Source organism: Leptodactylus fuscus, chromosome 4 (genome assembly GCF_031893055.1).
Source record: "Leptodactylus fuscus isolate aLepFus1 chromosome 4, aLepFus1.hap2, whole genome shotgun sequence".
NCBI classification, from domain to species: domain Eukaryota; kingdom Metazoa; phylum Chordata; class Amphibia; order Anura; family Leptodactylidae; genus Leptodactylus; species Leptodactylus fuscus.
This window is the reverse complement of record NC_134268.1, coordinates 104,674,466-104,735,413: the sequence shown is the minus strand read 5'-3', so window position 1 is coordinate 104,735,413 and position 60,948 is coordinate 104,674,466. Positions and strand designations below refer to the sequence as shown.

The window sequence follows — 60,948 nt, the reverse complement described above, 5'->3', positions numbered from 1 at the left end:
GATGGCGATGTTATTATTGCTATGTGCTGAATACATGTAATGATATGCTATGGAGACTTGTCTGTATCTCACAATGCTGCATCTATCTATGATTAGTTCTTTCCAGTGTGTTCCTTGTGTATTGCTATATAGACATGCTGCTGATGTTACCTCATGTTCTGAGAAGTAAACTGAAGATTAACCCATATAATCTACTCTGAAGCTTTCTTCTGCGACTGCACTCTGCAACAATTATTGCTCTGCAACACTTTGTGGTATACAAAAATGCTAATCCCAGTTGCATTCTCTGCTGGTGTTGAAGTGCTTATGTTATTTTTTTAAGGCATCATGGGATCCATCAGTAAAAGTATCATTCAATTTTCATTGGACCTTATGAGCAACATAAGAAGCACTGAGAGAGATAAAAACACTTCAATATCACCACTAAGTATCTCTGCTACCCTTTGCTTACTGCTGCTTGGATCAAATGAAGACACAGCCAGACAAATTGAACAGGTAAGGTAACCCTTAGATATTAGTGCACCTACCGTATTTGTGCTGGTAAAATTGAAGTAAAAAAGAAACATGCTATTATTCATAGTATATAACAGAGATATAGCTTAAAGATGGTAGAGTGGCAGTCTCCATTGTGGTCTGATCTTAGACTCTGCCTCCTCACAGACGAGCCTCCGGCAGAATCAGCGTTGATTGGCCGAATGCTGTACACTGGCCAATCAACGCTGGTCAATTCATTCCTATGAGAAAAAGTAAGCTCCCTCATAACTGCAAGCTGCCAGCTCTCTTCTGACTAGCAAGGACGAGCCTGCTGCAGAACCAACGTTGATTTACCACAGGATCATCTTTGCTAATCAGGAGAGCTGGCAGCTTGCGGTTACGAGGGAGCTGACTTTTTATCAGCGCAACTGCAAGCGCTGTGCAGTTAAAACGCACGGACCCCATAGACTATAATGGGGTCCTTGCGCTTTAACTGCACAGTGCTCCTCTTAAACACTCTCCTCCTGCTACTCGTGGACTTGGTGACTCTCCTTTAGTTGAATAGTTGAAACGAGCATTTTTTTCCCATAGACTATAATGGGATTCGATATTCGATCGAGTAGTTGAATATTAAGGCTCTACTCAAAACGAATATCGAATCTTGTATTTATCGCTGTTCGCTCATCTCTATATAGCACCATTAATTCCATGGTGCTTTACATACAGTACACAAAATATCCAAACAAATATGATACTAACAATGACCCACTGGCACAGTGGAATAGAGGGCCCTGCCCGCAAGGGCTTACGATCTTTGGGGGAAGAGGGATAGAGACAGAAGGTGAGGGGAGAGACCTGACAGATGGCGGTGTGGTGACAGTAGTGTTATTGGAGGTTGTAGGCCTTCCTGAATAGGTGATTCTTCAGGGCCTTCTTGAAGCCTGTGATTGTGGGGGTCAGACTTATATGTCTTGGTAGGGAGTTCCAGAGTATGGGGGATGCACGGGAGAAATCTGGAAGACGGTTGTGTGAGGAGCGGATGAGAGCAGAGCGAAGTAGGAGGTCTTTGGATCTGAGGTTACATGTGGGCAGGTCGCGGGAGATTAGGTCAGAGATATATGGAGGGGACAGGTTGTGGATGGCTTTGTATGTTAGCGTTAGTAACTTGAACTCAATTTCTGCGGTTTAGCAGGTTTCGAGGAGGGCACATTCACCTTCTTATTAAGATTAAAGAACATTGCTGAGTATTAGAGATGAGCGAGTAGTATTTGATCGAGTAGGTATTCGATCGAATACTACGGTATTCGAAATACTCATACTCGATCGAGTACCACTCGCTATTTGAATGGAAAAGTTCGATGCAGAACCAGCATTGATTGGCCAAATGCTATACAGTCGGCCAATCAACGCTGGTTCTTCTCCTACCTTTAGAAGTCTTCTTCGTGCAGCTTCCCCGCGGCGTCTTCCGGCTCTGAATTCACTCTGCCAGGCATTGGGCCTGGGCAGAGCCGACTGCGCATGCTGAATACATACATCCAGTACTAGAACCAAATATACTCCACATACATTAGCAGAACCAAAGTTACTGCATATATACGGTAACATAGCCAAGATTATTGCATGTACAGGAAAAAAGAAGTGATACAGTGAAGCGTCCATATATATTGGATAAACAATTAGTTTTGTGCAGTGTCCATATCAACAAGACAAGTAAAGTGCTGGTTTGCAGTGCCCATACAGTATATACAAGGTAAGAAAAGCTGTATTGTGTAGATCCCATAAATACAGGATTATAGAAGTGATACTGTGCATGGCCCATATATTCCAGATAAGATGCGATACATAGATATAGATGTATAGTGCTGCCATCAAAGTTAGTGGACAGCTTGGGCTGCCCCATGTTACAGTTCGCCACTGTACCTACTATACAAGATTCTTCATCTTCCCTGTAAAGCATTGATAAACATACTCAAGGTTTTTAATCTTTCTACTTCAGTGTCTTCACTTACCTGAATCCCAGATGCAACTTAAAGATGAGAGAAGAGGGTTTGGAAAACTATGTGGAAATAAAATGAAGAAAGAAGAGGTATTGTACTATTCATTTAACATACATGGATATAATTATTACCATTGCTTACTTAGAAATAAATCTAACCTCCTTTTTTGCTACATTTTATATAAGAAATTTAGTTAGGTGTTTTCAAAGACTTTAATATTAATAATATTAGTAATAATAATAATATTTATATAGCACCATCGTATTCCATAGCACTTTACAAATCAATGATGATCTATCCCTAGCATTGACCATCAATATGAGATGAGTGTGAGTCCAACTTGCTACACCATAGCCAGTCAGCTGTTTGTAGGGGCAGAACCTCGCAGGCAAGTGCTGCAATCTGTTCATTGCCAGGCACAGTCTTGTACCGCACATAGCTCTTACCCATTTACTTGAACACGACAGAGATGTAGTGCAGCCCTGTGTCTAATAACAGGTAAAATCCCTCACCTGAGCACCCAAACCCATTCAACAGCTGATTGGTGGAGGGGCAGCAAGTCAGACCCGCACCGATCCAATATTGATGGCCTATACTAAACAAAAAAACATACTTGTTACCGGTGCTCGAATGACTCCGATGGCAGTTCAGTCCAGCAGCATTCTAGAATCCCATCCACTTTGCTGTGACTGTAAAATGCTGTCAGCAAACCATAGCATTTATGCCTCATGGGGGCCTTGCCCTGAAGAAGAAAATAAACAAGAGACTAACACAAAAAAAAGGACAAGACAAACAAAGGGGAGAGTGGGGCCAAGAAACAACATAGAGTGAAAGGGAAGGCGGAGTGAACACTGTCCAGGCACAGCCAAAAAACAAATATTGAGAAACTCACCACAATGCCAATACTCCATTGGGACATGAAAATGAGAAAGAGAAGGAGTCCATAAAGTGATGTAAGTTAAGTAGGCCCTTGCCTAGTTGGAGATCGCACCGATCACATTTGGATGGTCTGTGAATACTGATACTAGGGGCAATAGATAGGATTACACGAGTTCTTCTGATGTAAAATAAAGGATGCAAATTTCTAATAATTCAGTACACTTTGATCTTCACCACGTCAGTGGTGTCTGAAGGCTTCTTCCAGGAGTGTGCCATAGATATTTTGTGGGGAAAAAAAAATATATATAAAGAGATCTATCTCCAAACTGGTTGGAAACATCAGTAGTATGTCACTCCAAGAGGGCATTGCACCTCAGCTGAACCTGCTGCACACTCAGCTCTGCTGCATCGGACTGCTACATTGGACACTGCTACATCGGGCCGTGCGCTCAGCTTGACTTCTCCGGAGATGCAGCCAAGCAGAGCACACGCCCAGCACTGCTACATCGGAGATGAAGCAGAGCTGGCCGTTCGCTGAGCTTGACTACTCCAAAGTAGTCGAGCTGAGCGCACGGCCCGATGTAGCAGTGCTGGCCGATGTAGCTGTAATGGGGAGCAGGTGATGATATACGCAGTAACTGCACAGAGCCACGGAATAACAATATATAACAGTTTAATAAAGAAAGGAGGGGAAGAGAATGGGAACGGGAGAGAAGGTAAGAAATAAGTATACAGTAGCTAAGCAAAACATATAACTTCAATATGACAGTGCGCACAACAAATAGTGGTAGTTACCCCTCTAGTGTCTTTAGTTAGAACCTGCATGCATTGGCTAGGAGAGGCCTCTCTTAGGGCTAGTTCACACGTAAAAACCTCCTGGCTTATTTTGGTCCTGAAAAAAACCGCTTCCTAATTAGGAAGCTTTTTTTTGACATTGCCAGGCTTTTTTTGGAGCTTTTTTTTGTAAAAACCGCTTCCAAAAAAAGCCAGGCTGTTTTCCCCTCCCATAGAAGTGAATGGGCTAAAAAAACCGCTAGCGGTTTTTTCCGCGTGGTTTTTTGCAAAAAACAGCTAGCGGTTTTTTGCAAAAAACCGCGCTGAAAAAAACCTGCGCTGTTTTTGCCTCCCATTCACTTCTATTGCTTTCTTCAGGCGGAAAACGCCTGAAGAAAGGTCATGTCGCTTCTTTTTTCTGCTAGCTGAAAAATAACTAGCAGAAAAAAAAAGCTAGTGGAAAAAAAAAGCTAGCGGAAAAAAAAAGCTAGCTGTTCACATAGGGCTCCATTGTAAAGGGGCTGATTTTGAAGCGAAATCCGCTGTCAAAAAACTCCCCTTTGCCCACGTGTGAACTAGCCCTTAAAGTAAGTCAGTAACAAGGCGCACCTTATTAATCTTCCAGGCAGGGGCCTGCTTTGTCTTCCAGCACACAAAGCTGCTTTAATGCTTGACCGAGCTGTATGGCCCCTCACTCTACTCACACTCCAACATACCTCTGTTTACAAGCTGACACAAGGCAGGAATAGTGAAGTCTCTCAGGGTCCTTGTTCAGCAAAGGAAAGTCCTTAATGGGCAAAGCAGCCTGCAGCAAGTCCTCCTAGCACGACATGTGTCCCCCTTCTGCCTGCAGCTTCCTGTATGCACACGCTTTTCCTCTCTGGAACATACCATCTTTCTCTGAGCTGTAGGGGGGGTTCTTTTGTGAATAGATTTGCCCTGCAATTTAGTCTTTCAGCAGTAGATGGCAGCAGAAGATCAGACAAATGACACAGTTATTCCATAAGCCCCTTACATAGCAGTGTCCGATGTAGCAGTCCAATGCAGCAGAGTTGAGTGTGCAGCAGGATTCAGCGCACACTAAGCTCTACTTCATCTCTGGTGTAGCAGTGCCAGCACTGCTACATCTCAGCATAGGAATGCATTGACCAGCGTTGATTGGCCGAGTGCTATAGCATTCAGCCAATCAACGCTGGTTCTGCCGGTGGAGGCAGAATCTAAGAGCGGTCTACAGCAGTCTCCATTCTGGTCCGATCTTAGACTCCGCCTCCCCACAGACCAGCCTCTGGCAGAACCAGCATTGATTGGCCGAATACCGTACTCTGTATGGCATTCGGCCAATCAACGCTGGTCAATGCATTCCTATGGGGAAAAATCAGCTCACGCATATCGTAAGTTGACCCGGGATCCCGACATAATACAATGACTTGGGCATGTTAGATGCCCCCAGACATGCCTTCCCTGCTGTCCCAGTTGCATTCCAGGGTTTTGGCATCATTTCCTGGGGTGTGATAGTGGACTTGGTGACTCTCCTGAGTCGAATGGTGGGATCCTCTGAAACTAAGCATGTTTCCCCATAGACTATAATGGGGTTCGATACTCATTCGAATAGTCGAATATTGAGCAGCTATTCGAAACGAATATTGAATAATGAACATTTTACTGTTTGCTCATCTCTATCCTTGATGCTTGATGAAAAGTTCATAGAGAACATGGGAGCTTATTCAGAGGAGCAAGGTGAGTGCTTTCACCAGGACATTATGAACTTTGAACACAGTTACCAAGGACAATATAACAAAAACATGATGGGTGACTATATTTGGGGATTGATTTGTGAAACTGATTTGCAGTATAGTCGTAAATCTCGGAAAACCACACACTTCTGAACAGTTTTTGGTAATTGTGTAAATTTGCAGTGCATATAGTGTTCTTAGTCTGACTGTATAAATGAGAAGATGCAAAATCATCTGTTTCTATAGTAAAAATGCATAATTTACATATATTATACATATACTGTATAATTTGCATATAACCCCGCTATTGAAAAAACCCTCCCTGGACCCATCCTGTGCCGCTAACTATCGACCCATCTCTAACCTCCCCTTCATCTCTAAACTCTTGGAACGCCTGGTCTATTCTCGTTTAATCCGCTATCTCTCTGCTAACTCTCTGCTTGACCCCTTACAATCTGGTTTCCACTCTGCACTCTACTGAAACGGCTCTCACAAAAGAGTCTAATGATCTCCTAATGGCTAAATCCAATGGTGACTTCTCTCTTCTTATTCTTCTGGACCTCTCTGCAGCTTTTGACACTGTTGACCATCAACTCCTCCTCACTATGCTCCGCTCAGTCGACCTCAACAAGACTGTGCTCTTCTGGTTCTCCTCTTATCTCTCAAACCGCACTTTCAGTGTATCATTTGCAGGGTCTGTTTCCTCCCCTCTTTCCCTTGCTGTTGGGGTTCCTCAGGGCTCGGTCCTAGGCCCCCTGCTCTTTTCTCTCTACACAGCTCCCATTGGACAAACCATCGCCAGATTTGGCTTCAGGTACCATCTTTATGCTGATGACACCCAATTATACACATCTTTCCATGACAGCACCCCTGTACTCATACAGAACACCAGTGACTGTCTCTCTGCTGTCTCAAATATCATGTCCTCACTCTATCTGAAATTAAATCTCTCTAAGACTGAACTACTACTGTTTCCACCATCTAACAGATCTATCCCTGATATATCCATTGTAGTCTCAGGCCTTACTATAACTCCTAGGCAGCAGGCCTGCTGCCTCGGGGTCATGTTTGATGCAGACCTTACCTTCACCCCTCACATTGAATCACTTGCATGTTCATGTCACCTCCACCTCAAAAATAACTCCAGAATACACCCTTTCCTTTCCAGAGATACACTAAAGACACTTACTGTCTCTCTGATTCATTCTCGCCTTGACTACTGTAACTCCTTACTAATCGGTCTTCCCCTCACTAAACTCTCCCCTCTACAATCTATTCTGAATGCAGCGGCCAGGCTCATCTATCAGGCTAGACGCTACAGAGATGCCTCTGGTCTGTGCCAGTCACTACACTGGCTGCCTATTCATTATAGAATAAAATATAAAGTTATCACTCTCATCCACAAGGCTCTCCATAATGCTGCAGCTCCCTACATTTCCTCCCTCATCTCTGTCTACTGCCTAACCCGTGTTCTCTGTTCACTCAATGACCTAACACTTACATCCTCTATTATCAGAACCTCCCATGCTCGTATACAAGACTTTTCCCCGAGCTGCACCACTTCTCTGGAATGCTCTACCCCGGACAATCAGATTACCTCCCAATTTCTACAGTTTCGAATTCAAACTAAAGACACATCTTTTCAGACAGGCCTATCACAATTTCTAACGTAAACCCTTCCGTACTATAATTAGATTCCCCAAAATTTAACCCTCCTCTGTCCCCGCTCCCACATTTCCCCACATGATATGATGCCATCTCAGGTTAACTTTATAGGTCCAAACTCCATCCACATGTTAAAGGACATCACTAGTGATGGCTCATAAAGTTTGTGTAATGACAGTCACCTCTATTACAAAAGTGTCTGACCTCTGCATAAGCAATGCCGCCCCTGCTACCTCTTGTGTCACCCCCTCTACCTCATAGATTGTAAGCTCTTGTGAGCAGGGCTCTCAGGCCCATTGTGTGAAATGACTTTCTTTGTAATTTATCATTCTGTCTGTATTTGAACCTTAAAAATTGTACAGTGCTGCGGAAATTATTATTATTATTATTATTATTATTATTATTATTATTATAATTTTCGGTGCAGTGGTCACAAAAGCGAAGTTTATGATGAATGTAAGCAATTTTTAATTTGTTTTAGACATAAGCAACTGGAATATGACATTTAAAAGCTGGGAACAAAATTTGTGTTACATAGTGAGACTTGTACTGTAATTTGTAAATGTTTTGCAATGTACCACACCACAGAAGATGATGTTAAATTATTGTTTAAAAATAGCAACATTTATTCTGACCCGATTTGTTCTATATCTCTCTCCACAACTGAAAATAACCAGGTTGCTGATGTGCATAGCCAGTTTCGAGAACTGCTATACAAGTTAAACTCTCCAAAAACTGGCTCAGTACTTACCATTGCCAATGCAGCATTTACGCAAATGAATTTCCCTTTGTCAAAAGTAAGTCTTCTATAACTTACAGTTTTGCTGAATTTTTTATTTCCATGTCTTGTAATAATAGAGTATTATGAGCTATTGTAGTCATTGTTGAAGACGAACAATTTGCTGTGTGACCAGTTCTTTTTATTGATGACTAATGCTCAATAATCGGTCAATAAGAGATCAGGGGGTCCAACACTTGTAAACGGGACACTTCTCTCATGCAAGCACTGTGAACTCTACACTGTTTACATCTCATACCAGCTGATTCATAGCAGCAACGCAATCACAGCTTCATCCTACTCACTTCTATGGGACAAGGCTGTATAAGACAAAATATAAAGAGGAATGACATCAAAGCCCCTTCATACAGCTTATCAGTAAGGGTCCTGTGTGTCTGATCTCCACTGAACTCAAATTGAGGGTAGGTCAAAAATTTTAATACTATATTCCTAAAGATAGGTCATTAATATCAGATTGGACAAACTCCCCCAACAAACAACTATTTGAAGAAGCTCACATGTGTAAGCACTCTTCTTCCCAGGCCAGTGTGGTCATATACATAAGTCTCTTTAAACAGCTGATCAGCAGGGTATTAGGATTCAAACCCCCACCAATCTGATATTGATGGCCTATCATAGTCCCAGAATCTTCCTATATGATTCCTAGTTAGTTGTATGCTAGCAGTCATATACACTTGCCCATTAGGCATTTTTGACTCACATGTATGTAGGGAGGTAGGTAAATGTATCAGTAGTTCCTTAAAACACACATAGATTTTTGAATAGGAAGCAAATAGCGCCAAATTAGTTAAAATACAGGTAGCATATACAAGTGCATCTCAATAAATTAGAATATCATCAAAAAGGTTGTTTTAGTAATTCAATTGAAAAAGTAAAACCCATATATTATATTGAGTCAATACAAACAGAGAGAACTTTTTCAAGTGTTTCTTTCTGTTGATGTTGATGATTATGGCTTACAGCCAAGGAAAACCCAAAAGTCGTTATCTCAGAAAAGAGGTGTTATGGAAGCCCAGGTTGTATGATAGCAGCCTTCAGCTCATCTGCATTGTTGGGTCTGGTGTCTCATCTTCCTCTTGACAATACCCCATAGATTCTCTATGGGGTTAAGGTCAGGCGAGTTTTCTGGCCAATCAAGCACAGCGATACTGTAGTTATTAAACCAGGTATTGGTACTTTTGGCAGTGTGGACAGAGGCCAAGTCAGTTTGGAAAATGAGAATTCCATCTCCAAAAAGCTTGTGGGTAGAGGGAAGCATGAAGTGCTGTAGAGTTTTCTGGTACACTGACTTTGGTCTTGATAAAACACAGTGGACCTACACAAGCAGATGACATGGCTCCCCAAACCATCAATGATTGTGGAAACTTCACACTAGACCTCAAGTAGCTTGGATTGTGTACAGCAGCCTCTCCACACTTCCTCCAGGCTCTGGGGCCTTCAAAATGAAATGCAAAATTTAACAACGTCACAGACGGTCATGGGGAACCCACCTAAGCAAAATTGAATCACAGTATCGGTCCCAGGGAAGTGATATATTCACAATACTAACTTTTAATAAACATCTTAAAATGAGGACTGTTAGCTTTCTAACACAATTCGTCCATTTGCCACTTTGACTAAATTGTTCAAACAACACTATTTAAAAATATGGGTGAATATATGTCCCAATAGGATCAAGGTACTATACTCAGTGTTGTTCCACAAATATCAAAAAGAAAAGAGACACCGAGCAACTCGTAGTGCAGATAGTTATAATTTCAGATGACAAAAAACAGGCTCACCTTTTAGGTTGTGTGTATACACAACTGTTTTGGTGATGATGGGATCACTTGGCCAAGGATCTCTCTCAGGATTGGATGCAGCTGCAGGGTACCTCACACCTCACGGGTGTATGTATAGTACAAAGATGGACCAGATAACAGATTTGTGATTGCAAACCTGGACACAAAGGACCCGCGCTTGCCAAATGGATGAGTAGATATACGATTTTTATTGAACAACACACTATGCGTTTCGGGCATAACTCCGCCCTTCTTCAGGTGTAAAAGTTCTTTACCGTCAGGCCAGGAAGCGGTTGCCCGGCCCTGGATCCGCCCCTGTCACCCTCACCCACGCAAGACGTCTGCCTAGTTGCTGGCAGGATTCATTCTAGTGTAGGTCTCACTGAATTGTCTAGACTTCAATGCAAATACCATCACTAGGCTAGCTGATACTCAGTGCTGGTGTGTCTAGCAAACCCTATTCAGCTTAGACTCCACACCCCTGTGAAGGCAGCCCTTCCTAGCTGGGTACAGATATAATCTGTAGATAGATTGCGACAAATAGGCTCACAAATCGGCTCTACGCGTTTCTCCCTATGTAGGGGTCATCAGGAGCGATATAGAAAAATTCTAGGGTGCAAGTTGTGGTGAAAACCACATTTCCTGAGGTTCTGGTGGTGAACCTCAGTACTGATAACAAAGCTTTGGGAATGGAACAATCTATTTTTGGAATCCATGCAATATATAGTACAGGAAACAGACATAACCCCGAACAGCCCATCAACAATCAGGTATTTATGGCCTATAGTAAGGATAGGCTAAAAATAAATGGAATCATGGAAAACCCATTTAACTGTACTTCAGAAACGGGAGCAAAATAACATGCTACAGGAGCATAATCATTTTTCTGTTATATCAGGATAAGATAGTTACTGCTATCACCCTGGCTGATCACTCCCTTATATACAAGACAGTGCACAAACTGCAATGGTTTGTTTGTAAGGGGACTATGGAAAAATCCTATAAAATGGAGTCAATCAAATTTGTAATATTTGTTTTGCTGGATGTTGTGATCTGATGGCTGATGAGTGATCAACAGCAGCAGCAGCCTCTCTGCTCTCAAACACAAAGCAGAGAGTGCTAACTGAGACTTCCAGTGCTCATTACTGGTTAACTAGCATACAAATAAAAATGGTCTCATTCAAAAACTACTGAGGGAATTAACATACAAAAGGTATGTGTGGAATAGCCTTTCTAAAGGCTATGCAAGTATATGTTTAGTTAAAAATGAGTTTTCTCAATGATAGACCCCCTTTAAATTACCAGACCACTTTAAGTAACTTGGAACGTTATTTGAGATAAACACTACTTATACATTACTAAATAAATTCTATAGTTTTCCATGCAAATCAATGTCCATACAGAATAAAGTTATTAATATTCTCTTATTTTTTTCAGGACTATTTGAGAAATGCAGAGGACTTTTATCAGGCAAAAGTTGAAACCGTTGATTTTCAAGATGATAAAGCGAGGCAACAAATAAACTCATGGGTGGAAGAAAAGACACAAGGTAAAATACTGTATACTGAAAACTCATATTTCATTATATATTTTTTTTTGTAAAAAAATGCTTCTATTCAGCAAATGTAGTAAACAGAAAAAAACTATACAAAGTTGGCGCTGTCATAACTGTTGATTTAAAAATATGCAAAAAACAATAGTGTAATTAAAAATAAATTATATGTAAAGTGGTGGCAAAAAACCCTACAACTCAAAAAATGATTGTTGAATATAAAGCATTTAGTTTTGGCCTCTACCTCAACATTGTACATTTCAACCCATGGATTTAATAGAAATTTTTACCATGAAATACATTAATGGCATATCCACAGAATGTGGAACATAAATTTCTGATAGATACACATCCCACTTTTGGGACATGCACCTATCTCTAAAAAAATTTTTAACCAGGTTTCTGGCTCTTCCCCCCCTCTATCTCACTGACTGGTCAGGCTTTATGGAAACAATGTAGCTCACTCTTCTATACTGTTTCCATGACTTTCATTCACTTCTAGTTATGGAAACAGAGTCGCTCAGAGATCTACAACGTTTCTTAAAGCCTGACCAACATTAACAACCGGGATTTTACAGCCAATGAGGCTGTCCCAGAAGTGCGTGTTTGAGTGTTGTTGTTTGAAGGGGGCCATTGTAGGTTTAGATAACACAAGTATCACTCATATTGTGGAAAAATCATTGTATAAAATATGAAAAATATGTTATACACATAATGCATATTTTTTTTATTACAGGAAAAATTACAAATTTATTGTCTGAAAATTCACTGGACATATCGACTTCATTGATCCTAATAAACGCTACTTATTTTAAGGGGTTTTGGAAAAGTAAATTCAAAGAAGAAAATACAACAACTGCCCCATTTTATACATCAAAGGTAAAAAGCAGTTTCACATAAACAGTCTTAGGCTAATGCCCCACATTGTGGAAACATTGCATTTTTTTGTTGCAGATTTTGTTCTGTTTTTTTTGAGTAACGGCTTGAAAAAGAAATGAAAAATATAAAGGAAGCTCTTAAAGGGGCTTTAAAAAGGCTATTCAGGTGCTGCTACTCATTTTTGAAAATACCCCCCTGTTTTTATTACATATCAGTAAAACCAATATGTAAATGAGCCTCTCTGTGCACCCTGGGCGTTCCCCCAAGCCACCGTGCACCCCCCTACATCATACTTTGATAACACCCCCTCCTTTGCTTGCGCTTCTGTGATGCCCTACTCCTCAGTTGTTGTAACCGCCTCCATTCTTGTAGCCTCGATCCCTGCACATTGAAATCTCGGGCATGTGCAGTAAGGCTCCCTTCTGAGTGCTACTGTGCATGCCTGAGCACAACTTTCTTGTGTGCTTTTTTACATTGTCCACAAGAAAATGGGACAATGTAATGGGAGCGTTACTGCACATGCCCGAGATTTCAATAAGCAGGGATCGAGGCTACAAGAATGGAGGTGGTTACAACAACGGAGGAGGGCAATCATGAAGCGCAAGCAAAGGAGGGGGCGATATCAAGGTATGACGCAGGGGCGGGTGCATGATGGCTTGGGGGAATGCCCACGGTGCACGGAGAGGCTTATTTACATATCAATTTTACCAATATGTAAAGAAAACAGGGGGGGGTGTCTTTTCAAAAAATGATTAGCAGCACCTGAATAGCCTTTTTAAAGGCTATTCAGGCATATGACTAGATCAAATCATGTTTCACCAATCATAGAGACCCTTTAAACGTCTCCCTTCTGTTAAATCCATTCCTAACTTTGGCTCAAAAAAAGCAGCAAAATCTTCAACAAAAAACGCTGCATTTCCTTAACATGTCACGTCAGTCCTATAGTAAGCTAAACTAACAATACCCATTGGAAAAAAAAAATCATCTTAATTGCTTTTGTAGGGATTGGCCAACTAAACTATGTTGGCAATAAGCAGGTTTACCAATCTTCCATAAGTTCCTGGATAATCTATAAATACAATGATCTAGTCTTCTACAAGTTATTGAGATTACATGTTTTATTATTACAGTTCACATTACTTACTGTAGCTTATGTAATGTTTTCAAATCAGTATTCGGAGCTGTAATATTTTGATGAGCCGTAATGTTTCTACTTATGAGCTTTGATTTTTGGGTAAATTGTCCTGAAAAATATAAACAATTAGTTTGGAAACCAGGATGACATGGAAAGAAATATGGGGCAATTGGATTTCAATATGCCAGAACCTTTTGTTCATATGGACAAGGGTCAAGCAGTGATGTATTCCACTTTCTTTCTTAGATCTGCCAAGCATGTCAAATGGTATGGATAAACTGTTGAACGCAGAAATGGCAAATGTTTTTAAACATAGAATAAGTGAAATTAATGCTCAGTTATCTTAATTAACAGACAGCTGGCACTCGCATGATACCATAAGGGGGCTGGGATGGTGTAGCTTATCAGCAAATTGTTAAAAATGGCTCTTCAGGAAACAGAATCAGTTCACCTTTATAAAGTTAAAGTGCCCTACATTGTACGGTTTGTTGTTGTTTTTTTGCTGTTACATTGCAGGTTATGCAATGTGTACACAGATCTGTGTTCCTCCAATCAGGTGGAGAAATACTGCTGTGACATGATGTCATGCTGCACAGCTGCAATGAAGAGGCATGGTAAGGAATGATTGTAACCTGGGGGTTATGCATAGACAGAGGACTAGAGACAGTGCCAGCGAGATAGGCGCTGATTACAAATGAAGACCTAGTGCGGTTGTGTGACCAGAGGGGTTCACACTCGATCCAGGACATTGACCATATTCAAAAGCCATCACTCATGAGGAAAAGGTTAGATAATAACTCAACACAGAAGCAACTTCACTCATTTAATGTATTTGTACAACAGTAGGCAGAGGAGAGCTTTGTTGATCTAGATAGGTTGTTGTTGATAGGAATATTCTAAGACTGATATAAATGGGGTTTCTGGGAAAAAATTTTATTTTTAAAAAAATGTTTGTTAGAGCTACTAATGGGTTAATAAATGCACCCATATACCTTTAGCCGTGTTTTGAGTGATTTCTGGGAGCTTCTGGCATCTCCTGGATTTGTTTACATGCTTCTCTAACTCCTCACACTTCACTCCCCCTATCCTTCTTCACTCCCTCCTTCCTGTCTCCCTCTCTCCTCTCTCTTTCTCCCCCTCCATACCTCCCATAAACCCCCTCCCTGTCTCTCTAGCTATCCCACCTGCCCCTACCTAGTCAGTCCAACTCCACAAATTATACAGTATACTTACCTTCTAGAGATGAGCGAGTAGTATTCGATCTAATACCTCCCCCTGCATAGTTAATGGTGTAAAAAATTGCCAGGGAAGGTGGAAGGGGAATCAATTTTTTCCCACATTTACTGTGTGGTATTCGACCGAGAACACCAATAACTATGCAGGGGAGGTATTCGATTGAATACTATTATTCGATCGAATACTACTCGCTCAAATACCTTCCTGTGTGACAGCTCCTCCTTTTTTACTGATTCTGCAGGGTACGCGCTCTTCTCCATTGCTGCTTTGTTCCCTACAGCGATGATCCACCTCTACTGTGCATGCTGTGGTTAAACAGTCAGATCACCAATATAGACCAAAGAGCACAACAGTAAATAAAATATAAATACATGTATCATTAGTATTAACAATCAAATATGTATAAGTAGCATATACATGTCACAACCAACACAGGATTAAAAGACCAACTGCTGATCATTGTAAATAGTACGTTGGTTGTAACATACATATGTTTTTTATACTGTAAACCAGGGGTGGGCAATTAATTTTCCCATGGGGCCACATGAGAAATTGTAACTGTTCTAGAGGGCCGTGAGAACAGCAGCAAATTTAACTCCACCCACTTCCTTGCTGACTCCGCCCATTCTCAATCATTTTTCCATGTGCCCCACAAAGTAAAATCCTCCTACAGTCACCCTAACATTATACACCCCCACATTATAACGTTTCCCTCTAAATGTCCCACAGTATTAAGTCCCTCTCCTGGTGCCCCAGTATAAACTAGCAGAGACTAGAGGGGACAATAAACTGGGGCAGCTGGAGGGGGAGATTAAACTGGTGGCAACTAGAGGCAGACATGTCCTCCTCCAGCTACCCCCCATGGTTTAATATCCTCCAGCTGCCCCAGTTTAATGTCACCCTCCATTTGCCCCCTAGTTTAATGTCCCCTCTCCATGTGCATTCAGTTTAACTGCCCCCTTATATCTGCCCCTAGTTTCCCCCCTCTTGCTCACACATGCTGTCTCTTTTCTCTTTATCATCCAGCAGCTTCCATTACCGGCAGCTTGCTGCAAGCACACAGTCCCATGTGGCTCCGCCCACTGAGTCATAGCCTATCCTGGTGATAGGCTGTGATGACATCATCACAGGTCCTTGAAAAAACTTCAACTAGCTATGAGGGCTGGATAGAAGCAGTCAGAGGGCCGGATGTGGCCCGAGGGCCGTACATTGCCCAGGTCTGCTGTAAACAGTCGGTAAAGTGGTTGATGGCAGACATGTGCCAATGAGTAGAGATGAGCGAACACTAAAATGTTCGAGGTTCGAAATTCGATTCGAACAGCCGCTCAATGTTCGTGTGTTCGAACGGGTTTCGAACCCCATTATAGTCTATGGGGAACAGATACTCGTTAAGGGGGAAACCCAAATCCGTGTCTGGAGGGTCACCAAGTCCACTATGACACCCCAGGAAATGATGCCAACACCTCTGGAATGACACTGGGACAGCAGGGGAAGCATGTCTGGGGGCATCTAACACACCAAAGACCCTCTATTACCCCAACATCACTGCCTAACAACTACACACTTTCCACATTCAAAAAAACCTCTATCAAAGTGGGAAAATACCTGGAAACCTTCTTTACTCCCCAAATGGATGGACACAAACCCCAATTTAAGCTCAACAAACAGTAACAACCACCCCTTTAAATCACGTTCCCCATGACAACCACAAATGGAATAGGCAATGGGAATTCCAAAAGCCCTCACCCTTAACTGTCATTTTGAGTGTGTGTGTGTGTGTGTGTGTGTGTGATGTGGTAAGACCTTCCAAAATTCACTTTTCTAGCCCTTAACATGAGCCCTTCCAAACAAAGTTACAGGACCTTAAGCTGAGCTACCAGCAGAGATTGAGGCCCTTGGCATGAGTAGAGCCTTGCACCAGCAGTGTTTTTGGCACTTAGGGTGAGTTGAGCCTTGTACCAGCGTGTGTCCCTTAACATCAGGCGGGCCCTAAGTTCTGCGCTTTGCACAAAAGTTCCACATTAACTAGGCTGAATGGTACAAAGATTAGTAGGCCCGAGAACCAGGAACAGGTCTTGCAATGGCTGTCGGATAACGCTTAAAGCACATTGTCCACCAGCCAGTCAGCCTCTACCTCCTCTTACCCAACAGTCTTGTCCTCCTTCCACCCAAAATTCCCAATCTTCCCAGAACAATAACCCCAACTGTCCCTGCTCCCCAGAGCTGTTCTCCCTTCCTTTGACTGTACCGCAACCTGCCCCTCCATTTCGCGATTCCACGGACCTAACAGATGAGTATCTGTGTCCAGATGCTCAAACACTAGAGTCTCCTCCATCTCCGGTCGATTTGGTGGCGGATGACCAGCAACCCACCCTCATCGACGACGATGAGACGCAGTTGCTGTCAGGGCAGCCAGTTGACATGCGCATTGTGCAGGAGGAGGAGGCGAGACAGGAGTTGGAAGAGGAGGTGGTGGACGACGAGGACACCGACCCCACCTGGACAAGGCGGATGTCAAGCTGGGAAAGTAGTGTGGATGTTGAGGCAGGTGCAGCACCAAAAAGGGTAGCTAGAGGCAGAGACATGTCCAGAGGCAGAGGTCAGCTGCTTTGCCGAAGCCAGGCCAGACCCGGAATGTCCGAAGATGTTCCCTTTTGTACCCAGCCCAGAAAAACTCCCCTATCGAGGGCACGTTTCTTGAAGGTGTAGAGTTTTTTCAAGGAATGCGCCGAGGACAGATATAGTGTCGTCTACACAATTTGCCTCTCGAAATCGAGTAGGGGCCCTGAGAAGAGCAACCTGTCCACCACTTCAATGCACCGTCATTTGGAATCCAAGCAATGGAATCAGTGGCAGGCAGCAACGGCAGGACAAACGTCGCCCGCCGTTCATGCCACTGCCTCTGCTCACAGTGCTGGCGATGCACTCCAGAGGACGAGCCAGGACATCACTTCATCTGCCTCCACCACTTTGTTGACTTCTCCCTCATCCTCTCCTGTTTCTGTCTTATCTCCTTCTCCTGCACCATCAAAGGCACCATCAGGTGCTTCTTTACAACAACCCACCATCTCTCAGACATTGGAGCGCCGGCAGAAATACACCGCTAACCACCCACCCACGCAAGCCTAGAACGCCAACATCGCTAAACTGCTGGCCCAGGAGAGGTTGGCGTTCCGGCTTGTTGAAACTCCCGCCTTCCCGGACCTGATGGCAACTGTGGCACCTCACTATGCCGTCCCTAGCCGTCTCAACTTCTCCTGGTGTGGCGTCCCCGCCTTGCACCAGCACGTGTCACTCAACATCAGGTGGGCCCTTAGTTCCGCGCTTTGCTGCAAGGTCCACTTGACCACCGACACTTGGACAAGCGCCTGTGGTCAGGGATGCTGCTTATCTTTAAGGACAGGCAGGGTGAATGTGGTGGAGTCTGGTCCTGGGGTGCAAACTGAGGTACCCTATCTCCTCTCCCAGGCCAAAATTCATGGCAGGAGTAGACTGAAACCCTACGACGCTGCAACCTCCACCACAGCTACTAGCAGCAAACGCTAAAACACTGGTGTGGGGAGACGTCAGCAGGCGGTGCTGAAGCTCATCAGCTTGGGGGACAGACAGCACAGTGCCTCCGAGGTCAGGGATGCCATCCTGGCTGAGATGGCATTTTTTTTTCCCTGCTACACCTGGGGCCTGGCATTTTTACGCCTGTGATAATGGCTGGAACCTGGTAGCGGCTCTGGAGCTTGCCAGCCTCCAACACGTTCCATGTTTGGCCCACGTCTAACCTAGTGGTGCAAAGTTTTTTGAAAACATACCCAAATGTACCGAAGCTACTGTTGAAAATGCGGCGCTTGTGCGCCCACTTTTGCAAGTGCACAGGAGTCGCTGCTAGCCTAAAAACACTCTAGCAAGGCCTACATCTGTCCAAACACAGGCTGTTGTCCGTCATTCACACACGCTGAAACCCTACAATACCATATCTTGAGCAGGGTGTGTGAGCTGCACAGACCTTTGATGGAGTTCCATCTACAAAACCCAAGGGTTCCTCAAAGTCAGCTCCCAAAGTTTCTGCACCATGAGTTTCCAGGGGTGGCAGAGTTATGGCTAGGGGCAGAGGCATGGATAGGGATGATGTCTAGGGGCAAAAGCAGTGTGGATGTGGAGGCAAGCTAAGCAGGAAAAACTGGGGGTACAAGCTAAGGCATGGACTGGGGTGATGTCTAGGGGCAAAAGCAGTGTGGATGTGGAGGCAAGCTAAGCAGGAAAAACTGGGGGTACAAGCTAAGGCATGGACTAGGGTGATGCCTAGGGGCAAAAGCAGTGTGGATGTGGAGGCAAGCTAAGCAGGAAAAACTGGGGGTACAAGCTAAGGCATGGACTAGGGTGATGTCTAGGGGCAAAAGCAGTGTGGATGTGGAGGCAAGCTAAGCAGGAAAAACTGGGGGTACAAGCTAAGGCATGGACTGGGGTGATGTCTAGGGGCAAAAGCAGTGTGGATGTGGAGGCAAGCTAAGCAGGAAAAACTGGGGGTACAAGCTAAGGCATGGACTGGGGTGATGTCTAGGGGCAAAAGCAGTGTGGATGTGGAGGCAAGCAAAGCAGGGAAAATGGTGGCTAGAGGCAAAGGGATGTCCATAGGCAGCAAGGGCAAAGATGCAAAACTCTCCCCTGTTTCAAGAATTTTCCTGACTTGTCTCCCCACAAAACATTCCTGGGAGGAGGGCTGAAACACCACCCTCCTCCTCCTCCGCTGTTAGATTGACCCCAGCTACGAGCTGAAAACGCTGCAACACTGGTGTGGGGAGACGTCAGCAGGCTGGGCTGAAGCTCATCAGCTTGGGAGACGGACAGCACACTGCCTCTGAGGTCAGGGATGCCATCCTGGATGAGATGGCAATTTGTTTATCCCCGCTGCCCCTGGGGCCAGGCTTTTTTGTCTTGTTGGAGGGCTCTGGAGCTTGCCAGCCTCCAACACGTTCCATGCCTGGCCCACGTGTTCAATGTAGTGGTGCAATGATTTTTAAAAACATACCCCAAATTAGCTGAGCTAAGGGTGAAAGTGCGGCACTTGGACACCCACTTTCCCAAGTCTACAGTACCTGGAGCTAGCCGCAATACACTCCAGCAAGGCCTACATCTGCCTGAAGCACCTACTGTTGTGCGAGGTCACCACACGCTCTAACCCTAGATACCGTATGTTCAGCAGGGTGTGTGAGCAGCAGAGACCTTTGATGGAGTACCAGCTACAAAACCCAAGGGTTCCTCAGAGTCAGCTCCCTCACTTTCTGCACCATGAGTTTCCATGGGTGGCAGACTTATGGCTAGAGGCACAGGCATGGATAGGGGTGATGTGTAGGGGCAAAAGCAGTGTGGATGTGGAGGCAAGCTAAGCAGCAAAAACTGGGGGTACAAGCAGCCGGTGGCATCATCACTGACAAGCACAGCTGTCTGTCAGCTGATAGGCTGACTTTCACCAAAATGAACAGACAATGGATAGACTCATCATATACATGTCAGTTACATGACAAATTTAGTGCAATTTGCAAGTCCAAGATGGTTTGGAGATCTGCGGAGAGGAATCTCACCACCTCTTGCGGGTGCCATCATTTGGAAGGCAAGCCCTGGGCTCAGTGGGTGAGAGCAAGCGCAGGATAATCGTCGTTTGGCCTGGCGGCCACTGCCTCTCCCACTGTTGACAGGGCTGGCGCTGCAGTCCAGACCAGCAGCCAGGACACCTCCACATCTGCCTCTGACACTTTGGGGAGGTCACCCTTATCCTCACCTTTTCCTGCCATTTCTCCTTTTGCCCGCGCCATCATGCGCCTCTTCCCAGCAACTCCCCATCTCCCAAGCCTTTCATTTCATGCTAAAGTACAGCGCAACCCACCCACATGCCCAAGGCTTCAACGGCCTCATCTCAAGAAATCTGGCCCAGGAGATGTTGGAATCCCGGCTGGGGGACACTCTGCCCTTTTTGGGCAGAGTGTCTACTGCGCCACCGCACTGTGCCGTCCACACCAGCACTTTCCCCCAAACATGAGGCGGTCCCTAAATTCAGCGCTTAGCCCTAAAGTTCCACGTGACCAGTTACGAATGGACAAGTGCATGCGGACAGGGACGCTACCTTTCAATTTGGGCACAGTGGTTGAATGTAGTTGAGGCGTGGACCGGGTCGCAAAATGTGGTGACCTGACTTGTCTCCCCACACAACATTCCTGGGAGGAGGGCTGAAACACCACCCTCCTCCGCTGTTAAATTGACCCCAGCTACGAGCTGGAAATGCTGCAACACTGGTGTGGGGAGACGTCAGCGGGCCGTGCTGAAGCTCATCAGCTTGGGGGCCACACAGCACACTGCCTACAAAGTGAGTCATGCCATCCTCGATGAGACGGCAATGTGGTTTTTGCCACTGCACCTGGGCCCAGGCATGTTGTCATGTGTGATAATGGCCGTAACCTGGGATTGGCTCTGTAGCTTGGCAGCCTGCAACATATTCCATGCCTGGGCCACGTTTTTAACTCATTGCTGCTAATCTTTTGAAAAAGGTACCCCAATGTTCCTGAGCTACTGGTGAAAGTGTGGCGCTTGTGCGGATAGTTTTTAAAGTCTATAGTTGCCGCTGCTAGCCTCTATGCACTCCTACAACGCTTGTACCTGCTGGAACAACGGCTGTTGTGCGACGTCTCCACACTGCTGGCACTAAACATATCATGTGTTGAGCAGAGTGTGTGAGCAGCACAGACCTTTGACGTAGTTTCAACTCCAAAACCCTCGGGTTCGTCAAAGTCAACTCCCTCAGTTGCTCAACCATGAGTGGCCATGGGTGGCAGACTTATGTGAAATCCCATCCCATCCATTGCACTGGACACGAAACATTAGCATGCGCTCAGCACAACTTCGGATATGGCAGCTGCGTTAAGCAGGGTGCGGGGTACAACACAGACCAGGCCCGAGCACCAGGAACAGGTGTTAGAAATACTGCAGCATCCGCCATTTCCTTCCAATTTTGGGGTTTTGGACCCGCCACCGACTTGTCTGGACCTAAGTGGGGATCATGAGACACAGTTGCCATCAGGGCAAGCTGTGGTCATGTGCGGTTTGCAGTAAGGGGCCAGTGCGCAATTGGAAGAGGAGTTGGTGGATGACAAGGCCACCGACCCCACATGGACAGGGGTGATGTCTAGGGGCTAAAGCAGTGTAGATGTAGAGGGAAGCTAAATCAACAAAAAACCTGGGTAGAAGCAAAGGCATAAACTAGGGTGATGTTTAGGGGCTAAAGCAGTGTAGATGTGGAGGGAAGCTAATTCAACAAAAAAAACAGGGTAGAAGCAAAGGCATAAACTGGGGTGATGTTTAGGGGCTAAAGCAGTGTAGATGTGGAGGGAAGCTAATTCAACAACAAAAAAAAGGGTAGAAACAAAGGCATAAACTGGGGTGATGTTTAGGGGTGAAAGCAGTGTAGATGTGGAGGGAAGCTAAGCAGCAAAAACAGTGGGTAGAAGCAAAGGCATGCAAAACTCTACCCTGTTGGAAGACTTATTCCTAGGTCTGGAACACGTTAATGGCCCCCCTGGACAAATTACTGCCACTCAGGGGCCTAGTGTCACCAGGAGGGACAAGTATAGGCGCATGTTGTGGGAATACCTGGCCGACACCAGCTCTGTCCTCTCCGATCCCTCTGTGCTCTACAGCCTACACTTATTTTCTCATCTTTTTTTCTGCACTGCACATCTCTTGCCTGCTTCCTTTGGGATCTTACAAGTGGTGGTCCACTTCCAAAGATGGTAATTTCACTAGACAGTGTAACGGGAGTAGCTGAGGGATCGCTGTCTTAACCACTTTTTGGCACAAAATTAACTTCCAAAGCCAAATATGGTGCAAGTATATGATGCAAGGACACCTACACACCTATCTCTGACACATTGGGGAGTTCACCCTCATGCGTCCTTTTGGCCTGCACCATCATGCGCCTCTTCCCAGCCACTCCACATTTCCCAAGCTTTTCATTGCAGGCAGAAGTACAACACAACCCACCCCCATGCCCAAGCCTTTAACAGCCTCATCAATAAACTGCTGGCCCTGGAGATGTTGGTGTTTGTTTATGCTTCTGGAGACCCAGGCCTTCCGTCAGCAGATGGCAGCTGGGGCACCTCCCTATGCTGGGCCTAGCCGTTACTACTTCTCTTGGTGTGCTGTCCCTGCCTTGCGCCTGCATGTGTCCCATAACATCAGTCGGGCCCAGAGCTCTGCGCTTTGCTGCAAGGTCCACTTGACCACCGACACATGGACAAGCGCCTGTGGTCAGGGATGCTGCAGTGCTTATCTTTAATGACAGGCAGGGTGAATGTGGTGGAGTCTGTTCCCCGGGTGCAAACTGGGGTGGCCTATCTCCTCTCCCAGGCCAAAATTCATGGCAGGAGTAGACTGAAACCCTACGATGCTGCAACCTACACCCCAGCTACTAGCGGAAAACACTGTAACACTGGCATGGGGAGATGTCAGCAGGCCGTGCTGAAACTGATCAGCGTGGGGGACAGACAGCACAGTGCCTCCGAGGTCAGGGATGCCATCCTGGCTGAGATTGCATTTTTTTTCCCTGCTACACCTGGGGCCTGGAATTTTTGCACCTGTGATAATGGCTGGAACCTGGTAGCAGATCTGGAGCTTGCCAGACTCAAACACGGTCCACGCATGGCCCACGTTTTCCAACTTGTTGGTGCCATGTTTCTTTGAAACCTACACCATTGTGCCTGATATACAGGTCAAAGTGGGGCCATTTTCGTAAGTGAGAACTATCCTCTGCTAGGCAGAAAACATTCAGAGCACACTCCTCTCATCTTCGCACCGTTGGCTGGCGGAGGAAGACGAGGGGGTTGGAGTGGCATCTGATGTCCCTGTCCCACACGAGGCTAGAGGGTGCACTTCAGTGCATCCCATTGCTTCACCACAAATGGTGTGAAGGGGAGTGGAAAATGGAGGAAATGGAGAGTGACCCTTACAGTTGGGGCCAGCAAAGGCATGCCAAGTAACACACTGGCACACATGGCTGACTTCATCTTGGGTTGCTTTTCAACACATATTTCACATCATGAAGAACAAATAATACTGGATTTTTACAAGCCTCGAACCCCGGTCTAGGTCTAATGTCTGTTCCTTTCTTATATTAGGGGAGAGGGAAAAAAAAATTACTTCAGTGATACGTTTAGCGTACATAGACTGACTATTAATGTGTATCCCACTTAGTGTTGTTAGGGTTACACACCGTCACAACCTGGCTAAAGCTTCTATAGCTGTTAATAAAGTCAACATAACTTTACGGTATCCAAAAAGACAGCTGGTACCGACAGAGAGCAAGACAAATGTCAACCAAAGCTGTGAGCTCTGAACACCCACAGTGACTTTGGCGTCATCATCATTATAAGGGAGCGGGTGGTAATAAATAACTTGGCAGTGCCTAAAACCCAAAAAGCTTATACAACTATATTTACATTAAGATACACAAATGACACTTTTCAGTAGCATGTCATGAGACAAGCTGATAAGCTCTTCCTTTGTGCAGTGCTATTTGAAAGTTAAACGCTGCCTTTATTTTAATTCTGGAGAAGGTGCAGACATTAGATTTAGAACATGTTGTCTTCATTGTCCAAATCCTCTATATAGGTAACGTGTTTTTCGGGCCGAGCTGTCTGGGAACGAGCTGGTGCAGCACTGACAACCTGGGTGAATATGGCAAGAGCCTGAGATGTAGGGTGAATGAATCCCCAAATTATTTGTGGAATTCCCAGTGAGACAATGGCACTATCTACCAGTAGCAAAAATTGTGGGTGCACGTAACCCCAATATATTCTTTGAATTCCCAGTGAGACAATGGCACTGTATAGCAGTAGCAAAACTTGTGGGTGCACGTAACCCCAATATATTCTTTGAATTCCCAGTGAGACAATGGCACTATATACCAGTAGCAAAAATTGTGGGTGCACGTAACCCCCATATATTCTTTGAATTCCCAGTCAGACAATGGCACTATATACCAGTAGCAAAAATTGTGGGTGCACATAACCCCAATATATTCTTTGAATTCCCAGTGAGACAATGGCACTATATACCAGTAGCAAAAATTGTGGGTGCACGTAACCCCAATATATTCTTTGAATTCCCAGTCAGACAATGGCACTATATACCAGTAGCAAGAAATGAGGGTATTTGTAACCCCAATATATTCTTTGAATTCCCAGTCAGACAAATGGCACTATATACCAGTAGCAAAAATTGTGGGTGCACGTAACCCCAATATATTCTTTGAATTACCAGTCAGAAACTGGCACTATATGGCAGTAGCAAGAAATGAGGGTATTTGTAACCCCAATATATTCTTTGAATTCCCAGTCAGACAATGGCACTATATACCAGTAGCAAAAATTGTGGGTGCACATAACCCCCATATATTCTTTGAATTCCCAGTCAGACAATGGCACTATATACCAGTAGCAAAAATTGTGGGTGCACGTAACCCCCATATATTCTTTGAATTACCAGTCAGAAACTGGCACTATATAGCAGTAGCAAAAATTGTGGGTGCATATAACCCCAATATATTCTTTGAATTCCCAGTGAGACAATGGCACTATATACCAGTAGCAAAAATTGTGGGTGCACGTAACCCCAATATATTCTTTGAATTCCCAGTCAGACAATGGCACTATATACCAGTAGCAAGAAATGAGGGTATTTGTAACCCCAATATATTCTTTGAATTCCCAGTCAGACAATGGCACTATATACCAGTAGCAAAAATTGTGGGTGCACGTAACCCCAATATATTCTTTGAATTACCAGTCAGAAACTGGCACTATATGGCAGTAGCAAGAAATGAGGGTATTTGTAACCCCAATATATTCTTTGAATTCCCAGTCAGACAATGGCACTATATACCAGTAGCAAAAATTGTGGGTGCACATAACCCCAATATATTCTTTGAATTCCCAGTGAGACAATGGCACTGTATAGCAGTAGCAAAAATTGTGGGTGCACGTAACCCCCATATATTCTTTGAATTCCCAGTCAGACAATGGCACTATATACCAGTAGCAAAAATTGTGGGTGCACGTAACCCCAATATATTCTTTGAATTCCCAGTGAGACAATGGCACTGTATAGCAGTAGCAAAAATTGTGGGTGCACGTAACCCCCATATATTCTTTGAATTCCCAGTCAGACAATGGCACTATATACCAGTAGCAAAAATTGTGGGTGCACATAACCCCAATATATTCTTTGAATTCCCAGTGAGACAATGGCACTATATACCAGTAGCAGAAATTGTGGGTGCACGTAACCCCAATGTATTCTTTGAATTCCCAGTCAGACAATGGCACTATATACCAGTAGCAAGAAATGAGGGTATTTGTAACCCCAATATATTCTTTGAATTCCCAGTCAGACAATGGTACTATATACCAGTAGCAAAAATTGTGGGTGCACATAACCCCAATATATTCTTTGAATTCCCAGTGAGACAATGGCACTATATACCAGTAGCAAAGATTGTGGGTGCACATAACCCCAATATATTCTTTGACTTCCCAGTGAGACAATGGCACTGTATAGCAGTAGCAAAAATTGTGGGTGCACGTAACCCCCATATATTCTTTGAATTCCCAGTGAGACAATGGCACTGTATAGCAGTAGCAAAAATTGTGGGTGCACGTAACCCCCATATATTCTTTGAATTCCCAGTCAGACAATGGCACTATATACCAGTAGCAAAAATTGTGGGTGCACGTAACCCCAATATATTCTTTGAATTACCAGTCAGACACTGGCACTATATAGCAGTAGCAAAAATTGTGGGTGCACATAACCCCAATATATTCTTTGAATTCCCAGTGAGAAAATGGCACTATATACCAGTAGCAAAAATTGTGGGTGCACGTAACCCCCATATATACTTTGAATTCCCAGTCAGACAATGGCACTATATACCAGTAGCAAAAATTGTGGGTGCACGTAACCCCAATATATTCTTTGAATTCCCAGTGAGACAATGGCACTGTATATCAGTAGCAAAAATTGTGGGTGCACGTAACCCCCATATATTCTTTGAATTCCCAGTCAGAAACTGGCACTATATACCAGTAGCAAAAATTGTGGGTGCACATAACCCCAATATATTCTTTGAATTCCCAGTGAGACAATGGCACTGTATAGCAGTAGCAAAAATTGTGGGTGCACGTAACCCCCATATATTCTTTGAATTCCCAGTGAGACAATGGCACTATATACCAGTAGCAAAAATTGTGGGTGTATATTGCCCCAATTCTATTGCTAGGGGACTTGCAGGGTATTTCTGAGGTGAAGGTGGGGGGGCACACCATTGGAACGGGGATTTGGGGTGTATATATGGGGTATACGGGAATACACTGTCAGTGTGTTCCATTCAGGATCCTGGGAAAGCTGGGTTGCGGCGATTGAGCCCGTCAGTGCCACGTTACACTGACAAGCTTCTCCCTGGAATTGAAGTTATATGTAACCACCATATATTCTTTGAATTCCCAGTGAGACAATGGCACTATATAGCAGTAGCAAAAATTGTGGGTGCACGTAACCCCCATATATTCTTTGAATTCCCAGTCAGAAACTGGCACTATATACCAGTAGCAAAAATTGTGGGTGCACATAACCCCAATATATTCTTTGAATTCCCAGTGAGACAATGGCACTGTATAGCAGTAGCAAAAATTGTGGGTGCACGTAACCCCCATATATTCTTTGAATTCCCAGTGAGACAATGGCACTATATACCAGTAGCAAAAATTGTGGGTGCACGTAACCCCAATATATTCTTTGAATTACCAGTCAGAAACTGGCACTATATGGCAGTAGCAAGAAATGAGGGTATTTGTAACCCCAATATATTCTTTGAATTCCCAGTCAGACAATGGCACTATATACCAGTAGCAAAAATTGTGGGTGCACATAACCCCAATATATTCTTTGAATTCCCAGTGAGACAATGGCACTGTATAGCAGTAGCAAAAATTGTGGGTGCACGTAACCCCCATATATTCTTTGAATTCCCAGTGAGACAATGGCACTATATACCAGTAGCAAAAATTGTGGGTGCACGTAACCCCAATATATTCTTTGAATTCCCAGTGAGACAATGGCACTATATACCAGTAGCAAAAATTGTGGGTGTATATAGCCCCAATTCTATTGCTAGGGGACTTGCAGGGTATTTCTGAGGTGAAGGTGGGGGGGCACACCGTTGGAACGGGGATTTGGGGTGTATATATGGGGTATACGGGAATACACTGTCAGTGTGTTCCATTCAGGATCCTGGGAAAGCTGGGTTGCAGCGATTGAGCCCGTCAGTGCCACGTTACACTGACAAGCTTCTCCCTGGAATTGAAGTTATATGTAAGCCCAATATATTCTTTGAATTCCCAGTGAGACAATGGCACTATATACCAGTAGCAAAAATAGTGGGTGTATATAGCCCCAATTCTATTGCTAGGGGACTTGCAGGGTATTTCTGGGGTGAAGGTGGGGGGACACACCGTTGGAACGGGTATCGGGGGTATATATCGGGTATACGGGAATACACTGTCAGTGTATTCCATTCAGGATCCGCGGAAAGCTGGGTTGCGGCGATTGAGCCCGTCAGTGCCACGTTACACTGACAAGCTTCTCCCTGGAATTTAGCTCTTACAAGAGCTGTTGTGGTTGTCTTCTCCTTCCTATCCTAGCCTGTCCCTGCCTACCCAGAATCTAACCCCTAGCTAACTGGACGGAAACCTCCGTCCCCGGTGAATTGCAAGCTCAGAATGACGCGAACCTGGGCGGCGCTGTTCTTTTAAATTAGAGGTCACATGTTTTCGGCAGCCAATGGGTTTTGCCTACTTTTTTCAACGTCACCGGTGTCGTAGTTCCTGTCCCACCTACCCTGCGCTGTTATTGGAGCAAAAAAGGCGCCAGGGAAGGTGGGAGGGGAATCGAGTAATGGCGCACTTTACCACGCGGTGTTCGATTCGATTCGAACATGCCGAACAGCCTAATATCCGATCGAACATGAGTTCGATAGAACACTGTTCGTTCATCTCTACCAATGAGATTTCTTGTCTTAGTGATGTAAGTAACTGGAGTTTGAGTCTGGAACTAAAGGGCTAGTTCACACGGTGGAATTTGCATTTCGTGTTGCTATCCGTGACGGGGTTTCAATGCAGTGCATCGGCATTCCGGCGCAGCATTCCGCTTCGGATTAGGCCCAAATGAATGGGCCTAGTCGGGAGTGAGTTTCATGCCGCGGAAGCCGCGACTGAGTCAGTTAGGTCACCTTTCTTCTTTTTCTGCTAACTGTAAGGGCTAGTTCACACGTGAGTATAAGGGGAGGTTTTTGACAGCGGAATTCGCGTCCAAAACCTCCCCTTATAATGGTGGTCTATGGAGACCGCCGGGCTTCTGTTCTCCGCTAGCGGCGAGCTGCTGCTAGCGGAGAAAAGAAAGGACATGTCCTTTCTTCAGGCGGAAGCCGCGCTGTCTCAGTCGCGCGGCTTCCGCCCCCCGCAGCTCCCTCCTATGTCGGCTCATTCATTTGAGCCGACAGCAGAGGGTTAAGCCGCGACAGCGATGGTCGCGGCGGGCGGGTTTTGACAAGAGAGAGACGTGGCTCGCCGCGTCTCTCTCTGTGTCAAAACCCGCGCGGGCAGTTCACGTGTGAACTAGCCCTAAAAAACCACTAGCGGAAAAAAGAAGCAAGCGGCTCCCATTGAAGTTAATGGGAGCCATTTTTGGTAGTGGATTTTGAGGCGAATTCCAAAAACTCCGTGTGAACTCAGCCTAAGAGTTACTGAAGGTCCTCTGTAGGAATTCACTCCCATAATACAGTCCTGGTGTTCCCTGAACTTGGTGCCAGAAAACAGTGTGGTGTGCTAGTTTGGAGGAGGAAAACCACATCAGAGTGCCAAGCCTGAACCTACAGTGCCACAGAGATAAGTGGAAGGCAAATTTGAAGTGACCCCACAGTGTCTGGTGAGAAACCCAAAACTTTAAATGGTCTACTTGTCCTTTGCGAATTAAGGACATTTTATTTTACTTTTGATTATACTGCTGAAGTAAGCCGTTTTAAGTTGCTGTTTGTGACTGGACTGGACTCTTACATTTGCCAATGTGTCCCAGTGTTTGGCGACAAATGAATGGGTTTGAAAAATGACTGCAGGTTTCCGTCTCCTGTCTTGTTTTGTGCAGGAAACGGAAACCTGCAGAACAGAGTCCCAGGCACAGATGTGAACGAGCCCTTAACCCCTTCCCGACATGCGCCGTAATAGTACGGCGCGTGTCGGGTCTGTAACTATGGCGACCGCCCGGGAGCCGGGCGGCCGTCATAGCCGCCGGGTGTCTACTGCTTCAAGCAGTAGACAACCGGCTCTCATGCCTCCGATCGGTCCCCGGACCGATCGGAGGCATTAACCCCTCCAGCGCTGCTGTCAAAGGCGCCGGAGGCGCCATCTTCCCGGCGGCGCATGGGCGCCGCCATTTTGGCAGGGATCGCCGGCTCCTGGAGCATGCTCCAGGGCCGACCCCCCGTTGCCATGACAGCCGGGAGCCTTGTTAAAGGCTCCCAGCCGGTCTGCAAATTCTCTCTTTTGCAGGCTGGTGTATACAGCCTGCAAAAGAGATGATGCTTTTTTGCAATGCATTGCAATGCATTAGCATTGTAATGCATTGCATTAGTGATCAGACCCCCTGGGGTTCAACACCCCTAGGGGGTCTAATAAATGCAAAAAAAAAAAAGTAAAAAAAAATATAAAAAAATATAAAAAGTATTAAAAGTTCAAATCACCCCCCTTTCCCTAGAACAGATATAAAAGTAGTTAAAAACTGAGAAACATATACATGTTAGGTATCCCCGCGTCCGAAATCGCCCGCTCTACAAATCTATACAAATATTTTTCCTGTTCGGTAAACGCCGTAGCGGGAAAAATGGTCAAAAGTGCCAAACCGCCGTTTTTTCACTGTTTTAATTCTGCTAAAAATTTGAATAAAAAGTGATCAAAGCAATAACATTTCCCAAAAATGGTAGAACTAAAAAGTACACCCGGCCCCGCAAAAAAAGACGCCCTATGCATCCCCATACACCTATGTATAAAAAAGTTACGGCCGTCGGAATATGGCGACTTTTAGAAAAAAAAATTTTTAACACCGTTTTGGAATTTTTTTTAGGGGTCAAAATGTAAATAAAACCATATAAATTTGGTATCCCTGGAACCGTACCGAAACACAGAATACAGGGGACATGTCATTTTGGCTGCACAGTGAACGCCGTAAAACCAAAGCCCGTAAGAAAGTCGCAGAAATGTATTTTTTCTTCAAATCCACCCCATTCTGAATTTTTTTCCTGCTTCCCAGTACATTATATAGAATAATTAATGGTGGCATCATGAAGAAAAAATTGTCCCGCAAAAATTAAGACCTCATATGACTCTGGGAGCGGAGAAATAAAAAAGTTATGGGGTTTAGAAGGAGGGGAGTCAAAAACGAAAAATGAAAATCAAAAAATGCCATCGGCGGGAAGGGGTTAATAAGTGGAGGAGAACAGCAGCTGATTTCCTTGATGATATTACACAGTTTCTTACTTTCAAATACTATTCATTTATGGAAAGTTGTTTATAACTGGAGGTATGCTTTCAGTTGTATTTATTGTTGTTTGGTGTGGTCTATATTAGTGATCTAGAACTATACAATGTAAATTATATAAAAAAAATATGCATATAAGAACAAGGATTTAATTTATTGTCTAATTGCTTGATTTATATAAGGTATGCTATATGTGACTGCCAGGGATATGAAAGTTAACTTAGAAGCTAAGTTTTACTTAAAATTATTTATTAGAAAAACATAATATTTTTAACATTTGTCATATCATTATAAAAACATTTTGGTTTGCATTTCTTTTTAGGATTCAGAAATATTAGTTCCAATGATGCGCCAAAATGCAAAATTTAATTTGGGTATAATAGAGGAGATTGAGGCCCAAATTATTGAACTACCATATGAGACTGAGGATCTTTGTATGTGTATCATTCTTCCCAATGAAGTTGATGGCCTGCAAAAGGTGAGAGGGTTTATTTTAAAAAAACAAAAAAACAAAAAACACACTGGAATTGATGGTCTATCCTTGAGATAGGATATCAATTTTAGATTGATAGGGGACCTACTTTTGGGACCTACACAGATGTGCTCTTTTTATGTTACCACACCTCTCAGCATTGTTAAAATGCCAGGAACTGCAGGGCTCATTTGCAGTTTTTTTTCCAAGTGGCAGTTATGAGTACTGCAGTCATGTCCCATTCAAGTGTATGGACAGCGCCACAGTACTTATTAACCACCGCTATGAAAGAGAAAGCCAATGAGCCCTGCCAACCCTGTAAAGCTGCAGTCATGTAAAAATTGTTGATATACAGGGGACACTCCACTGCTCTAAGACAAAAATAGTTGGTAACGCTTTTAAAGTTTGCTATACCTGTACATTTGGGCACTGTATAGGATATACCTCCTCCAGATCATATTAGCACATCAATCCTGCAGATAGTAAGCCTCTGAAGTTTACCGAATTGCGCACACAGCTCTGTATTACATACTTTAGATGCTGCATTTCTGGAATTGTCACTAAGACCACAATGTGATGTACAGTAAATGCGACCGTTCTCACACATATTGTATACTGTCAGTGGAAACTACTTTACTGTAGTGTATCAAAAAACAAAAGAAAAAAAGTATCAGGGCACTCACCACCAGCGTCTTAAAACCAGGATATCTTTATTTCATCACCTTTAAAATATTGCACATAATAGGAGGATGGTAGCGTGGAGCAGAACAGCAACAACCATTTCGTGTGCTAAACACACTTCTAGCTTGCTACTTTACTGTATTGTACCTGATGATAGGATGGAATTTTAACCCATTCATTTCTATATTCCACCAGAAAAAAAAAATTGTCTTAACCCTCTCTCCATACATTGTATTATTATATTCGTTTTCATGCTTTATCTTTTAATACTATTGCAACATTAATTTTATTTACATTTTGTCTTAGATGGAAAAACAAATCACAGCTGAATCTGTATTGAAGTGGACAGACCCGGGATTCTTGACATCAACAAGATTAGAATTACAACTACCACGTTTCCAGATAGAGATGAACTACGATTTGAGTCAAAACTTAATGAACATGGGAATGGTGGATGCCTTCAGCCAACAGAAGGCAAATTTGTCTGGTATATCAGAGATAGGCCTGTATTTGTCCAAAGTGGTTCATAAATGCTTTATTGAGATTAATGAAGAAGGTACAGAAGCTGCTGCTGGAACTGCTGCAGTCATAATCCCAAAGTCTCTCAACATATTTAAAGTTGACCATCCATTTGTGTGCTTCATCAAGCATAAAGACACAATTCTTTTTCACACTATGGTTTATTCTCCATAGATATATATATATGCATGCACAGATTTACACAATAAATATGGTAGGCCTACGTCTAAATCACTGGTAGGACACCTGCATTAAATTGATTGTAAAGAAAATCATGATTTCTTCCAGAGACAGCACCACTCCTGGGCCCTGGTAACTCCATGTATTGCAGCTCAGCTTTATTGAAGTTAATAGGTCTGAGCTGCAACCCTACTCACAAAAAACTGTGGTTAGGTAAGGTGCTGTTTTTGGAAAACAAAAAAATATATATATAAATAAAAAAAAAAAAATCATGTTTGTCTAATCCTGCACAAAATGTAATCTTTCTGTTAATTGTACTTATCATATGTTAATAAAAAATTTTGCTGCAAATTTAACATAAATAATGTGTTAACCGTTTATTAAATTACCTTCAGATATTATTGCAGATATTCTTTCATTTCGGGAGGAATTTAGGGAGCAAGTTGAAGGCAAGGACCTCCAGGGTAGTATTCTCAGAAATACTGCCTGTTCCACAAGCCACACAGGAAAGGCAACAGGAGATTAGGGAGGTAAACAAGTGGCTCAAGAGTTGGTGTAGGAAGGAGGGGTTTGGGTTCCTGGAGAACTGGGCCGACTTTGCTGTTGGCTACAGGTTCTATGCTAGGGATCTCAATGGGGAGGGTGCAGCTGTGCTGGGAGAGAAGATGGCTAGACGGTTGGAGGAGTGTTTAGACTAGGTACTGGGGGGGAGGGTAACAGATGTAGAGGGCAAGTTAGTGTAGAAATGGAAAGAGGGCTAGATACTGTAATTGGGGGTGGAACGGGAGGGTGGGGTTAGAACAATCAGTAGGCAGTGAAACAGTAGGGAAGATAAATCTATGAAATGTATGTATACGAATGCCCGAAGCCTCACTAACAAGATGGAGGAACTAGAAGTGATGATGTTGGAAGAAAATTATGACATGGTGGGGGTAAGTGAGACATGGCTGGACTCTAGCTATGACTGGGCTGTAAATATACAAGGGTACAGCATGTTTAGAAAGGAGCGTACAAATAAGAAAGGGGGAGGGGTTTGCTTATACGTAAAATCAGGCCTTAAGCCAGTCCTGCGTAAAGGACATCTGGGAGGAAAATGATTATGTGGAGTCCTTATGGGTGGAAATTACGGGAGGAACAAAAAATAATAAAATACTGATAGGTGTTTGTTATAAATCTCCAAATATAACGGAAGAAGCTGAAAATATACTAGTAAAACAAATAGATGAGGCCGCAAAGCATAACAATCATTATTATGGGGGATTTCAACTACCCAGATATCAACTGGGAGGCAGAAACCTGCAGATCCAACAAAGGGAACAGGTTCTTGCCAGTAATAAAAGACAATTACCTAACTAGTGCAGGACCCAACAAGAGGCGAGGCACTTTTAGACCTAATTTTAACAAATAAACCTGACACACTGTCAAAAGTGGAGGATGGGGGACATCTGGGTAATAGTGACCATAACATAATAAGTTTTCTTGTACACATTAAGAAGACGTTCATTAGAGGGGGTACAAAAACACTAAACCTCAGGAAGGCCAATTTTAACCAGCTGAGAGAGGAGCTTAGCAGCATAATTTGGGACAATGTCCTCAATGTGACAGGAACACAAACTAAATGGGACATCTTCAAAAATATACTAAATAAGAGCACTAGAAAAACACATACCCTATGGGAATAAGCGGGCCAGAAATCATAGAAAACCAATATGGCTAACTAAAATGGTACAGAATGCAATGAGGGATAAAAAGGAAGCATTTAAAGAACTAAAACAAGAAAGTAGCGACACAGCATTAAAAAACTATAAGGAGAAAAATAAATTGTGCAAAAGACAAATAAAAGAGGCGAAGATTGAGGCTGAGAGAAAAATTACCAAGGAAAGTAATCCAAAATTATTCTTCAATTACATAAATAATAGGAGAATAGAAATTGACAATGTGGGCACTCTCAAAAATAATCTGGGTGTAATGGTGGAGGAGGATGAGGAAAAAAGCACAAGTATTAAATGCCTTCTTCTCTACAGCTTTTACACAAGAAAATCCTTTGGCCAGCAACATGATTAGGGGTAATGTTAACTCTCAATTAAATGTTACCTGCTTAACCCAGGAAGAAGTGCAGCGCCACCTGCAAAACACTAAAATAGAGAAATCGCCCGGTCCAGATGGAATACACCTCCGAGTTCTGAGGCAATTAAGCATGGTCATAGATAGACCCTTGTATCTAATATTTAAGGATTCAGTAATGACTGGGTCTGTTCCACAGGATTGGCGAATAGCAAATGTGGTGCCAATTTTCAAAAAGGGGTGTAAAAGTGAACCTGGAAACTATAGGTAACTCTAAACTGTAAGTTTAACTTCTGTGGTGGGAAAGATATTTTAGGGCTTTCCAAGAGATGCTATCCTGGAGTATCTCAATGTAAATAATCTTATAACACCCAATCAGCATGGGTTTATGAGGAATCGGTCCTGTCAGACTAATCTGATCAGCTTCTATGAGGAGGTCAGTTCAAGACTGGACATGGGTAATGCAGTAGACGTGGTGTACCTGGACTTTTTAAAGGCTTTTGATACTGTTCCACATAAACGGTTGGTATGCAAAATGAGAATGTTGGGACTGGGGGAAAATATATGCATTTGGGTTAGCAACTGGCTCAATGATAGGAAACAGAGGGTACTTGTTAATGGTAAATATTCAGACTGGGCCACAGTCACCAGTGGGGTGCCACAGGGGTCAGTATTGGGCCCTCTCTTATTTAATATCTTTATTAATGACCTGGTAGAGGGTTTACAAAGTAGGGTGAAAAGATGAAAGAGATATGATGTCACAGGCCTGTGAAGAGAAAGCAGTGACATCTTAAAACAAGTGATTGACAGGGATATTGGGAGTTGGATCCTCACTGATCTGATATTGATCAATTATCTTAAGAAAAGGTCATCAATATTAAAATCCTGGAAAATTCCTTTAGGCTAAGGCTAAACATAATAGCAGGACCACAGAGGAACCACCAGTGGAAAAAAGCAGACAAAATTGGCTGGTTTTCTCTACTGGATTTTACATTGTACGTGGGTCAATTTTCAATCTTTCCATTGCAAAGGTTGAAACTCCCAATTAACCTGCAGTAAGAAATTGACTTGCAACTGGTTCAACACCTACAATACAAGACACTTTGCACTTTAAGTTGTTCAGTAATGTGTAACTAGAATTTCCCATGCCAGTCTTAAAAATGGCCCTAAAACTGGTAAAAAGTGTTCCTGAATTATCAAGAGGCACTGGTCTCTTAATAAAAGAGACATACACACATGTGCCAGAATTGAAATGTAATCCAGTCAGGAATATACATGGATTACTTATATAATTCATCAGTTTTCTGGCTTTGTATATATGATAACGCTGTCAGGCCAAAGCATCCCTACCCTGGACCTATAGGAAAATTTTGAAAGTAACAGCGTATTTTGTTGTGTAACAACTTACCAGTAAGTTATCAGATTTAAAGACTGCTGCATGTGTACAATACACATCAGCACATTTTATACTTCACGGCAAGTTTAGGACATGTTTAAGAAATTACAGAATCATCAAGCATTGACTCTATATATTGGCATCATTATCATTTGCAAATACCACTCCTTGCGTCCCACCAGCGGTACAATATGGGGTATTTTCTGCCCCTGTGTGCTGGTAGGACAGGCGGAAATTTTAATCACCTGGCTGGTCCCTATAAGAGGGCACCAAACCCCTCCCCCTGCGTGTGTTTTTCTGTCCTGTGTGTGGACAGGTGGGGGAGGACTTGGTGTCCTCCTATAGGGCTCAGGGCTTCTTACCTGGTCCTGGGTCTTCATTCCTGGTGGCTCCTGCCTGCTTCCTGTCCTGGGAAGGAAGCAGGAACAGATCAGCTGGAGTCACTCTCCCGCCCTAAGCTCCCCCCTCCTGCCCTCTGCTCCCCCCGCGTTGTCTCTTACCTGCTGCTTTCGGCGATGATCTAAGCGGCGGGGGTGAATGATGATCGGAACCTTCGTCAGGCTTCCTTGCTGCGGAGGACGGAGTTTGATGGTGCGCACTTCTGGTGCCGCACTTCCGGTTGCGGCAGCGGCTGCACCGTGGACTGTACTTCTCCCCTGAATTAGGGGATTTAGTGTTACATGGGGAGGCGGTCAGCTTCTACCCTCCCCCCCCCCGGGTTTTTTCCCTTGCATACGGCTACGGAGGGGTTTCTGGGGGGGCGGGAGGAAAAGTAGGGGCGGGCTCTGGCGGCACATTCAAAAGGAAGGCAGGGCCTTAGATCCCTGCCTTCCTAGTCCTCTAGTGGGGCTCCTGGTAGTTTCCTACTGGGTTTTCTTGATGTCACAAGCATTGGTGTCGCATTTGTGCCGCTGTGTGCCAATCGGATTTGTCACCGTCGCCGGGTAAGAAACCTCTTTTGTTTCTATATGATTGTACTCCTCTTACCTGTAATTTTTGCTTAGGTGAGTGTAGCTGTTGCTACCCCTTACTTCCACTATGTCCTCCTCCATCACTCCTCCTGGAGCGCAGGAGAGAAGGAAAGCCTCTGCTAAGAGGAAGCATTTCTAGTGTCGGGAATGTGACATCCCCTTACCTGATGATAAGCGCAGATTAAAAGGGGGTGTAGGGGTGCTCTCCCCTGTGCGAGGTTTGATTGACCTTTATGTTCCCAGGGTATGATTGGTCTAGTTGCCGCTCTTGCAGAGGCCCTCCGCCTGAGGAACATTCCCCGAGAGATATAGTGGTATGGATAAAGGAGTATATGATGAGTATGGTACAGAATATAAGTGGAAAGGTGGTTTCTTCACTTCTGGTAAGCTCCTCCTTCTTGTCTTTTAGTATGAGTCGTTAAAAGAGATCCGTACTTCTATTACACAGCTCTCCAAGAAGCAGCACACGGATAGGCGCTCTGCTTCTATTCCCTCCCTAGAAAGACTTCAGGTTGAGGAGGACTCCTGCCCCTCTGAGGTGCAGTCGAGTGTTGCCAGCAAGCCCATTTTCCCGTGGGATAAAACATCAGTCTTGCTGAAGGCCATCCGGTCAAGGGACCAGGATGGTATGGGAGAAACCTCCGAGTCTACCTCTGGGGGGCAGAGGGCCTTCCATGTAGGCACAACCTTATCTGCCTGCATGGAGCAAGAGTGGAAGTTCCCGGAGAAGACTCATGTCGCCTCCAGGGTGTTTAAAAACTTATACCCTGTGGATCCGGCCCAATTAGATCGTTGGGGGCCACCGCCAAAGGTTGACCTGGCGGTGGCGAAGATGTCCCGCCGCACCATAGTACCCCTAGAAGATGGGTCTAATTTCAGGATCCCCTGGACAGAAGGATAGATTCCACCCTAAAGAAGGCGTACTCCACCCTATCAGCGCAGTCAACGGTGGCAATTGCCTCCACCGAGGTTGCGGATTTCCTTCGTGGCCATCTGGCTCAACTGGAACAGGATATAGATGCGGGTGTCGCAAGGGATGAGATCATGGCGTCTATGGCTCCTGTGCATCTGGCGGCTGATTTCCTGGGGGAGTCATCAAGACAGCAGTTACGCTTATCTGCTAAATAGATGGCCCAGACTACGGCCGCAAGAAGACCGCTGTGGCTTTGTCCTTGGAGAGCAGATTTTCCCTCCAAGTATGCACTCTGCTGCCTGCCCTTCCAGCCTGGTACGGTGTTCGGGCGCGGTCTGGATGACCTTATGGAAGGTCTGGCCGAAGATAAAGGCAGATCTCTGCCTCAAGCCTCCAGGAGCAGAAGACCTCCCCCGGTGAGGGGTCGGGGGCCTCTTCCAGAACTCAATCCCAGAGACTTCCAGGTTCCGGTCCAGAGGTACAGGCCGGGGGCGCGCCAGGGAGGAGCCAAAAGAGAAGCCGACCTTTTGAAGGTACGCCGCTCTCTGTGGCCGAACATCCTGTGGGTGGGCATCTTGCCCACTTTGCCACTGTGTGGAACCATGTCATCAGGGATCCTTGGGTCTTGTGGGTGGTGAGTCAGGGCTATGCCCTAGAGTTCAGTCAACACCCCCGCAATCGATTTATTTCTACTCGCGTCCTTCCTGCTGTCCAGCAAAACATCTTAGAGGCAGCCATCCTGGAATACAGGTCAAAAGGGGCCTTGGAGAGGGTCCCCCCTTAAGAAGAAGGACTCAGAGTCTATTCCTCGGTTTTCCTCGTCCCCAAACCATCTGGGGACTGGAGGATGATAATAGACTTAAGATATCTCAACTGGTTTCTAAGGAGAAAACCTTTCTGGATGGAAACTATAGATTCCGTAACAGCATTCCTTCAACAGGACGAAGAAATGGCAACCTTGGATCTCAAAGACGCTTACTTACACGTACCTATCTTCTCTCCACACAAAAGATATCTGAGAATGGCGGTCCAGATATCTGGCCACAGAGAGCACTTTCAGTTTACCGCCCTCCCTTTCGGCATATCATCAGCCCCATATGTCTTCACCAAGACGATCGCCCCCGTCGCCGCCGCTCTGAGATTAGAAGGCCTTTTCAGGGTTTCTTACTTAGATGACTGGCTCATAAAAGCTCAGTCTACTTCAGTGCTTCGCCAGCATCTTCAGATCGCCGTATCCTTCCTGCAGGAGTTGGGATGGGTGATCAACTAGGAGAAGTCCGAGATAGTGCCAAGCCAACCAGAAGAAGTTTCTCAGGTTTATTCTGGATTCTCAGAACATGCAGATCTCCAGCCCAAGGAAACTCAGGATAGAGGCGGCCGCCTGGTTTCTCTTCAGAACTCGGCGGATAACCATCCGGACCGCCATGAGAGTTCTAGGCCTGATGTCATCCTCGACCAGGGCGGTCCCTTGGGCTTTATGACATTTGCGTCCCCTAGAGATGGAAGTGTTGAGAGCCTGGAACAGGTCTCCACGGGGACTGCAGGAAAAGATCTGCCCTTCTCCCAGTACCCGTCTTTCCCTCAGATGGTGGATACACCTGAGAGACGGAAGGTCCACGGTTCCACTAGAGTGGATCCTGCTGATGACGGATGCATCCCACTGGGGATGGGGAGCCCACCTGAACAACAGGACTATACACTAGCGCTGAATTGCCTCAATCTCGTAAGTATAGAAGGTCTTGGTTTACCTGTGGTCCGGTGGCTAAATGTCTTTTTTCCAGAGTTGAGTGGGCTAGCAGCTCCACGTAGGTCATCTACCCCTCCTCCGGGTGACCACAGAAGACGGGAGTCTTCCTCCAAGAGGAGGCATATGGCTGTGCTGGCTGCGAAGTACCTCTTCCTGACTGTAGGATGAGTTCACTTTAGCCTGATATTCAGGAGAAGAGAAAAAAAAAACCCATATGGGGGTTTTATATTTGCATTGATCCTGCTGCCGCTCCTGAGAGGCCCTCTTCCTGAGGGAAAATAATTCATGGAGGATTCTCAAGGATATAGGGGTTCTACATCCCATATCTCCAAAATAAAAAATTGCGCACGGATAGGCACTCATTATCCCTTCCACCTCTGGAGCATCTACGCCTGAATGATCAGATCATCTCATCTGATGACGAAGCTCCAGTACCGGCAGACCTATATTCCCCATGGAAAAGATGGGAAGGCTGCTGAAGTCCATCTGGTCAGGCGACCAGGATGTTGATGGGGAAGCCTCCCCATCCACCTCTGGGGGGCAGAGGGCCTTTCCAAGTGGACGCAGCTTTGGTCAAGCTGATGGAGACCGAGTGGAAACAGGTTGAGAGAGCTCATTTTAATTCCAGTCCCTATTTCTGAATAGAGGACTGTCAGAGGTCAAGACCCCGTACCCCATAGCCTCATCACAGCTAGATCCATGGGGTCCACCTCCCAAGGTGGATTTGGCAATCATGAAGCTCTCTCGACGTACGGTGGTCCCTCTGGATGATGGTTACAACTTACAAGACCTTCTGGACCGACGTGTGTGGGACCCTGAGAGAATGCTATTTCCGCAACCTCAGCTCCGGACTCTGTGGCCATAGCCTCTACTACTGTAGTGGATAGCTTATGTTCCCCGTCTTGCCCAGCTAGAATGGGTTATTGATTCCAGGGTCCCTAGGGACGACATACTGTCCTCAATGTCCTCCCTGTTTATGACTGCTGACTTCATGGATGAAGCCTCCCGTCAACAATTGAAAATGGCCTCTAAGAACATGGCCCTATCCACCGCGACAAGGAGACCTCTTTGACTTAAGCCCTGGAGGGCTGTCACCTCATCAAAATTTACTCTATACCATTTGAGTCGGGAAGACTCTTGGGCGCGGACTGAACGATTTGATGGAGGGTCTCGCGGACATTAAGGGCAAGTTCCTGCCCCAAGCCTCCAGCTTGGCGTGGCGTGGATCTACTGGCCCCAGATCCCAGTCACAGAGGCACAGAAAATTTCGCCCGAGAGGCCTGAACGTGGACGCCCTTAGGAGGATCCAAGAAAAATATCAAATTTTTTTTGACGGGGTCTCACTCCCTGTGACCGGAGTCCCTGTTGGGGGTCATCTCTCCCATTTCCTGACTGTGTGGTGTGCACTTATTTAAGACCCTTGGTGCAAGTAGTAGAACGTGGCTACGTTGTCAAGTTTTCTCATCCTCCGATCAACTGACTTGTCGCAACTCATCCTCTGCCTGTTGCTCATCATTCCATCCTGGAGAGCTCCTTCCTCCACTATATCCAGAAAGAAGCCCTGGAGAGAGTTCCTCCTTCAGTAGGATTCGGAGACTGGGGAATGATCATACTTGCATGTACCCATCTTTCAGCCACACAGAAAATACCTCAGGATTGCCATCCAAGTTTCAGGTCACAGAAGCATTACCAGTTTGCCAACCTACCCTTCGGCATCTCTTCTGCTCCTCACACTTTCACTAAGGTGATTGCTCCTGTCGCTGCCGCCCTCAGACTTCAAGGTCTGTTCATAGTTCCCTATTTTGACGATTGGCTCATAAAAGCTCAGTCAGCTCCAGTCCTCCAATAATGTCCACTGATAGCCATCTCCTTCCTTCAGAGGCTATGCTGGCTAATCATTTGGGAGAAATCTGAGGTAGTATCATCCACCCAGAGAAAGGTTCTAGGGTTGGACTCTGTGGCTCTGCAGATCTCATTATCCACTCCAAGGAGGCTGAGAATAGAGGCGGATGCCTGTTTCTATACAAAACGTGGCATGTATCCATCAGAACTGCCAGGAGAGTCCTAGGCCTAATGTCACCCTCAGCCAGGGCGATCCCTTAGGCTTTATGGCATTCCCATCCGCTCCAGACGGAAATATTGAAGACCTGGAACAGGTCTCTAGGAGGACTCCTCAAGAGGATTTGCCTTTCTCCCAGTACCTGTCTTTCCCTCAGAAGGTGGATACTCCAGAAAGACGGAAGGTCTTTAGTCCAACCAGTTTGGACTCTATTGACAACAGATGCATCCCAGTTGGGATGGGGAGCCCATGTGGATGAGAGGACTGTGCAAGGTCGTTGGAGCAGCCTGGAAGTAGGATCTTCCAACCAGAGGGAACTCAACGTGGTATACTTGGCATTGCTGCACTTCACCCCATATCTCAAGGGGAAGGCTGTCAGAGGCCGGTCGGACAATATGACCACAGTGTTGTGCCTGAATAAACAGGGAGGAACCAGGTCCAAAGCTCTCCTGAAAGAAACAAATCTGGGCAGATAAGAATCTGACCCATTTATCCGCTGTTCACATCAAGGGCTTCCTGAACATAGTGGTGCATTGGTTGAGTCGAGGTATTACCATATCAGGAGAATGGTCACTCAATCCAGAGGTGTTCCAACAAATTGCCCAGAAATGGGGCCCTTCCAGAAGTCGACCTCATGGCAACCCGACTCAATGCCAAGGTGGAGAAGTTCTGCTCTCTGTACCAGGAGAACGATCCCTTGGCAGTGGATGCCCTGTCCATCCCATGGAGGTCCAGGCTGGTTTACATCTTCCCTCCAATACCCATCATACCAGAGTACTGATGGAAATAAGACAGGACCAAGTCCAGGCAACTGCCATAATACCAGAGGACTTGGTTTGCCCAGCTCATAGGCATGAGTCGTGGCATATATTGGAGGCTTCCCCTTCTCCCAGACCTTGTCACTCAAGGAGGCCAGAGATGCCAGGATCTGAGGAGATTCAACCTGACAGCCTGGAGGTTGACCAGTTCCTATTAGGTCATAGTGGACTGTCTGAGGCTGTCCTGAGAACTATCTCCTGCGCCAGAGCAGAATCCACAAATAGGAACCACCACAGAATTTGGAATCAATATTGGAGTTCCTCCAGGATGGCCTAGACAAAGGGCTATCTCCAGCAACCTTGAAGGTACAGGTAGCCACTTTGTCCGCCTATCTGAGGAGGCATTTATCTCAACACCCCTTAGTGAAAGGATTCCTTAAGGGTGTTACGAGGATTAGACCTTCAGTATCAGCCCCCGTCCCACAAGAGGGTCTTGGGATTGTTCTGGCGGCTTTGTGTGACCCTCCGAAGAGGTGGACTACATTCTTTGGATTTAGGTAGAGGCCTCCGTATCTACCTGAACCGGGCCTTGTCTTTTAGGAGGTCGGAACACCTTCTGATTAATTAGTCGGGAGATTTAGAGGTCAGAAGGCCTCAAAGGCCTCTATATCCCACTGGGTGAGAGAGGCCATAAAGACAGCGTTTTTCGTCCCAGGGCCTTTTCCCTCCAGGTTGCCTAACTGCTTATTCGACCAGAGCAGTTTCATCATCTTGGGCAGAGAGTTCGGCGGTTCCGCTAGAGCACATCTGTGTGGCCGCCTCTTGGTCCTCATTTCTTACCTTTGTAAGGCACTTTCGCCTAATCTCCCGAGCTTCCGACGCTACGGCCTTTGGGCCATCGGTCCTGACCTCTATGGGCCAATTAAACCCTCCCTAAGTGGGGGATTACTTGCTATCTCCCCACTTGTGCTGCTGGTATGACGACAGGGAAGCTTTGATTATGAAAGATAATCTGTTTTCCCTTAGTCATAACAGCAGCACAAGGCTCCCTCCCTATTACTATTGCGATATTATTGTTATGAGTTGTATAGATTATGTACTCTTGTATTAACACGCTGGTGGGAGGTCCTTGTGCCCTCTTATAGGGCCAGGTTGTGATTGGTTAATTAATGAAAAATTCCATCTGTCCTACAAGTACACAGGGGCAGAATACCCCACTTGTGCTGCTGTTATGACTAAGGGAAAATAGATTATCTTTCATAATCAAAGCATACCATCAGTCTCTAGTGGTAACGCCATAACAGTTGAACCCCAGAAATTGGATGCTGTGTTATCTAGTTCTGCTTCAAGTAAAAGCTGACATACTCTGCTCTTCAAACCTGTTCTCTGCTCAGTCTTATTCTTGCATGACACCATGACTACCACAAACAACCCATGGACAGGTGTGACACTATATTTTTCTAATCCTGGAGAACCACTTTTAAACTGTCCGTACACATTACATATTAGATTACTATTCAAATGAACGTTTGTTGATCATTCATATAGACTGTTCCATAAACACAATCCACAATGAAAGTTCCAGCAAATGTTCACTAACTCCAAACGTTTGGAAAATTAACAGATGAAAGTTGGCATTGTGAGTGTGTCCAAACACAATACACAAACCACTCATAGGTTTGTCAGTCTAGCTCATACACAAACAAATACAGCCCACAGATGGCTCCCAAAAATCCAACACAACCGATTTTGGTTGTGACTAGCTTTATTTATTGGTTGGCTGTATGGAACAAACATTCGTTGATTTAAGCAGGAACAATCATACACCCAGTGTTCATAATCTGACAATTCAGCATTCTAAAATCTAAAGTGTATGGCCAGATTTTGTGTAAGAACATGCATATTAAATCACAAATAAAAAAAATGGCTGTAGGGAAAAAAACACCATGAAAATTCAGCAGAAATAAATGAAGCAAAAATGCTAAAAAAAAAAAAATGCTTGTGTTTTTCACTGCTTTTCCATTTTGTTTTTCAATTTGCCTCTATCATATAAGTCTATTGGGAAATACAACATGCTCACAAGTAAGAAGGGGCTGCAAGGCACTATTCTTGCACCATTTTTGTTCACTGTGTATGGCACAGACTTCCAGTATGACTCGGGATCCTGATTCCTTCAAAAGTTCTTCTGGCCTCATTGATGGGGATAATAAAGAATACAGGGACGTGGCAGAACAGTTCTCTTCATGGTGTATTGTGAACAGTCTCATTCGGAATTTCAATAAGACCAAAGAAATAGTGATCTGTCAAGATAGATAAATACCTAGGGATCTTTTTTGATGACAAGCTGGACTGTCGGTGATTCAATGCTGAGAGCGTTTACAGAAAAAGCGCCAGCAGGTTATTCTTTCTGCACCAACTACGGTTGTTCAGTCTGAAGCAGACTTTTCGAGGCCTACTACCACTGCTATGGTCCTAGCTGATGCCCTGTTCTTTGCTGTGACAGTGTGGGTAGGAAATGATAGAGTATCTGACAGGAGGAAAATTGCTAAATTACCGTATATACTCGAATATAAGCCGACCCGAATATAAGCCGACCACCAAAATTTTATGACAGAAAACTGGGAAAACTTATTGACTCGAGTATAAGCCTAGGGGGGGAAATGCAGCAGTCACTGGAAAATTTCAAAAATTAAAATGGACAGAGTTTTTGGGTGCAGTAGATGCTGGGTGCTGGGGAAGGGGAGGGGGTGTTTCGGTTGCCTGTCTGCCCCTTCCCTGAGCTTGCGTTCTGTTTTTTTGTTCCTCCACTTGGAATTCAGCCTGGCTGAATATAGCGTATTTGCAGTGCTCCTATTAACCCCTTCCCGACGGAATATGAGCAGTGCAGATACCCTATACTTAGCCTGTATGTAGTCAGGCTGAATTCCAAGTGGGGGAAAAAAAAAACAAAACTCAGTCTCGGGGAAGGGGCAGTTAGACAACTTTTTTTTCCCGCTTCGACATTTACCGCACAAGAAAAATATATTTATAGGTATGTAGAGTGGGTGTTTTCAGACTGAGGGATAACTAACGTGTATGTGTTTCACAGTATTAGTGTTATATGTGTTCTAGGGAAAGGGGGAGTGTTTGAATTTTTAATACTTTTTATTTACTAATACTTTATTTTTATTTTATTTTTTTTCACTTTATTTATTTATTTATTTATTTTTTTGCATTTATTAGACCCCCTAGGGGTCTTGAACCCCAGGGGGTCTGATCACAAATGCAATGCATTGCAAAAATTGTCATTTCTTTTGCAGGCTGCATAGAGCAGCCTGCAAAAGAGAGGCACTGCCGGCCGGGGAGCCTTTACAGGAGCTCTGAGGGGAATCCCCGGCAAGATCTCTGAAGGGAATCCCCAGCCAGAGCTCTGAACGGAATCCCCAGCCGGCGGGACCTGAAGGAGAACTGTAGCTGGCCGGCGGCAGGAGCGCTGAGGGGAATTCCCGGCAGAAGCGCTTCTGCCGTCGGCCGGCCACAGTTCATAGGATCCCTCCTCCCTCCCTCGTACTGGGACATCGTAGAACATCTCCGCTGTAACAAATACATTGGAGATGTTCTAGCTCCCCATGCCTGCAATCTCTGATTTCAGGCATGATTGCAGGGAGCTCTGGGGTGCCGGTTATAGACCTGGCATCCAGACACCAGGGCGGGTGCCGGGCCGCAGCATTGCCACGCTCATAGCAGGAGTGTGGTGATGCTGTCAATTTCAAACTGCAGAAGTACTTATGGTACTTCTGCTAGCAGGGCCGAAACGCAGATACACGCTGGGTGCAGGCCTGAGCTTACCTCACCTGGCGTGTGATGGAGTGGGGGGGCGGGGTCTGTATTCCGGCCCTGCTCGCAGAAGTAACGTAAATACTTCTGCAGTTTGAAATGAGCAGCATTGCTATGCTCCTGCTATGAGCATGCTATGCTGCGGCCCGGCACTCGTCCCAGTGTCTGTATGCCGGGTACGCAACTATATTACCGTAATGACCTGAGTATAAGCCGAGGCTGACTTTTTCAGCACAAAAACTGTGCTGAAAAACTCGGCTTATATTCGAATATATACGGTAGTATGAAAGGCCAGCTCAGTCACTGAGATCCATCTGGATGGCTGAGATATGGTCCTTAAGTGCAACACAAAGAAAATTCCAACACACTCTCCACCACCTATGAACTCAGCAGTAGAATACTTTCAGTGAGAAGTTTGTCCAGCTATGCTGTCGCAGTGAAAGACTGAAGAAGTCACTCATCTGGCTGATATATCATGCTTCAACAAATCTATATCCCATCCTGCTGGCCCTTGAAGAACAATGCTCCTACACACACTCTGACCCCTCCATTCCCCCTAGAATGTGTTATGTAAATGTATAAAGACAAGAGAAGAGACCACACTGAGCGGATCCTCGTGTAATACATTTCAATAATGGGCTATTTCAATAGGGACAAATGCCCCCTCACCTGGAGAGGTTGTGTGATAACACAACACTCAACAAGCTCGTAACACCCAATGCTTAGGGTCCAAGGCAGCTACTGTAGGCGTCACTCGGACGTATAGATGCAAAGGAAAAGCGGACCAGCCCCCTAATAGGTTTCGGCCAAGAAAGAAACAGCTCTCGCCTGCTATAAATGGTGGATACTCCTTTATTGACACACAACGCGTTTCCGGCTAAACAGCCCTTTCTCAAGTGTATACATTTCTTCAATAAAACACATACAAAGCACTCTCACCAAGAAAAGTAAAAATCCATGCATAATAGACCAAATAAAAGGACAAATACAGTGGTATATTTGAACCATACAAAAAGTGGCATGCAAAAACATGTAAAAGTGGCTATGTCAAACGGTAGTGACCCATCTTACAAAGATTCACTACTAGGACTAGTCTAGTAGCCTAGTAGTAGTAGTAGTAGCCTAGCCTAATGGATAGACATTGCATAAATATAGAATTCATTATGTAAATGTATGTGATGTCTTTGTCTTATATGTACAACACCTTGTGTCCTGTACAATTGGTTTGTCTACCATCATGTAATGGATAATGAATTTCCTCTGAGGATCAATAAAGTATCTTAGTCTATATTCTATTTAGTTGTATGACTTGTCTGTGAGTTTCTGTCATGAGACACATATTACCATGTTTTGTTAGCCTAATGGGTTTTATTATAGGCCTAGCTGTTGAAACCCCACTAATCAAATATTGACACCATATTCAAGGTTCAGGGGATAATCATACACATTAGGGAGAGTGTGTCTACATAGGCGTACGGAGACTTACAAGTCATTCCTGCTCCGCTAGGGAATCTGGGTAAAAAATATGCAAATCTATCCTCCAGGATGTAATTAGGAGAACAGTGCCTCTGTATGCTGCCCTCTAGGGGCAGCTCCCTTAACATCATACATGACTCAATTAATAAACCTATTGATATGATGTGGGATTTATTGCCAAACCAATATTTCTATTCCAAAAGGAACAGATTCCCAGCTATGGACAGCGCTGTTTCGGCCTATTGGGCCTCGTCAGCATAGCGTAGGAATACTGGTTTGGCAGCGTGAGAGACTATAGACCAGGGTCAGGGGTCCCTGGTCTGTGTTTACCCACCATATTCTAGTGATACAACATCAGTATTCAGCAACCCATTGAAGGAAGCTTAGATGCTAGTACTTAGTACTTCAATTTTGACTTGTCACTGTGGCTTTGGATTCTACCAATTCCTCAGCACTCTTCCTGGGTAGGTGCAGTAGTGAGAGAACCTGTAGTATACCTGATGATGGTGCTAGTCTCTTTTCTAGGGCGATTCATAGTTGTGCTCAGTCCTTGTGAGCCTGATGGGAGTTGTACCTATGATAGTTGTCCAAGTACAAGACATTGGAGACACACAGTGCACAAAGTACAAGCTGACTTGCCACTTTACTTGAGGTAGGATCATGCATACATTCACTGTATGTACTATACTATACTGGAATCACCACTATACCAGTGGTTGGGGCTAAACTAGTAGATGGTACACCCTTCTAACAAACTCTCACAAAACAATCTTCTACTTAATTCCATGTGCAATATTTTCTAACTCGGTATAAAGTCTCTACAACTTCCATTGAGGGATTGCCCATTCTGACCTGAAGCACTGGCAGGGCCATAGCTTTATGGTCCATCTAACACTTATCCTTAGATTCTGATCCAGCTCACTTCCTTTTTTGCCATCAGATGATTCAGGAATTTATCTTACCTCTCCTATCTCAGATAGAAGTGCAAATAAAAAGAACTGAACTGAACCTAGTTTTGAAACTTCTAAAATTTATATAAATGTGTAAGCTACTGATATTACTGGTTGTATTAGACATACATTGAGTGGCCTGGACTGTATGTTGTTTGTTATTGTATCAAATGGTCTATAGTTTTGGACTTGAAGTTTTAGTTATTTTATTCTTGTGTTTTAAGGTTAATTCTGTGCACTTGAGAAAGAGCTTTTCGGCTCGAAACGCATTGTGCTAATAAAGTTTGTGTTGGTCCCTGGGTGAGCGCGGTCTTTCTCTGTACTAATGGAGGACGGTCCTTAACTGTTATTAGAAGTGCAAATAAATCATACAACAGTGCAACATGATGCAAACCTTTTGTAGTGTTCCCAGCATGACACTACAAATGTCTGTGGTAGTCATGTTGGTCTCTGTACCTGCAGAACAAGTTGTCACAAGTTAACTTTGTTAATTGTGGCTATTTTCTTATAGTATAGGTAACAACCATAGGTGTGGTGAATTTGGAGTGTACAGTCCTATGAAAAAGTTTGGGCACCCCTATTAATCTTAATCATTTTTTGTTCTAAATATTTTGGTGTTTGCAACAGCCATTTCAGTTTGATATATCTAATAACTGATGGACACAGTAATATTTCAGGATGATTGAAATGAGGTTTATTGTACTAACAGAAAATGTGCAATATGCATTAAACCAAAATTTGACCGGTGCAAAAGTATGGGCACCCTTATCATTTTATTGATTTGAATTCCCCTAACTACTTTTTACTGACTTACTGAAGCACAAAATTGGTTTTGTAACCTCAGTGAGCTTTGAACTTCATAGCCAGATGTATCCAATCATAAGAAAAGGTATTTAAGGTGGCCAATTGCAAGTTGATCTCCTATTTGAATCTCCTCTGAAGAGTGGCATCATGGGCTACTCAAAACAACTCACAAATGATCTGAAAACAAAGATTGTTCAACATAGTTGTTCAGGGGAAGGATACAAAAAGTTGTCTCAGAGATTTAACCTGTCAGTTTCCACTGTGAGGAACATAGTAAGGAAATGGAAGACCACAGGGACAGTTCTTGTTAAGCCCAGAAGTGGCAGGCCAAGAAAAATATCAGAAAGACAGAGAAGAAGAATGGTGAGAACAGTCAAGGACAATCCACAGACCACCTCCAAAGAGCTGCAGCATCATCTTGCTGCAGATGGTGTCACTGTGCATCGGTCAACTATACAGCGCACTTTGCACAAATAGAAGCTGTATGGGAGAGTGATGAGAAAGAAGCCGTTTCTGCACGTACGCCACAAATAGAGTTGCCTGAGGTATGAAAAAGCACATTTGGACAAGGCAGCTTCATTTTGGAAACAAAAATTGAGTTGTTTGGTTATAAAAAAAAGGCGTTATGCATGGCGTCCAAAAAGAAAAAGCATTCCAAGAAAAACACATGCTACCCACTGTAAAATTTGGTGGAGGTTCCATCATGCTTTGGGGCTGTGTGGCCAATGCCGGCATCGGGAATCTTGTTAAAGTTGAGAGTCGCATGGATTCCACTCAGTATCAGCAGATTCTTGAGAATAATGTTCAAGAATCAGTGACGAAGTTGAAGTTACGCCGGGGATGGATATTTCAGCAAGACAATGATCCAAAACACCGCTCCAAATCCTCAGGCATTCATGCAGAGGAACAATTACAATGTTCTGGAATGGCCATCCCAGTCCCCAGACCTGAATATCATTGAACATCTGTGGGATGATTTGAAGCGGGCTGTCCATGCTCAGCGACCATCTAACTTAACTGAACTTGAATTGTTTGTCCAAAATACCTTTATCCAGGATCCAGGAACTGATTAAAAGCTACAGGAAGCGACTAGAGGCTGTTATCTTTGCAAAAGGAGGATCTACTAAATATTAATGTCACTTTTCTGTTGAGGTGCCCATACTTTTGCACCGGTCAAATTTTGGTTTAATGCATATTGCACATTTTCTGTTAGTACAATAAACCTCATTTCAATCCTGAAATATTACTGTGTCCATCAGTTATTAGATATATCAAACTGAAATGGCTGTTGCAAACACCAAAATATTTAGAACTAAAAATGATTAAGATTAATAGGGGTGCCCAAACTTTTTCATAGGACTGTATGTACTGTATAATATAAATTATGAATTGCAGAAAGATTGCATCCTTATGTATTCACAGATCTCAAAGGTGTCATGTAAGTTGGCATGAAATGTGAAATAATTAACTATATTTCAGTGCACCATTTTCATAAAATGTGTCCAACCCATAGATACATATTGCAATTTTCATAAGCATGGATTCTTAATAATTTGGGTGCATATAACGCGAGTGGGGAATAGATTAAAATGAGCATAAGGGCTCGTTCACATCTGTGCCCGGTCTCCGTTCTGCAGGATTCCTTTTCCTGCACAAAACAGAGGCAGGAGACGGAAACCTGCAGAACTCTTTTTCACCCATTCATTTGAATGGGTTTGAAAGCTGTCCGGCCGTGAGCGGTGGTGAGCGTTTTATGCTCTCCGCCGTGAAACCGTTTTTTTTAATCCGGACACAGAGTCGGACATGCAGTACTCTGTGTTCCGGTTTTAAAAAAACTGTTTCGCAGCGGAGAGCATAAAACGCTCACGGCCGGACCCGGTCTGTGGTTTCCGTCTTTTTGCATGCAGAAGATGGAAACCACAGAACGGAGACCTGAATGCAGGTGTGAACCCAGCGTAACAAACACAACTGTTAATTAATTCCCCCAGTGAGTAGCAATGCGGCAGTTCTGTGTTAGGCTACTTTCACAGTGCAGGTTTTATGTCCATTGATCTAAATATTAGATAATTGGAATAATGGACAATAAAACTGACAGGTTAACAGAAACAGCTCGAAGAATTTCCAATAGGATTTGTCAGCAATGACAACATAAAAATTTTAAGATCCCTTCCGTTGGCTTTCTGTTTTGTTGCCAAGACACGCTGCACTTTTTATCTATTCAGAAGAAAAACCATAAAGCCAATGGAAGGGACCTTTCATTTTCTATTTTAACATTGCTGTCAGTTATGACAAATAAAAATAGAAAGGCTTCCATTTATTAACCAAACTGTAGTATGAATCCAGTTTAAGGCTGGGGCTCCAATTGTTAAAACGCAGTGGTAAAAAACGGTGTAGGTTAAAAAAAAATGGAATAATGTCGCATTATGGGGGTTTATTTTCTGTTGCATATTAAAGAGAAGTGAAAAAAAATGGATTGGACACAGACTGACACAAACTAACAGCAAACAGATGCAAACGGTTAGTTTTTTTTTGAAGAACACCCATTGACTATCTGTCTAAGAAGACAGATTCAGCTATGTGCTGTGTAACCGTTCGGAATCCTTTTTGTACCAAACCATTTTTTTTAAACGGTTTGCAAGCAGACGAATAACATACACAAGTGTGAACCTAGCATAAAGTGAACAAGCAGCCGTACAAGATACTGCCATTAGTTTGATAACGATTGCCCTGCTGACAGCCTGTCTTTAACTGGTGAAATGGTGTGTCCATATGCCACAAGCTGGTCGTATTGGAACGTATGTGGAAAAAATTTCACTTTGCACCATACACTGCAGTGTTTCAGAAAGAATCTTTGGGATGAAAATGATTACTATACCCCTTGTTAAATTTATTGAGGGATGTAGCTTACAAAATAAGGTAATTCTTGATACTTTCCATTAGGCCCCTGAAAATGCTTCATGACGCCTAAAAATAAATCCAACAAAATCTGCCCTCTTAAAGCCTAATGGCACTTTCCACTTCTCTTTCTTGTCATGTCCTCAAACATCAGTTTTTATTCACATATGGAACATGTATCAAGGAGACACGGTGTAATAGGTGATTTTTAATTGCATCCTTAAGGGATACAGCCCTTAACCTTTTCGCTGTCAAGGGTCTCTGGAAATTTTGCACCTCCAGTAGCCAGAGCAATTTTCACAGTTTTGAGATGGACAAATCAAACCTAAATTGCAACATTAAAAAAGCATCCAACCCCCCATACCTATATATTTTCTTAAAGTAGACACCTGCAGCATTGTCAGAATGCCACTTGGTACTGTATACGAACAGGCGCCTTCATGCAATTTTGATTTAAAGTGAATGTTTTATGAAAAAATGCTAATAAATGTATATTAGTTGTTAAAAGCGGAAACCAAACAAAAAATTAAATGCACCAAACCTCGTAAAAATAAGAGTTCAACATGTGCAGAGTTCATACATATCACTATGGCCTGAACCCGCATGCACGTGTCTTCAGAAAATCGCTAGAACTGGAAGGAACAAAAATCTGCTTTGAAGCTGGAAATGTTAAAAAAGTATCATCCTTTAAAATGTAGTGATTACATACCATGAAAAGTAAGTGAACCCCTTAATCCTATATATTTTTTGAAAGTAGTCAACCTGAAGATTACAAATGTCTTAATGGGTCATCGATAGCCACATCCACCTTCAAGCAACTTTGCGACCAACACAAATAATTTTTTGAAAAAATACGCTAAAACATACAGTATATTTGCACCTAAAACTCATGTTCAATCTCAAATTCATATACAAAATACATTTAAAATAATAGCTTAAGGTGTATACAATGTGTATATATACTATATGTACCGCAAACATCAACTACAACAAGAGCTCGGACTCCCAAAAACACGAATACAGAAGGCAAGCAGGATTTAGGTGTTATTCACTAGAGATGAGCGAACAGTGTTCTATCGAACTCATGTTCGATCGGATATTAGGCTGTTCGGCATGTTCGAATCGAATCGAACACCGCGTGGTAAAGTGCGCCATTACTCGATTCCCCTCCCACCTTCCCTGGCGCCTTTTTTGCTCCAATAACAGCGCAGGGTAGGTGGGACAGGAACTACGACACCGGTGACGTTGAAAAAAGTAGGCAAAACCCATTGGCTGCCGAAAACATGTGACCTCTAATTTAAAAGAACAGCGACGCCCAGCTTCGCGTCATTCTGAGCTTGCAATTCACCGAGGACGGAGGTTTCCGTCCAGCTAGCTAGGGCTTAGATTCTGGGTAGGCAGGGACAGGCTAGGATAGGAAGGAGAAGACAACCAACAGCTCTTATAAGAGCTAAATTCCAGGGAGAAGCTTGTCAGTGTAACGTGGCACTGACGGGCTCAATCGCCGCAACCCAGCTTTCCCAGGATCCTGAATGGAATACACTGTCAGTGTATTCCCGTATACCCGATATATACCCCGATACCCGTTCCAACGGTGTGCCCCCCCACCTTCACCCCAGAAATACCCTGCAAGTCCCCTAGCAATAGAATTGGGGCTATATACACCCACAATTTTTACTACTGGTATACAGTGCCATTGTCTGACTGGGAATTCAAAGAATATATTGGGAATACAAATACCCTCATTTCTTGCTACTGCCATATAGTGCCAGTGTCTGACTGGGAATTCAAAGAATATATTGGGGTTACGTGCACCCACAATTTTTACTACTGGTATACAGTGCCATTGTCTGACTGGGAATTCAAAGAATATATTGGGAATACAAATACCCTCATTTCTTGCTACTGCCATATAGTGCCAGTGTCTGACTGGGAATTCAAAGAATATATTGGGGTTACGTGCACCCACAATTTTTACTACTGGTATACAGTGCCATTGTCTGACTGGGAATTCAAAGAATATATTGGGAATACAAATACCCTCATTTCTTGCTACTGCCATATAGTGCCAGTGTCTGACTGGGAATTCAAAGAATATATTGGGGTTACGTGCACCCACAATTTTTACTACTGGTATACAGTGCCATTGTCTGACTGGGAATTCAAAGAATATATTGGGGTTATAAATACCCTCATTTCTTGCTACTGCCATATAGTGCCAGTTTCTGACTGGTAATTCAAAGAATATATTGGGGTTACGTGCACCCACAATTTTTACTACTGGTATACAGTGCCATTGTCTGACTGGGAATTCAAAGAATATATTGGGGTTATAAATACCCTCATTTCTTGCTACTGCCATATAGTGCCAGTTTCTGACTGGTAATTCAAAGAATATATTGGGGTTACGTGCACCCACAATTTTTACTACTGGTATACAGTGCCATTGTCTGACTGGGAATTCAAAGAATATATTGGGGTTATAAATACCCTCATTTCTTGCTACTGCCATATAGTGCCAGTTTCTGACTGGTAATTCAAAGAATATATTGGGGTTACGTGCACCCACAATTTTTACTACTGGTATACAGTGCCATTGTCTGACTGGGAATTCAAAGAGTATATTGGGAATACAAATACCCTCATTTCTTGCTACTGCCATATAGTGCCAGTTTCTGACTGGGAATTCAAAGAATATATTGGGGTTACGTGCACCCACAATTTTTACTACTGGTATACAGTGCCATTGTCTGACTGGGAATTCAAAGAGTATATTGGGAATACAAATACCCTCATTTCTTGCTACTGCCATATAGTGCCAGTTTCTGACTGGGAATTCAAAGAATATATTGGGGTTACGTGCACCCACAATTTTTACTACTGGTATACAGTGCCATTGTCTGACTGGGAATTCAAAGAATATATTGGGGTTACGTGCACCCACAATTTTTACTACTGGTATACAGTGCCATTGTCTGACTGGGAATTCAAAGAGTATATTGGGAATACAAATACCCTCATTTCTTGCTACTGCCATATAGTGCCAGTGTCTGACTGGTAATTCAAAGAATATATTGGGGTTACGTGCACCCACAATTTTTACTACTGGTATACAGTGCCATTGTCTGACTGGGAATTCAAAGAGTATATTGGGAATACAAATACCCTCATTTCTTGCTACTGCCATATAGTGCCAGTTTCTGACTGGGAATTCAAAGAATATATTGGGGTTACGTGCACCCACAATTTTTACTACTGGTATACAGTGCCATTGTCTGACTGGGAATTCAAAGAATATATTGGGGTTATAAATACCCTCATTTCTTGCTACTGCCATATAGTGCCAGTTTCTTACTGGTAATTCAAAGAATATATTGGGGTTACGTGCACCCACAATTTTTACTACTGGTATACAGTGCCATTGTCTGACTGGGAATTCAAAGAGTATATTGGGAATACAAATACCCTCATTTCTTGCTACTGCCATATAGTGCCAGTTTCTGACTGGGAATTCAAAGAATATATTGGGGTTACGTGCACCCACAATTTTTACTACTGGTATACAGTGCCATTGTCTGACTGGGAATTCAAAGAGTATATTGGGAATACAAATACCCTCATTTCTTGCTACTGCCATATAGTGCCAGTTTCTGACTGGGAATTCAAAGAATATATTGGGGTTACGTGCACCCACAATTTTTACTACTGGTATACAGTGCCATTGTCTGACTGGGAATTCAAAGAGTATATTGGGAATACAAATACCCTCATTTCTTGCTACTGCCATATAGTGCCAGTTTCTGACTGGGAATTCAAAGAATATGTTGGGGTTACGTGCACCCACAATTTTTACTACTGGTATACAGTGCCATTGTCTGACTGGGAATTCAAAGAGTATATTGGGAATACAAATACCCTCATTTCTTGCTACTGCCATATAGTGCCAGTTTCTGACTGGGAATTCAAAGAATATATTGGGGTTACGTGCACCCACAATTTTTACTACTGGTATACAGTGCCATTGTCTGACTGGGAATTCAAAGAATATATTGGGGTTACGTGCACCCACAATTTTTACTACTGGTATACAGTGCCATTGTCTGACTGGGAATTCAAAGAGTATATTGGGAATACAAATACCCTCATTTCTTGCTACTGCCATATAGTGCCAGTGTCTGACTGGTAATTCAAAGAATATATTGGGGTTACGTGCACCCACAATTTTTACTACTGGTATACAGTGCCATTGTCTGACTGGGAATTCAAAGAGTATATTGGGAATACAAATACCCTCATTTCTTGCTACTGCCATATAGTGCCAGTTTCTGACTGGGAATTCAAAGAATATATTGGGGTTACGTGCACCCACAATTTTTACTACTGGTATACAGTGCCATTGTCTGACTGGGAATTCAAAGAATATATTGGGGTTATAAATACCCTCATTTCTTGCTACTGCCATATAGTGCCAGTTTCTGACTGGTAATTCAAAGAATATATTGGGGTTACGTGCACCCACAATTTTTACTACTGGTATACAGTGCCATTGTCTGACTGGGAATTCAAAGAGTATATTGGGAATACAAATACCCTCATTTCTTGCTACTGCCATATAGTGCCAGTTTCTGACTGGGAATTCAAAGAATATATTGGGGTTACGTGCACCCACAATTTTTACTACTGGTATACAGTGCCATTGTCTGACTGGGAATTCAAAGAGTATATTGGGAATACAAATACCCTCATTTCTTGCTACTGCCATATAGTGCCAGTTTCTGACTGGGAATTCAAAGAATATATTGGGGTTACGTGCACCCACAATTTTTACTACTGGTATACAGTGCCATTGTCTGACTGGGAATTCAAAGAATATATTGGGGTTACGTGCACCCACAATTTTTACTACTGGTATACAGTGCCATTGTCTGACTGGGAATTCAAAGAGTATATTGGGAATACAAATACCCTCATTTCTTGCTACTGCCATATAGTGCCAGTGTCTGACTGGTAATTCAAAGAATATATTGGGGTTACGTGCACCCACAATTTTTACTACTGGTATACAGTGCCATTGTCTGACTGGGAATTCAAAGAGTATATTGGGAATACAAATACCCTCATTTCTTGCTACTGCCATATAGTGCCAGTTTCTGACTGGTAATTCAAAGAATATATTGGGGTTATAAATACCCTCATTTCTTGCTACTGCCATATAGTGCCAGTTTCTGACTGGTAATTCAAAGAATATATTGGGGTTACGTGCACCCACAATTTTTACTACTGGTATACAGTGCCATTGTCTGACTGGGAATTCAAAGAATATATTGGGGTTATAAATACCCTCATTTCTTGCTACTGCCATATAGTGCCAGTTTCTGACTGGTAATTCAAAGAATATATTGGGGTTACGTGCACCCACAATTTTTACTACTGGTATACAGTGCCATTGTCTGACTGGGAATTCAAAGAGTATATTGGGAATACAAATACCCTCATTTCTTGCTACTGCCATATAGTGCCAGTTTCTGACTGGGAATTCAAAGAATATATTGGGGTTACGTGCACCCACAATTTTTACTACTGGTATACAGTGCCATTGTCTGACTGGGAATTCAAAGAGTATATTGGGAATACAAATACCCTCATTTCTTGCTACTGCCATATAGTGCCAGTTTCTGACTGGGAATTCAAAGAATATATTGGGGTTACGTGCACCCACAATTTTTACTACTGGTATACAGTGCCATTGTCTGACTGGGAATTCAAAGAATATATTGGGGTTACGTGCACCCACAATTTTTACTACTGGTATACAGTGCCAATTTCTAACTAGGAATTCAAAATGCGCAAGGCTCCCGGAAAGGGACGTGGACGAGGCCGTGGGCGAGGTCGGGGGAATGGTTCTGGGGAGCAAGGTAGCAGTGAAGCCACAGGGCGTCCCGTGCCTACTCCTGTGGGGCAGCAAGCATTGCGCCACTCCACAGTGCCAGGGTTGCTTGCCACATTAACTAAACTGCAGGGTACAAACCTTAGTAGGCCCGAGAACCAGGAACAGGTCTTGCAATGGCTGTCAGAGAACGCTTACAGCACATTGTCCAGCAGCCAGTCAGACTCTGCCTCCTCTCCTCCTATTACCCAACAGTCTTGTCTTCCTTCCTCCCAAAATTCCGAAGCTTTACAGAACAATAACCCAAACTGTCCCTGCTCCCCAGAGCTGTTCTCCGCTCCTTTCATTGTCCCTCAACCTGCCTCTCCACGTCATGATTCCACGAACCTAACAGAGGAGCATCTGTGTCCAGATGCTCAAACACTAGAGTCTCCTCCATCTCCGTTCGATTTGGTGGTGGATGACCAGCAACCCACCCTCATCGACGATGATGTGACGCAGTTGCCGTCAGGGCATCCAGTTGACCGGCGCATTGTGCGGGAGGAGGAGATGAGACAGGAGTTGGAAGAGGAAGTGGTGGATGATGAGGACACTGACCCGACCTGGACAGGGGGGATGTCAAGCGGGGAAAGTAGTGTGGATGTTGAGGCAGGTGCAGCACCAAAAAGGGTAGCTAGAGGCAGAGGCAGAGGTCAGCAGCTTAGGCGAAGCCAGGCCACACCCGGAATCTCCCAAGATGTTCCAGTTCGTACCCAGCCCCGAAAAACTCCCACCTCGAGGGCACGTTTCTCGAAGGTGTGGAGTTTTTTCAAGGAATGCGCCGAGGACAGATATAGTGTTGTCTGCACAATTTGCCTCTCGAAATTGATTAGGGGCTCTGAGAAGAGCAACCTGTCCACCACTTCAATGCGCCGTCATTTGGAATCCAAGCACTGGAATCAGTGGCAGGCAGCAACGGCAGGACAAAGGCCGCCTGCCGTTCACGCCACTGCCACTGCCTCTGCCACTGCCTCTGCCACTGCCACTGCTGACTGTGCTGGCGATGCACTCCAGAGGACGAGCCAGGACACCACTTCATCTGCCTCCGCCACTTTGTTGACTTCTACCTCATCCTCCCCTGGTCCTGTCTTATCTCCTTCTCCTGCACCATCAAAGGCACCATCAGGCGTTTCTTTACAACAACCCACCATCTCTCAGACATTGGAGCGGCGGCAGAAATACACTGCTAACCACCCACACGCGCAAGCCTTGAACGCCAACATCGCTAAACTGCTGGCCCAGGAGATGTTGGCGTTCCGGCTTGTTGAAACTCCCGCCTTCCTGGACCTGATGGCAACTGCGGCACCTCGCTATGCCGTCCCTAGCCGTCACTACTTCTCCCGGTGTGCCGTCCCCGCCTTGCACCAGCACGTGTCACTCAACATCAGGCGGGCCCTTAGTTCCGCGCTTTGCACAAAGGTCCACTTGACCACCGACGCGTGGACAAGTGCATGCGGACAGGGACGCTACATTTCACTGACGGCACACTGGGTGAATGTAGTTGAGGCTGGGACTGCTTCCCAAACTGGCCCGGTGTACCTCGTCTCCCCGCCTAACATTCCTGGCAGGGACACGAGAAGAACACCCCCCTCCTCCTCCTCCTCTACCGCCTCCTCCTCCGCCACCGCCTCCTCCTCCGCCACCGCCTCCTCCTCCGCTGTTAGATTGACCCCAGCTACGAGTTGGAAACGTTGCAGCACTGGCGTTGGTAGACGTCAGCAGGCTGTGCTGAAGCTGATCAGCTTGGGGGACAGACAGCACACTGCCTCCGAGGTGAGGGATGCCCTCCTC

At 44.3% G+C, this 60,948-nt stretch overlaps 1 protein-coding gene across 1 annotated transcript; it reads left to right on the top strand.

Annotated features, from left to right (window-relative positions):
• Positions 1–327: 327 nt before the first annotated feature.
• LOC142200524 (serpin B4-like) lies at positions 328–33,376 on the top strand. Its single transcript, XM_075270951.1, has 7 exons — positions 328–495; positions 2,471–2,560; positions 8,200–8,319; positions 11,540–11,651; positions 12,391–12,533; positions 31,853–32,008; positions 32,990–33,376. The coding sequence occupies exons 1-7, from the start codon at positions 328–330 to the stop codon at positions 33,374–33,376; spliced, it is 1,176 nt and encodes a 391-aa protein (XP_075127052.1).
• The last annotated feature ends 27,572 nt before the right edge of the window (positions 33,377–60,948 follow it).

Coding starts and splice junctions, on each gene's coding strand:
- LOC142200524 (XM_075270951.1), top strand. CDS start 328: ATGGGATCCATCAGTAAAAGTATCATTCAATTTTCATTGGACCTTATG. Junction 496..2,470: donor CAGCCAGACAAATTGAACAG/GTAAGGTAACCC, acceptor TTTCTACTTCAG/TGTCTTCACTTACCTGAATC. Junction 8,320..11,539: donor TGAATTTCCCTTTGTCAAAA/GTAAGTCTTCTA, acceptor TATTTTTTTCAG/GACTATTTGAGAAATGCAGA.